Here is a 72,089-nt window from a genome sequence, read left to right as displayed (position 1 = left end):
TAGAGAGACAAATAGCACTAAGAATCAGAATGTATAGAGGAACATATATCACCAAAACCAAGTTCTCCAAGGATACCCTTAAGCCAAAGAGCCTCCTTAACAGCCTCATATAAGGCAATATACTCAGCCTCAATGGTAGAAAGAGCAACCACATGCTGAAGGGAAGACTTCCAACTAATCAAGTTTCGACCAATAGTAAACACATAACCAGTTAATGATCTTCCCTTATCAAACGCAGCAGTAAAATCAGAGTCACAAATCCAACTTAACACCACAAGTATTATCATACAAAAGTTTATAACTAGCAGCTGAATTATGCAAGTATCTTAAAATCCACAGTACAACAGTCCAATGAACATCACAGGATGACTCATAAACCCTACAAACTAGCCCAATAACATAGGCTAAATCAGGCCTAGAACAGACCATAACATACATAAGAGATCCAACACAAGTTTGATAAGTTTTTTTTTAGTTAAAACAGCATTGAAATAAGATTTCAACTTAAAATGTGCACCCAAAAGAGTATCAACAACTCTATAATTTGCACTTCCAAAGCTAGTAATCAATTTATGCAAGTAACCTACTTGAGACAAAGTAAGAAAGTCATTAGATCTATCTCTAAATATGTCAATACCAAGATTCTCCTTGAAGCCCCTAAATCCTTCATTTCAAACTCAGATTTAAGAACATTCTTCAACTTATAAATTTGAAATTTATCTTTGCAAGCGATGAGCATATCATCAACATACAACAAGAGATAAATAAAAGCATGAGGTTTGAATTCACAATATTACTCACAATGATCATAACTAGCTTCTCCAAAACTTATTCTTAAGCATAAAAGCATCAAATATCTTGTACCATTGTCTTGGGATTGTTTCAACCCATACAAAGATCTCAACCACAAACAAACCTTTCCTTCATCTCCTTTCGCTATAAAACCCTTAGTTTGACTCATGAAAATTTGTTCCTCAGGTCTACCATTCATAAAGGCATCCATTTGTTCCAACTCAAGGTCAAATATAGCAACAAGATACAAAAGAACCCAAATTGAGGTATGTCTAATCACAGCTGAGAACACCTCATTATAATCAATACCTTTAGTTTGGGAATAACCTTTAGCTACTAACCTAGCCTTAAACCTAGGTTTTTCAATTCCTGAAATTCCAGACTTAAGCTTATAAACCCACTTACAACCAATGACTTTATTACTCTTGGGTCTATTCACAAGCTTCCAAGTTTCATTCCTAACTAAAGAGTCCATCTTTTCTTCCATGGCAACTAACCATTTACCTTTATCAGGGCTATCTAGGGCTTCTTTAAAGGTTCTAGGTTCACTTGTTTCCAATTGATTAGCAACACTAAAGGCAATAGAAACCAAGTCTGAACTAGAAAGCTCACTTTCACTCATATTAGCAAACCTAGAAGGCTTCCTAATCTCTCTTCTTGCCCTATCCCTAGCAAAGAGATAATTATCTAGGGGTCCTTCTTCAACATCTTCTTGTTTAACTTCCAAAGACCCACTAGGAGAGTCCAGATCAATAGGATCAGGGGTATCAAGATCCATACTAGGCCTACCCTCAAACTCTACCTCAATAAGACTACCATCAAGGTCTTGGGTAATGGGGTTCTCTACTAGAAGACTTAGGTTTAACAAACTCCACTTTATTAAACCTAACATCTCTACTAACTATTACTTTCTTGCTTTCAAGACCCCACAACCTATAACCCTTAACTCCATAAGGATAATTTAAGAACAAACACTTTCTACCCTTAGGCTCCAACTTTCCCATACTTTGATGGACATAAGCTACACACCCAAAAGGTTTTAAAATACTATATTCACAACCAGCATTAGATCACTTACTTTCAGGAGTTTCAAAGTCTATAGAGGAATTTGGAGACCTATTAATGACAAAATAGGCTGTACTAGCAGCCTCAACCCAAAACCTCTTACTTAGGCTAGACTCAATGAGCATACACTTTTACTCTATCTATGATGGTTCTATTCATTCTTTCAGTTACTCCATTTTGTTGGGGGAGTATAAGTGCAAGTTCTATGTCTTTTAATACCATGTTCTTTACAAAAATCAAGAAAATTTTCATTACAAAACTTAAGTCTATTATCAGTTCTAAGTTTCTTTATCTTCTTATCAATTTGATTTTCAATCATCACTTTTCATTCAAGAAACTTATCAAATACAATAGATTTATCTCTAAGAAAATACAACTACACCATCCTAGAGTAATCATCAATAATAGATAAGAAGTATTGTGCACTTGAGAGGGAAGGGGAACATTGTGTACAAATTAGAATGTATACAGTCAAGCACATGAGAGGTCTTATAAGTAGAATGAGAAAATTTAGCTTTTATGGAGCTTATCCATGGCACAAATGTCACAAAATTTTAAAGTTTATAATTTATTTAGTTTCAAGTGACCATTTCTACACAAATAACCTAGGCCTTTGCTACTATATGACCTAGTCTTTTATGCCACAACTCCACTTCACTTAGTTCTTTGCTAACAATAGAGGCAGCCCCAAGAATCAGATTCCCATTGAGAAAATAGAGTCCATTCCTCAATTCAGCAGTCAAGACCGCTTCATTTTCCCTCACAACCCTAAGACAACTATCTTTAGAACAAGAATGACAACCCTTTGAATCGAATTCATAACAAATTCCTTAAACCAAGACAAGTCTAACTTGCTCTAGGTCCCTCACTTTCCCATCATCCAACCTAGTTCTTATAGAACCAATACCCTCAACTTCACATGCTTGGTCATTTCCTATAAGAACCTTACCACCTTTGATGGGCCTAAAGGTCACAAAACACTCTCTTCTAGGAGTCATGGAAAGTACACTCCGAATCAAGGATCCAACTCTCTAGGTCAAAATTAAGTCAAGCAACTAGTGCATCACTAGTAACATTAGCTACATTAGTAGCTTCATTTATCTCATCACCATTCTCCTTTTGCTTTATCAATCTTTCCCAATAGTTCTTCCTAATATGCCCCTCTTTCTTACAATAATAACAAACTTTTCCCTTTGCCTTATTGTTATTATTACCACTGTTATTATTCTGATTATTATTGTTGTTATTCTTATCCACAAACTTCTTCTTTTTCTTATTTTCAAGGTTAATCCTAATTTCAGAATTTCCAATCAAACCCCCACCAGCAGCTTTACCTTTCTTTTCAGATTCACCTCTATGTCCCTAATCTTAAGAGCTTCCATCACATCATCAAGAGTCACAGATTTTCTATCATATTTAATAGAATTCTTTACACTAACATGAAAATCAGGTAAATAATTTAACAGTAGGACAACAAGTGTATTATTAGATAGCTCTTCATTAAGATCAGCTAAATCACATGATATTTTATAGAATTCTTCCATATTATCACACAAAGATTTAGAAGGATCCATTCTGAAACTAAACAATAGTTCTTTTAACAAGGCGATGCTAGGTAGGGATGGGGTCATGTATAATTCTTCAAGTTTAGACCATACCTGATTAGTTTCAGTACAATCCCTTACTCTTCTCATAACATTATTTCCCAAATGTAAAATCAAGGTAGTATAGCATAACTCCATCATATCAGCCTTTTCATCATCAATCATAGAAGAGTGGAGTTTATCAATACTTTTCAAAGCCTTATGGCTATGGTTTTGTACAAGTATTGCATGCATTCTATTACTCCAGACAACAAAGTCTCCTTTGCCTTCATACTTGTCAAGCTCATATCGGGTAGGAGCCATGGCAAAGAAACAAACAAGGAAATAAATAAGAATACAAATTTCAAAGCCAATTACAGCAAGTAATTTTAATATCAGAGTACTGATAAAACTCAAAATAACAGTCTAGAAGTTTTTTTATACACAAGGTACTAGTAGATGTAACAACAGACCAATTACAAAATCAGAATCAAGAAAAACATGCTTAAAAATGCCTGAATCTATCAGCAGAAGATATAAACAGCAAAAACCCCAAATTAGATATGCAGTTCACAGTAGGTGTTCCATGACTGTATATTGATTCGGTACAAAATGATTCAGATATTCAGTACCGTATTAATGCAGTATGGTTCATTTAAATCATTTTGTTCATATTATTGTCATACCATTTATCAAATAGCACAACTATATCAAACCGTTTTAAATGATATTTATTCAATACGACATAAGCAAGATGATGTTTTTCGGTATTATAAGCAAAGATGATGTTTAAGGCAAGTATTTATATTTGAAAGGTCTTTGATTCTGTGTGAGCATTACATATTAGATCAGATTTCTCATCTGGTCAATAATGGTAATCTTTCACCCAAAAATAAAAAAAAAAAAAAAAAAAAAAAAAGAAGGAAAATTGAAGGCGTGGGATTCCACCTTAATTGAACCAAAAAAAGGATACCATCTTAATTAGGATTTGAAACAATCTATTGTTTAGATGACCAATTCCAATGCTGTCGAGAACAATCATGCTTCCAGTTTAGTCCCACATTGGGAATTTCATCTAAAGGTGTTATCTCATAAGGTCATGTCTCCAAAGGATTGAATGCCGAGCTCAGTAGCGAGAGCTTGTAACCAAGGGGGGCAATAAGGTGATTGGACGCTGGTACAGCTCTTGCTGGGTCGGATTCAATGGTATAGTTTCTGGCTTGCCCGTTCCAAGTGAGGAGTTGAGCCATGTGGTTTAGGCGAAGGCTTGGACTTCATGGCTCTTAGAGTGGAGGGCAATGCGTCAGGCTGGTTTCACAGAGCAGCGATAACCTCCCGCTCCTAACGGTGGAAGGATTACAAGCTGGTGTGCCTTGAACCCATTGTGCCCCAAGAGGTATCTCCAGTCGGACAATCACTTTTTTATTTTTATTTTATTTCCTAAGAATCCTTCCAAATGGGACAACTTCCCCCAACCTCATATGAATAAAATGACCATAACACCCAAGGCTATAATTTTTATTTTCAAAGTTCCCAAAATGGATAAAATGACCATAATGCCCAAGCCTATAACTTCTATTTTCAAAGTTGAATCACAACCAGTATCCACCTCTTACTCATGGCTCAACTTGTGAGTTGTGAGTCCGTATGAGAAGAAATGTCCGGATGTTGAGTTGAAGAGTCGAAGACCTTCAGAGGGTGTGGGCTCGAATGTAAAGAGATTTGTGGAGGGTTCAATATGCTCTGAGCCATATCCATAATGCTGTGAGGGAGCTTCCCCCCGTCGGGTTATCAGCTAATCCAAATAAAGAATCGTCGCTCAACGAACCGCTAGCAAGTAGGGGAAGCTTGTCTCTACTTCTACCCTTAATTCTTGGTATTACTGGTGATACAAGAAGAGAACCGGATCTGTGGACATCTTCTATGTGTTAGTATAAATATATCCTTTGTTTCTTTTGCGAGAATTAGCTATCTCTCCTTCTAATTTTATTTGTTTAGCTCCATAAACATATCAACAGGAAACATTAAATGGCAGCTAACCCAAATGAAGAATCGTCGCTCAATGAGCAGCAAGCAAGTAGGAGAAGCTTGCCTTTGCTTCTACCCTTAATTCTGAGTATGAGGGTGCTCCTTATAGTGAGCCAGATACTATAAAGATGAATTGGGGGAATAGAGAGGGGAGCCAAGATAGGGTAAATCTGAGAAATGTTCGGAAGTTGCATTGAAGATCATTGGAGAGTACCGGCACAAATGTAAAGGGAGTTCTCGAGGGTTCCTTATGCTTTTGTTGTACTCGTAATTCGCAAGTTGCTTACGTGCTAGGGTGCTCCATTGAGGGAGTAGGTTTTGGCCAGTGAAGACGGAAATCAGAATAGGAAAGTATTGTTGTTAGGAGGAAGACATCAAGGCAACCTTGGGTTTTCTAGTGCTTGAAAAGGGAGGACAAACACCGAGGAATTTTCCAATCAAAGCATCCTTTCAGAGAGAGATATCAGCCTCAAGGGTTGAGATGGGACATAAGGCTCGGGTGGAGAGGCCATCAGAGTGAGGAGGAATGAAGTGGAGGTTTAGATCAAAGATGGTGGAGGGTGAGGGGGTAGATGGGATGAATATAGAGGACCAAGGTCCCTATTCAGGAGGAGGGGATGGAGGGTGGAAGGTGGAATGTAGAGAGGATGGGAGAGGGATTATTATTATTATTTTTTGGGGGCGCCCGGGGGGGGGGGGGGGCACGGTACAAGATAGGAAGCTAGGTTACATATGAAGGAGGAACTAAAGAGGAGAGTGACCTTGGAGGGGGGGTTTGACAAGAACCACACTCAATTTTAGAGGTTACCAACCTTGGGATAACAATACCATAGGTGATGAATCCTATGAGGTACACCAACCTAAGATCGGTGGTTTGGGCGTAGAAAAACAAATGGGTTGAATTCCCTATCTATAAACATAAAAGAAAAACCATGAGATAATATTCCCATAATAGTAATAAAAAAACATTTTGCTTTACATAAAAATTAGAAAATAAAACCAAAAGCATCTCCCTGACAACCATGACAATATATCCTATTATATATTGACATTTTGGATTTGAAATCAATAACAAACGCACCTTACTGTTAAGGACTAAAGTAATGATGATGTCATTACTAAACAAAATTTTAAAATACCAAACTTTCTCTTTTTATTGATGTATTTTGTATGATTCTAAGTTTGCCTTCATCTCTCTATTCTATTCTCTCTCCTTTGTGGACTCTTTTTCTTTGTCTTTTTCTTCTTTTATATTCAACTAGTAAAGCTACATGTCCAAATGCACATGTTTTGTATTCTTAAACGTAGATTTGTAATTTTAAGTATTTCATCTTTCAACCTTTGAAATATATTCATTGGCAGTAGATGGATTTGAATTCAAGAGACATGACAAAGTGAGACAAATTGAAATTTGAGAAATAGGAATTGATTCCATCAAGAAGTACGTTTTTGTCGGTTGGGAGGTTTAAGTAAAGGTGAAGATAAACAAATGGGAATAGGGGTAAAGTTTTGGCTTCTATTCTTGATTGTAGGTAGATCTTATGAGAAGAAAAATTGCGTTGAAGATGGGTTTTATAAATAAATAAATAAAAAAGAAGAAGAAGAAAGGAAGGGGGTTTCAATGTGTATTTTTACCAAATATTCCACTAAACAAGACTATTGGCAATCGAGCCATGTCCAGATCTCTTCAACATCAATCTAAACACTAAAGACCTAATCAGTACCATTGTCTTACAGAAGTTCAATAGCCATCCATCTCAAATCTTTAGAAGCAAATTAATGGAAGAAAGGCATGTCCCAAGAATAAGTATTCAGGTCCAAATGTCTTGTAGTCCATTATTATAAAAAGCATCTAAACTATTTGAAATAAGTAAGGAGGGTGTGGGGGAGGGGAGGCCTTTCTCGCCTCTTCCCCTAACCAAGACTGTACAATTTCTTGTAGAAACCCACACTAAACTATGTCTCTTTCTTGAACTTCACCATCAAGAGTAGAAGTTATAAATGCATAGCAGACACACTGTATTAGCCATAATATGACCGTTGGAGATCTTTGGAAAATATGACCGTTGGAGATCTTGGATCATATGACCATTGCAAATAATTTCTTTCCTTATGTATAGCATGCTACATTTATTTTATTCTTTACTTGATTGTATTATATATACACATGAAGAGGTAATACAAAATCACTTCTACACAAAATCATCTTAACATGGTATTAGTTTAGGACGATCCATACCTTTTCAAGTGAAGCTATTTTTTTTTTCAAGAGCAGTAAACAATCCCTACGTTGTTGTTTTCTTTCCGCTGCCTTTACAATGATGGATCAATCTCTCAATGTTCTTGCTACAGCTGCTGTTGCTTCCAATAATGTTGATTCCATCAACTTTGATGGTTCTTCTCCATATTTTCTACACAAAAGCAGATAATCCTGGTGCTATACTCGTCATGCAACTTTTACACGGCGAAAATTATCCCACTTGGAATCATGCGATGTGGATGGCTCTTGAGGCAAAAAATAAGCTTGCATTTATTGATGGCTCCTTGCCTAAACCCACTGATGATCCTTTGGAGCTTCCCGCATGGACACGATACAACAACATGGTCCTTTCTTGGTTGCTAAATGCTCTCTCACCTGATATTGCTAATAGCATTCTCTACATTTCTATTGCCCACGAGGTTTGGGATGATCTTCATGATCGTTTTTCTCAAAAAATGCTCCTCGAATTCTTGAGATTCGACGTAGCATTTCTAATCATCGTCAAGGAACCTCTTCTTTGGCATCTTATTATATTATTCTCAAGGGTTTTTGGGATGTAGTCGACTCATACAACTCGTTCCCGCCTTGCACTTGTGATCTTTTGTCAAAACACACTGATCTTCAACGACAAGATTGCTTACTTGAATTTTTAATGGGCCTTAATGATTCTTATTCTTCTGTTCAGAATCAACTCCTTTTGATGGAACCCTTGCCTAACATCAATCGTGCTTATTCTATTCTATTGCAAGAGGAGCGTCATCGCTCCCTCCATGAGTTACCGAATCCATCATTGCATCAAATTGCCCTTGCAGCCACTGCTCCTCATACACATTCTAAAAATGATAAGACGCCTATGTATCACTGTGATTTTTGTGGCATGGACGGCCATTCAGATTCCCGTTGTTTTAAGAAACATGGTTATCCTCCCAAGAGCAACAATACACACATCAAATCAAAATCACCTGGACTCTTTGCTCGATCCTTTGCCGCCATCAACCCAGGAACAAATTCTGCCCCCTCCTTTACTTCAGCGCAGTTTCATCAATTATTGGAATTGATCAAATCGGATAATCCCACTCCTTTAGCAAATGCTGCAGGTAATTCCCCTTCCCCATGGGTTATTGATTCTGGGGTAAATTTTCATATGGCTTCTAAGTTACAATTCTTTAACACTGATACGGTGGTTCCTTATACATCTCCGATTACATTACCCAATGGTCAAACAATCCCTGTGTCCCATTTAGGGACTTGCACCCCCACCCCATCCATCTCTCTTAATAATGTCTTATATGTTCCTTCATTCCGTTTTAATTTATTATCCGTTAGTCAAATCACTAAAGCTCTCAATTGTTTAGTAACATTTTTTCCTCATCATTGAGTCTTTCAGGACTTACCAACGAAGAAGATGATTGGATTGGGTAAAGAGCATAATGGCTTATATTATTTGGAGTTGCTTCCTTCCATTATTGCAGCCTCATCCACTCATTCCCACTCCTTTGATGTGTGGCATTGGCGCTTAGGCCACCCATCTCGCAACATTATTAATTCTTTATCACGTTTTAATTCTTGCATTTCAGTTTCTAATAAATGTGTTTGCACTATTTGCCCTTTGGCAAAACAAACCTGACTACCTTTCCCATCTAGCTCCATATCCACTTCATCTTCTTTTGATTTAATACATTGTGATGTTTGGGGTCCTTATTATATTCCTTCTATATGTGGTGCTAAATATTTTTTGACTATTGTGGATGACTATTCTTGCTATACTTGGGTTTTTCTAATGAACTTCTAATCTGACGCTTAGTCTTATATGCATGATTTTTTTGCAATGGTTAAAACTCAATTCAATTTTTGAATAAAAAAAATTCGCATTGATAATGCTCATGAATTTTTTAATCACTCCACCACCTCATTTTTTTCCAACCATGGAGTTATCCATGAACATAGTTGTGTTGACACCGCACAAAAAAATAGTGTAATTGAACGCAAACACCAGCTCCTACTCAATGTTGGTCGGGCCCTTTTATTTCAGGCTAATCTTCCACAAGATTTTTGGGGTGATTGCATTCTTACAGCCACACACATTATTAATTGGTTGCCTACCAAACTTTTAAAAGAGAAAACTCCTTTGAACTTCTTTTTAATAAAACCCCCACATATGTTCATCTTCGTACTTTTGGTTGTTTGTGCTATGGACACAACCATTCCACCATCAATCTCAAATTTGACCCCCGTGCTTCTCCAGGAATTTTCATTGGGTACCCTTTTGGTCAAAAAGGTTATAAAATTTTATATCTCACTTCTCACAAGGTTTACACAAGTAGAGACGTTGTTTTTATTGAACATATTTTTCCTTACCACCTAAAGACTTCCCATTCATCTATTAACCCTACCCTCCCTGTTCCAGTTCCTGATTTTGAATCCTCCTCCATCCCAACCAACCCAGTTTTCCCATCTCCACCATTGGACCCGCCAAGCCCACCACACAACCCTTCCCCACCTCCAGTTGTGTTGTTGCCACGTCGCTCCACCCGGTCACATAATCCCCCCTCCTATTTGAAGGAGTACATATGCTCGTCTACTCACGCCACATCATCTTATTCGGATGCCGGTAAACTCTTTCCTCTTGATTCTTCTATATCTTATAAAAAGGTCTCACATTCTCATCTTAAGTTTATCAGGTCTCTTTTCTCTTCTGAAGAACCCACTAGCTTTGCCAAAGCAATGTTGTCACCTAATTGGAAGATGCCATGCAGTCAGAGATTGAGGCTCTTGAAACCAATAACACTTGGTCACTTGTTCCTTTGCCGCCTGAATAGAAGGCCATTGGTTGTAAATGGGTCTACAAAATTAAACGACACTCTGATGGTTCTATTGAACGATACAAAGCACGTTCGATGGCCAAGGGGTACACCCAAACTGAAGGTGTTGATTTTCATGAGACTTTTTCTCCTGTGGCCAAACTCGTTACTGTACGCGTCTTGCTTGCTCTTGCCTCAATTAAAAATTGGTCACTTCATCAACTTGACGTTAATAACGCCTTCTTACATGGAGATCTTGACGAAGAAGTATATATGACTCTACCTCCTGGTTATCATCGTAAGGGGGAGAATGTTGTTTGCCGCCTCCACAAATCACTCTATGAATTAAAGCAGGCTTCTCGTAACTGGTTCGCCAAATTTTCTACTGCCTTAATGAGTGTGGGCTTCATTCAACCGAATGCAGATTATTTCCTTTTTTTCTATGGGCCACGGGAATTCAACCATCTTTGTATTAGTATATGTGGATGACATCCTTATTGCTAGTTCTAACGCTTTGGCGATTTCCACCTTAAAGAGTTTCTTTCACCAACAATTTCGTATCAAAGATCTTGGGCCCATGAAATATTTTCTTGGTCTTGAACTGGCTTGCTCACAAAAAGGTATTTTCCTCAATCAACGAAAATACACTTTGGATATATTATTGGATGTCGGCCTCACCAATGCTCACCCAAGTATAGCAAAAAAATCATGCAAATAAGACCAAGCGTCAGATTTGAAGTGCATTAGAAAAACCTAAGTATAGCGAGAATAGTCATTCACAATAGTCAAAAAATATTTAGCACCACATATAGAAGGAATATAATAAGGACCCCAAACATCACAATGCATTAAATCAAAAGGAGATGAAGTGGATATGGAGCTAGATGGGAAAGGTAGCCGGGTTTGTTTTGCCAAAGGGCAAATAGTGCAACCACATTTATTAGAAATTGAAATGCAAGAATTAAAACATGATAAATAATTAATAATGTTGTGAGATGGGTGGCCTAAGCGCCAATGACACACATTAAAGGAGTGAGAATGAGTGGATGAGGCTGCAATAATGGAGGGAAGCAACTCCAAATAATATAAGCCATTATTCTCTTTACCCAATCCAATCATCTTCTTCGTTGGTAAGTCCTGAAAAACTCAATGATGAGGAAAAAATGTTACTGAACAATTGAGAGCTTTAGTGATTTGACTAACGGATAATAAATTAAAACGGAATGTAGGAACATATAAGATATTATTAATTTCCAGTGAAGCTATTTTTTTTTCAAGAGCGGTAAAAGATCCCTACCTTGTTGTTTTCTTTCCGCTGCCTTTACAATGACGGATCCATCTCTCAATGCTCTTGCTACAGCTGTTGTTGCTTCCAATAATGCTGTTTCCATCAACTTTGATGGTTCTTCTCCATATTTTCTACATCATCCGGATAATCCTGGTGCTATACTCGTAACGCAACTTTTACACAACGATAATTATCCCACTTGGAATCATGCGATGCGGATGGCTCTTGAGGCCAAACATGAGCTTGCATTTATCGATGGCTCCTTGCCTAAACCCGCCGCCAATTCTTTTGAGCTTCCCGCATGGACATGATGCAACAGCATGGTCCTTTCTTGATTGCTAAATGCTCTCTCACTTGATATTGCTAATAGCATTCTCTACATTTCTATTGCCCACGAGGTTTGGGATGATCTTCGTGATCATTTTTCTCAAAAAATGCTCATCGAATTTTTTAGATTCGACCTAGCATTTCTGATCATTGTCAAGGAACCTCTTCTTTGGCATCTTATTATACTATTCTCAAGGGTTTTTGGGATGAAGTCGACTCATACAACTCGTTCCCGCCCTACACTTGTGGTCTTTTGTCAAAACACACTGACCTTCAACGACAAGATCGCTTACTTGAATTTGTAATGGGCCTTAATGATTCTTATTCTTTTGTTCGGAGTCAACTCCTTTTGATGGAACCCTTGCCTAACATCAATCGTGCTTATTCTCTTCTATTGCAAGAGGAGCGTCATCGCTCCCTCCATGAGTTACTGAATCCATCACTGCATCAAACTGCCCTTGTAGCCACTACTCCTCATACACATTCTAAAAATGGTAAGAATCCTATGTATCACTGTGATTTTTGTGGCATGGACGGCCATTCAGATTCCCGTTGTTTTAAGAAACATGGTTATCCTCCCAAGAGCAACAATACACACATTAAATCAAAACCACTTGGACTCTTTGCTTGATCCTTTGCCGCCATCAACCTAGGAACAAATTCTGCCCCCTCCTTTACTTCAGCGCAGTTTCATCAATTATTGGCATTGACCAAATCGGATAATCTCACTCCTTTAGCAAATGCTGCAGGTAATTCCCCTTCCCCATGGGTTATTGATTCTGGGGTAAATTTTCATATGGCTTCTAAGTTACAATTCTTTAACACTGATATGGTGGTTCCTTATACATCTCCGATTACATTACCCAATGGTCAAACAATCCTTGTGTCCCATTTAGGGACTTGCACCCCCACCCCATCCATCTCTCTTAATAATGTCTTATATGTTTCTTCATTCCGTTTTAATTTATTATCCGTTAGTCACATCACTAAAGCTCTCAATTGTTCAATAACATTTTTTCCTCATCATTGAGTCTTTCAAGACTTACCAACGAAGAAGATGATTGGATTGGGTAAAGAGCATAATGGCTTATATTATTTGGAGTTGCTTCCCTCCATTATTGCAGCCTCATCCACTCATTCCCCCTCATTTGATGTGTGGCATTGGCGCTTAGACCACCCATCTCGCAACATTATTAATTCTTTATCACGTTTTAATTCTTGCATTTCAGTTTCTAATAAATGTGTTTGCACTATTTGCCCTTTGGCAAAACAAACCCGGCTACCTTTCCCATCTAGCTCCATATCCACTTCATCTCCTTTTGATTTAATACATTTTGATGTTTGGGGTCCTTATTATATTCCTTCTATATGTAGTGCTAAATATTTTTTGGCTATTGTGGATGACTATTCTCGCTATACTTGGGTTTTTCTAATGAACTTCGAATCTGACGCTTGGTCTTATTTGCATGATTTTTTTGCAATGGTTAACACTCAATTCAATTTTCAATATAAAAAAATTAGCACTGATAATGCTCGTGAATTTTTTAATCATTCCACCACCTCATTTTTTTTTTCCAACCATGGAGTTATCCATGAACATAGTTGTGTTGACACCCCACAACAAAATGGTGTTGTTGAACGCAAACACCGGCTCCTACTCAATGTTGGTCGGGCCCTTTTATTTCAGGCCAATCTTCCACAAGATTTTTGGGGTGATTGCATTCTTATGGCCACACACATTATTAATATGTTACCTACCAAACTTTTAAAAGAGAAAACTCCTTTTGACTTCTTTTTAATAAACCCTCACATATGTTCGTCTTTGGACTTTTGGTTGTTTGTGCTATGGACACAACCATTCCACCATCAAGCACAAATTTGACCCCCGTGCTTCTCCAAGAATTTTCATTGGGTAGCATTTTGCTCAAAAAGGTTATAAAATTTTATATCTCACTTCTCACAAGGTTTACACAAGTAGAGACGTTTTTATTGGACTTATTTTTCCCTACCACCTAAAGACTTCCCCTTCATCTATTAACCCTACCCTCCCTATTCCGGTTCCTGATTTTGAATCGTCCTCCATCCCAACCAACCCAGTTTTCCCATCTCCACCATTGGACCCGCCAACCCCACCACACCACCCTTCCCCACCTCCAGTTGTGTTGTTGCCATGTCGCTCCACCCGGTCGCATAATCCCCCCTCCTATTTGAAGGAGTACATATGCTCGGCTACTCACGCCACATCATCTTATTCGGATGCCGGTAAACTCTTTCCTCTTGATTCTTCTATATCTTATAAAAAGGTCTCACATTCTCATCTTAAGTTTATCAGGTCTCTTTCCTCTTCTAAAGAACCCACTAGCTTTGCCAAACCAATGTTGTCACCTAACTGGAAGATGCCATGCAGGCAGAGATTGAGGCTCTTGAAACCAATAACACTTGGTCACTTGTTCCTTTGCCGCCTCAAAAGAAGGCCATTGGTTGTAAATGGGTCTACAAAATTAAACGACACTCTGATGGGTTTATTGAACGGTACAAAGCACGTTTGGTGGCAACGGGGTACACCCAAACTGAAGGTGTTGATTTTCACGAGACTTTTTCTCATGTGGCCAAACTCGTTACTGTACGCGTCTTGCTTGCTCTTTCCTCAATTAAAAATTTGTCACTTCATCAACTTGACGTTAATAACGCCTTCTTACATGGCGATCTTGACGAAGAAGTATATATGACTCTACCTCCTGGTTATCATCGTAAGGGGGAGAATGTTGTTTGCCGCCTCCACAAATCACTCTATGAATTAAAGCAGGCTTCTCGTAACTGGTTCGCCAAATTTTCTACTGCCTTAATGAGTGTGGGCTTCATTCAACCGAATGCAGATTATTCCCTTTTTTTCTAAGGGCCACGGGAATTCAACCATCTTTGTATTAGTATATGTGGATGACATCCTTATTGCTGGTTCTAACGCTTTGGCGATTTCCACCTTAAAGAGTTTCTTTCACCAACAATTTCGTATCAAAGATCTTGGGCCCATGAAATATTTTCTTGGTCTTGAACTGGCTCGCTCACAAAAAGGTATTTTCCTCAATCAACGAAAATACACTTTGGATATATTATTGGATGTCGACCTCACCGGTGCTCACCCAACTTCATTTCCAATGGAACAAAATCTCAAGCTTACGGACTCCAATGGTGATATCCTTCTTGAACCTGCATCTTATCATCATTTGATTGGACGGTTGATTTATCTCACCATCCCTTTCCAGATATTGTACACACTGTCAACATTTTTAGCCAGTTTATGCACCAACCTCGCAAACCACATATGGACGCTGCAACTCGCCTTCTCTGATACCTTCACAACTCACCTGGCCAGGGTATTTTACTTCCAGCTAATAGCACCTTATCACTTCGTGCTTTTTGCGACTCTGATTGGGCCAGTTGTCCCATGACTCACCGCTCCACCACCGGTTACTGTGTTTTTCTTGGTTCTAGCCCTATCTCTTGGAAGACTAAGAAACAACATATAGTTTCTCGATCCTCTCCCGAGGCGAAATATCGAGCCATGGCAATGGCCACTTGCAAGCTAATTTAGTTAATTTCGCTCTTTCAAGATTTTGGTGTTCATTTGTAGCAGCCAATCCCTCTTTTTTTGACAATCAAGCGGCCATCCACATTGCCAACAATCTTGTGTTTCACAAGTGCACCAAACATATTGAAATTGATTGTCATGTCATCCGTGATAAAATACGCTCTGGCCTCATCCAAACCGTTCACACTTTTAGTTCTACCCAAATTGCTGACATTTTCACCAAATCCCTTGGCAAAGATTCTTTTCTCTTCCTCAAGGACAAGTTGGGAGTTCTTGATATTCACTCTCCAACTTGAGGGGGAGTATTAGCCATAATATGACCGTTGGAATCTTTGGAAAATATGACCATTGGAGATCTTTGGAGAATATGACCGTTGGAGATAATATGACCGTTGGAAATCTTTGGAGAATATGACCGTTGGAGATCTTGGATCATATGACCATTGCAAATAATTTCTTTCCTTATGTATAACATGCTACATTTATTTTATTCTTTACTTGATTGTATTATATATACACATGAAGAGGTAATAAAAAATCACTCCTACACAAAATCATCTTAACATGGTGCAGCAATTTTTCAAGTGAAGCTATTTTTTTCTTCAAGAGTAGTAAACGATCCCTACGTTGTTGTTTTCTTTCCGCTGCTTTTACATTGATGAATAAATCTCTCAATGCTCTTGCTACAGTTGTTGTTGCTTCCAATAATATTGTTTCCATCAACTTTGATGGTTCTTCTCCATATTTTCTACATCATTCGGATAATCCTAGAGCTATACTTGTCACGCAACTTTTACACGGCGATAATTATCCCACTTGGAATCGTGCGATGCGGATGGCTCTTGAGGCCAAACATAAACTTGCATTTATCGATGGCTCCTTGCCTAAACCCGCCGCTGATTCTTTGGAGCTTCCCGTGGACACGATGCAACAGCATGGTCCTTTCTTGGATGCTAAATGCTCTCTCACCTGATATTGTTAATAGCATTCTCTACACCTCTACTACCCACGAGGTTTGGGCTGATCTTCGTGATCGTTTTTCTCAAAAAAGCCCTCGAATTTTTGAGATTCAACATAGCATTTCTAATCATCGTCAAGGAACCTCTTCTTTAGCATCTTCTTATACTATTCTCAAGGGTTTTTGGGATGAAGTCAACTCATACAACTCGTTCCCGCCCTGCACTTGTGGTCTTTTGTCAAAACACACTGATCTTCAACGACAAGATCGCTTACTTGAATTTTTAATGGGCCTTAATGATTCTTATTCTTCTGTTCGGAGCAACTCCTTTTGATGGAACCCTTGCCTAACATCAATCGTGCTTATTCTCTTTTATTGCAAGAGGAGCGTCATCACTCCCTCCATGAGTTACCGAATCCATCATTGCATCAAATTGCCCTTGCAGCCACTGCTCCTCGTACACATTCTAAAAATGGTAAGAAGCCTATGTATCACTGTGATTTTTGTGGAATGGACGGCCATTTAGATTCCCGTTGTTTTAAGAAACACGGTTGTCCTCCCAAGAGCAACAATACACACATTAAATCAACATCACCTAGACTCTTTGCTCGATCCTTTGCCACCATCAACGCAGGAACAAATTATGCCCCCTCCTTTACTTCAGCGCAGTATCATCAATTATTTACATTGATCGAATCGGGTAATCCCACTCCTTTAGCAAATGCTACAGGTAATTCCCCTTCCCCATGGGTTATTGATTCTGGGGAAAATTTTCATATGACTTCTAAGTTACAATTCTTTAACACTGATACGGTGGTTCCTTATACATCTCCGATTACATTACCCAATGGTGAAACAACCCCTGTGTCCCATTTAGGGACTTGTACCCCCACCCCTTCCATGTCTTTTATACAATTTAAAAATATTTAATTAAAAATTATCTAACACAGGGTCAGATTGGTTTGTGCTAGGTTGGCCCAAGAGCTAAACCCAAACTTGAACCAAACCTATCAGGGTTGATTAATTTGTTACCCAAGCCTGCCATTCCGGTTGAAAAAATGGGGCTAAAATCAGCCTTGGCTCAGGGTGGGCTAGTTTGAGCCAACAGGGATTTATTACATCCCTAAAAAAAAGTGGTAAAAAATCATTTTGTAGAATTATTTTGTTTGTGGTGATTTTTGTGATAGAAATCGAAATTAATGAGAATTTTTGTTTTAAGAAATACTTTTTTCTGTTTCTTGATTTAGTGTTTTAGATTTAAATGAAGTAGTTTTAGAGGGTATTCATGGGATTTGGCATCTTAATATAAAACCCCACTAAATTCCTCTCATATTGCAATTGAACTCTTCCATTCATTGCTTTTTCAACTCTGACAATAAAGAACATTGATTCACCTTTTCTATACCCACAAAGTTCTTCTTCATTTTCTTTAGGGTAAATTACATATAGACCCCCTGACTTTGTAATCAATTACATCTATTATTCTTGAAAAAAATCAATTGCAAATATCCCCTTGCTATTAAGAATTGGGGTTAAGTTATGATGCCACCACTAAACAAAAATTTGAAAGACCAATTTTATCCTTTCTTATACAATTTTAATTTTGAGTTTTTAATTTCCATTGTTAAACATTAAAATATCTTCCAATGAAATTTAAAGGGAGAAAATTACTAGAGAATGCTTGTTTGACTAAATACAGGGTAACAGGAATTTCCTCTTCACCCATCTCCTTCCTCTCCTTCACCCGCCGTAAATCAACCATTGGCCCCACCTGTTGGAAACAGCCGCCACTGCAAACTCTGCAGCAACTTCCAATTTCAGTCGAAAAATAAAATATTATGGAGTAGAAGTATCTTGGTTTGATATCGTCGGTGTTTCCCGTTCACTTGGTACAGGTGTGGTTTTTTTCTTCCCTGTTTTTCAAATATATGATTTTCTGTTGAAAAAAGAAAAGAAAAAGGCCAAAGATTTCTCTGTTTTCAAATCGAGCTGCAAGATTTCTCCCATTTCTCTTCTATTGATGTGTTCAGTAATAGTTTTGACTGTCAGATCCTTTTAGAGAGTGTAGAATCTGATTTCTCATATATCAAAGTAGAGATTTACAGTATGTATTTATAGAAAATACAGAGTAGGTTATACAAGAGAAATATGATATAGTGTATTGGGAGTATATAGCTAAGTAGTAACAGACGGTCTATCCTTAACACGCCCCCTCAAGCGAGATGAATCCATGATCGTGAGCTTGTCACGTAAAGAGAAGAAACGAGGATGAGGAAGTCCTTTAGTAAGAATGTCAGCAAGTTGATCGATAGTAGAGAAATATCGAACAAAAAGTTGGTGAGAAGCAACTAAATCTTTGACAAAATGAAAATCAATTTCAATATGCTTAGTGCGGGCATGAAAAATAGGATTAGCCGTCATATAGGTAGCTCCAATATTGTCATACCAGATAGTTGGAGCAGTTGGAAGATGAGCACCAATCTCACATAATAAAGAATGAACCCACACCATCTTAGTGGCCATTGAAGCAATAGCACGGTACTCTGACTTAGTAGAAGAGTGAGAAATAGTCTTTTGCTTGCGAGAACCCCAATCAATAAGATGATGACCAAGAAAAACACAATATTCGGTTGTAGAGCGACGATCATCAGGGCATCCAGCCAATCAGCATTAGAAACTGGCAAGAGATATCTGAGAATCCAAATGGAAAAAGAAACCAAGTGGATGTCCCACGAAGATAATGAAGAATGCGCTTGACAACACCCCAATGCAAATGAGTGGGCGAGTGCATAAACTGAGCAACATGACTAACAGCAAAGGTGATATCCGGTCTAGTATTGGCTAAGTATTGTAAGGCTTCCACCGTGTGGCGATATTCAGTACCATCCTCCAAAGGAGTCCCATTAGTAATAGATAATAAAGCACCAGAAGCAAGAGGTGTAGCAACTGACTTAGCTTCATGCATCTTTGTATGAGTAAGAAGATCATTGATATACTTTTGCTGAGTCAAGAACATACCATCAGAAGAATGCAAGATCTCCAATCCAAGAAAGTAATGTATATCACCAAGATATTTAATAGCAAAAGTTGTTGCTAAGGCTTCAATGAGAGAAGAAATAGCGGAGAGATTATTTCCGGTGACCAAAATGTCATCCACATAGATAAGAAAGTATAAGGTCACATCAGTAGTTTTGTAGAAATAGAGAGATGTATCAGTGCATGATCCAACAAATCCTTGGGAAAAAATAAAGTTTGTGAGCTTAGTAAAAAATAAATCCCCTCTGGGAAACTCACCCACCATAGCCTGGTGTGCGACCCGGGTTGAACACCGGATTAGTCAGGGTAAAGCCTTGGAAACCGAGGTTGGCAAGCCACAACCAAAAAAAAAAAAAAAAAAGGAGAAAGCATCAAAGAAAAAAAAGCAGGAGAGAAAGAAAGAAAATAAATCGAAAAAGAGAGAGAAATAAAAAAATACCAGATTATAGTCCCGTGGAGAAGATATAGCACAAAAGTTTAGCTTTTGAAATTCAACTATTTCCTTTTAGTGGTGCATGAGGGAAGATGAGAGAATAAATAGAAAGAAAAAGAATAAATAGGGATAAATTTAGGGATGATGACAATTGAGAGTTAATTGTTTCTTCCTTAAAAATGGATTTTAATTTTAACTTTTAGATAGAAAATAAGAATGACATGTAAATCCTTCATCTTTACCTTTAAATTTGTTTTCAATATTAGGGGGAGAGGGGGGCATGGCCCCCGGGCCCGAACCCCTTGCAGTTCCCCCTTGGTTATTATTGTAAGTCAAACCTGCAGTTTATCATCTGTACTTTTTAGTCTATTACTATGATCTATTAATCAAATGGCTGGGGCTGGTCACTTTCTATCTTATGATTTTCTAATATTCAACCCCATTTTAAATTGAGAATGTTTAGAAAACACACATAAAAAGTCAAAATATGAAACTTCGAGGATATTTTAATTTTTTATGTAAAAAAAAAATTTATGTCTTAATGTTGCTTTTTCTTGTCAAGAATAACCAAATATGAAGGAAAAGCAAAAGTACATACACATATCAATGCTATTGTGTTTAAACCTCTTGGAATTTATTCTATTATTAATGTTTATCTACACTTAACATCGTATATTTACGTAAAAAAGGAAAAACTTAAGAGACACCCCAAAATAATTGACGAAAAGTATAGACACAAAAATTACTTATGATGTTGGGTTATCTGACAAGTCCTTGATTGACTTATTTAAAAATGCCAAGCAGTAGTTTCAAATGTATGATTGTTGTAACGATTTTGATTGGAAATTTTTTTTTTCGCATTTGTGAATCTAATATTTTATGGGTGTATGTGTTGATTTAATGTATAGACTTCAAAAGTAGGAAATTTGCATAAATTTTATAGATATCTTTGTACTAGAGAATTTGAAGGAGACTAACTATTGAAAATATTACCAACAAATTATTGGATAACAAATAGTTACTGATGCGTCCAAAATCTGCTCAGCCCTTAGATCTCCTCGTGATGACTTGCAAAATGAAAGCGTCAGATGTGGCCCGACCGCGGGGGTCGGGAGTCCACCTCCGAAGGCTAAGTCAGTTGATGAACTTAATCACAAACGGCTCTGCTAGAAGCACAGAGCTAAGGAATGAAGAAATGGGAAAGGTGATCTAGATCGTAAGCCACTGATTGTTTAAGTCTATCAGTATGTATCTGAACCTAAGTCTCAGACATTATGTTTTTGATCCCCTCACCTCGTATGGTAGTGAGGTTTATATAGAGTGTACCTTTGAATCTCATTCGTTGGATGCACTTGAGCCTTCTTTGGGTAGTTGTTGGATCTTAACAGTTAGATCCGTTGAGCAATAGACTCCTACTAGTTTGGACTAGTAGAGGACTCCTGAGATAACCCTTTAGGTTATGCGATGATTATCCCTTCGATAATGATTAGCTGCAGCCGTCAATTTGAGTCTGCCATCATTAGGGTAATTAACCTAATCCATAAATAGGATTAGGGCGTGCTTGTAGCTGAATAAGTTTTCTTCTTCAGCAAGCCATCTTCTGGATCCGGTTAGCTCGGGAGCGAGTCGGTTCTCTCTGCCTCGACCGGGGTCGAGGGTCGAACCAGGTATGAACCAGGTTTGATCATAATTTCTCCGTATCACGAGCCCCCCAGACCAAGCGTTTGGTATATCCTGAGGGCTTGGTTTTTAACTGGGTTCTTCGTCAGGCGATAGACTCTGCTTGCTCCATTAAATGTCATATCATATTCAATGCGGTGGTCACTTTTCCTCGAGCGTTATGAGGGTAAGGCCACGTGTCTCCTTGCAGTCGATCTGTCGTGGCTCATGTAATCCAAGCGACGGTTTCCGAAAGCCTGTTTCAGATTCGTGAGTTCAAACTTTCAAAACGTCTTTCAATCTCGATCGTCGATTTTGAATCAATCTCGATCGTTCAGATTCTCGAACACTCGTGCGGGTGTTTTAAAAGCGGTTCGTTGTCTTCGTAGGTTTCATTCTTCCTGTTTGGAATTTGAACCTTTGTTGTCTGCTTTGCGCCTTCTTGCTCTGGTACCCAGTGTTGGTAATAGTAGTGATGCTTTTGCTTCTCCTGCTTCCGAACAGTCGGATAGTGATAACAAAACCCTAACTGTCCTCTGGCGCCAGTTTGCTGAAGTTTCTCAAAAAGGTTTAGAGAGAAAAACCGAAACTCCTTCTGCCTTCCTCGAGTCTGGATCTTCCAAGATTGTCGAGTCTTCTAAGCAGCCTCAAACTTCCAGATCCGATGGTGGACCTAGCTTTGTTCCCTCCATTTATAATTAGGAAACCCTTCTTTCAGCCATCCAAGATTTTGATTTTCCTTCCTCTTATCAGGTTAGGGCTCCCCTTTCTGATGAGAGGGTTGATTCAACTCTTTCGAGTGAATTTTCTCTGTACATAGATGCACTAGAAAGCGGGGTTCGCTTTCCCTTTTTTAGTCCTTTGTTCTCCGCAGTTCTGAATCATTGGGACATTTGTCCCGGAATGCTCCTTCCCAATAGCTAGCATCTCATCGTCGGCTTCTTGGGTTTGTGTTTTGAACTTGGCATTATGCCATCTCTTTCTCTCTTTGTACATTTTCATGTTCTTTCTATCTCCCATCCTCCCGGAAGGGTTTTTCTGTCCAAATGTAACAAGGCTAAACTTGATTGGAGGGGCAGCATCCTTGCAAAGGAACTTGCCCTTCTAACCACAAAAGATGGCGCGAACGATACTTTTTCTGTCGAGCGCCTCCATTGGATCTTAACTTCCCAACCGCCTGGAGGCGGTGTACTTCTTCTTCCGAGAATAACCGAGGCCTCCCCTTATCCAAAGAAGATGAGGCGGCCGTCAGGAAGATCAAATCCATTCCATGGTATCAAGAGATACATGGACTTGAGGTGGAGTATAACTCCATTCTTCAAGACTGAGGCTTGGCTCATTGTGAGCTTCTAACCATCATCCTTTAATTTTACTGAAGTGATATGTCTTTAATTTTGACTCTTGTTCTTCTTTGCAGTGCCTCCAAGAATGAACCCCGAGAACTTGCGAGTGAAGGCTGCTAGGGCCGTTGCGACAGCCGAGCAACGATCACCCAGAGCCTTGACCATAGATCAAGAGGCTTCTGTTCCCTCTCCCGACCCCTCTTATAGGGGTATTAGGAATATCAGGCCCGTGGCTGATGCTTCGGGTAAAGGGAAGAAGCCAATGGTGGAGAGGTCTAATGTCTCCTCCTTCGCCCGAACCAAAAGGAGGCATGATACAATTGATGCTTCCTCCCATAAAAAATCCAAAGCTTCAACGGATTGTGAGGAGGTCTTCACCCCCCAGTGGACCCTGAAGTTGACCGACAGGGTGACTCGGGACCCTGAGAAAGCTGTTGAGTGGAGCTCCCTCAGTCTTATTCCTTCTGATCGCCAGGAATTTGAAAAACTGGATGACGTTGCCCTTGTTAGTCAATCCACAAGGTACCGATCTTCTTGCTTACTTATTTTTTCATAATTTCTTATGACTTCTTCTGATATTTTCCGCCTTCCCAGGAATGCCGTGTTGAGCTTCTATCAACACATGGAAGCATTGAACCGGGTTGGCCGCAACAGCTCCTTGCTGCAAACCTGTGAAGAGAATTTGGCCAAGGCCAATTCTGAGATAGACCAGCTGACTACAGCTGCTGAGGAGCTGCAGAGAAAACATGAGGAAGAAGTGATCTCCCTCAAAGAGACCCTTGATGCTTCGAAAGCTCGGGCTGCTGCTGCCGAGCGCGAGGCCAGGATGCAAAAGGAAGCTGCCATGTTGTTCGGTGACAGGCTTGAATTTCAATGTAGGAAGAACGAAGAATATCTGAAGTGGGCGGTCCCTAGCAAGCCCGAGCATATCAAGACAGAGCTTCGGAAGGAGTGTGTTTGGAAATACCTGAACAACGTACCTTTCTCCGAGCTGCTAGGTGCCTACAACATTCAAGCTTATCGCTTGGGGCAGAACAACGTTTGGGAGCGAATTCTCGCATCAATCCCTAACTTCGATACTGCTCCCTTCAGTGAGGTGTGCCATAAAGAGGTCTTCGAGAAAGTTGGCATGGATCTCCTAGACTGGGCTCGGGAAGAAAATGATCCTTTTCCAGCTGACCCTCAATATGAGGCATACCTGGCTGACGAGCCGGCGCTTCCAGAGGAGAAATCACAAGCCGAGTCTCAAGCTGCTGCTATAGAGGACTCAGTCAATGTCATTCTTGAGGAAGGCTTTTCTGAGAAAAGTCCTCCCGACTAGGGTCCCTCGGGCAACGATGAAGAAGAGGCTTAAGGAGTTATCTTTTTTTTTTTGTAAAGATTGACCTCCTTGTTAATGAATAGACATTTCTTTTTCATGTTTGGCCCTTCCATTTCCCTGTCTCCTGTTGAACTCCTGTCTTGAATATCGAAGTATAAATGATAAAACTTATCACTTAACTTTACATTCCTCGACGAATAATAATCTTGTAGAAATGTTACGAAGATGCGTTTTGGAAAGATGCATTAATCTTCCCCACTACTTTATTTATTGCAAAGTCCACACGTTTCCCTTCCGCGAAGTCCAAACGTTTTCTTGCTTTGGTATACCATTCACTGTTTCCAATGAATCGGAAATATACCCATTATTATAATGGCGGTGCGACGATTGGAGGTATCTCTGCATCGGGTGCTCGCCTCCACATGTTTCCATGTGGCATCCCTCCGGCCGTTGATCTTGCTTTCTGCGGATTTCGAAGCGTCATTTCGATCTGGGCCATTGGTTGCCCTTAGCTTTCAATCGTCGTCTTAATACCTGAGGCTATTTAAAGCCTTCGTGGGTACTCTCCATCTATCATGCTATCTGTAAGTAAGATTTGCTAAAGTGCTAAAGAGACATTCCGTCCTTCTGCCTGCTCCCGTATTCCTAGTACTCCAATAATAGCTCTATCAACTTCTGAAGAAGTGAGTTTTTTTTTTTTTTTTTGATTACTCATCTCTTTCCCCACTTCCCCCCTGAGTAAACTGCACAGTAGTAGTACTTGGGGTTTAGTTAATCGGGTTTTTCAGAAGTGATAGAGAACTAGGGTTTTCCCCTTCTTTTTTTTTGTTTTTGTCGGATTTCTGTACTGATACAGGCTTTTTTGTTTGCATAGTGGCTCCCAAGATCAACCCGAACTTTATCAGAGCGAAGTCTAGCAAGAAAATCGTTTCATCGGTGGTGGTTGGGGCCAGTGAGGTGGTTTTAGCTAGTGAATCCTCCAAGCGTAAGGCGACTGCTGTTGGTGAATCTTCAAGTCGATTTCCCACAGTTTCTATTGATGCCGCCCATACGCCTCTTTTGCCCAAAGTGATCGCTCGTCTTTCCTAGGAAGATCTTGATCACTCCGTTGTTGATGGCGATGCTGACGCCCTTGCTGCAGAGACCGTTGGAGCACCCCCGAAGGAGACTCTTCGGGCATCTGAGGCAACTATGTTGGAGTCTGATGAAGGTGTGGTCCCAGCAGGCGCTGCTCCTATTTCCAATTCCAGTGCTTGTTTGGCATCCTCCTCCTCTCCTTTGGAGTTGGAGGATTTTGCCACTAGGAAGCGCCGTCGGGTGACAGATGATGCAGCTCATCCTTCTCTTGATGTAGCTCATCCTTCTCATCCTTCGCCCGAATTAGTGTCAAACGAGTTTGACAGAGTGTTGGAATGGTGCACTGCTGCTGAATGACTTCTGAGAGCGCAATGCTTTCCAAACTCTCAGATGAAGTCTTTATGAGGTCATTGGTGATGTAAGTCTTTCTTCATTATCTTTTGATTCTGAAAAATTACTCTTCTGCTCCTTTTTAACTCGGAGGTTATTTGCAGGAGTCTTACTGGTAACTTCCACAACCAAGGGGAAGCAGCCTCTAGGCTCAATAGGTTGAGCAATGAAGTTTCCAGGCTTCGGGAAATCTCTGAAGCTAAAGATGCTGAGATTGCTCGCCTTCGGAAACTAGCTTGGGAGGTTGTAGGAGAAAAGAATTCGATATCAGTCGTCTTTAGTCGGACTTGGATGATGCCAGGGAAAAGATCCAGCAACTGGAGCGAGCAGTTGGAAAGTCAGGAGCCAAAGGATCTGAAGCGTTACCACAAAGGCAAGCTGTCGTTCCTTTGCTCGAATCCCTTCCAACTGATGTTCACAGAGCCTGCGTCTTCAAGTATTTACACAGTAAGCCCTTTGTTGATATGCTGAATGCTTATAACTTGCGGTGCGTACCGGGATGGTGAGAACGAAGTATGGGAATCAATATTAAGGAAGGATCCTCATTTTGATACGACTCCCTACAATGTTGTTTGCCATCCTTAAGTATTTACTGACCTAGGTATTCCTCCTCCCAACTGGACCAAAGATAAGATTGATCCTCCACCTTCCGATCCAGATATTCTGCATTATCTGGAAGATTCTCCTGTTTATTCTCCCTTGGAAGAAGTCAATTATGACGAGCTCGTCTTGAATGCAAGTTTGGTCAAGGACCATGCTTCTCCTGGACAAGCTGGACAAAGAGTATGAAATTGCGGAGGATCTTTTTCATACCGAGATATTTTTTGTAATCCTCATTTCTCCTCTTCTTTTCCTTGAATCCACACCAATGGTTGACTCATATGTTTGTTCTAGCAAAGTTGTGTCGATCTTGTATAACTTCTTAACAGTCACCGATGATGACTTTCTTTTTTGACCGAAGATTGTATCCAGCTCTTGAAATTGTTTTGATAATGGCCTTTTTCGATCTTTTGAAGAAATAAGAATTTAACTTCATCTTGAACTTTGCTAGCCACTTGAATCGCTGTTGAATTAGGTCTTAGTTGTTTGAAACAATACCTTTACTTAAAGATTTCCGGAGAAACACAATAAGTCTGAGAAGGAACTCACTTAGGTTTTAAACAGATTCCTTTACTCAAAGATTTCCAGAGAAATACAATAAGTCTGAGAAGGAACTCACTTGGGTTTTAAACCGATGCCTTTACTTAAGGATTTCCGGAGAAATACAATAAGTCTAAGAAGGAACTCACTCGGGTTTCAAACCGATGCCTTTACTTAAGGATTATTCGAAAATTCAATAAGTCTTGAAGGAACTTACTCAGGTTTCAAACTAACGCCTTGCAAAAGGAACTCACTCAGATTTTCATCCGATGTCTCGACTTAAGAAGATCCGAAAAAATTCCATAAGTGTTGAAGGACCCACACGAATTTTCATCCGATGCCTTATAGTTGGATCTTGTTCTTGAATGTGGTGTATGATGCCCCCCAATCAAAAGATAATTTGTTGAAAGCCAAAAATTGCGTTGATTGAGTTGAAAATGTTTACATCGTGAACAAAATTGAAATCATCATCAAGGATAAAACTTTTTGAGATGCCTGGCATTCCATGACCGATCCAACTCTTTCTGGGTGTTGATGTTCTTCAGCCTGTAAGCTCCTGAACCAACTGGTTTTATAACCATATAAGGTCCTTCCCAGGAAGGGTCCAGTTTTCTTTGGTGACGTGGGTCGGAAGCTAAGGTGTTTCTCAACACCAAATCTCCGGCTAAATACCGACGATTCTTCACTCGAGTATTATAATGAGACGCTATCCTTCTTTGATAATGTTGAGTTCGTGCTATTGCCTTTGCCCGAACTTCGTCCAACAGATCAAGACTATCAAGCAGTCCTTGTTCATTTGCATTTTCCTCGAACTCACGATCCCGTAATGTCCCCACCATTATCTCCACTGGTGCCAATGCTTCGGATCCATATGCCAACCTGAATGGAGTTTCTCCTGTGGGTGTTCGAACCGTAGTTCTATAGGCCCACAGTACATTATGAAGTTCTTCGACCCAAGAAGCTTTGTCAGCTTCAAGTCTTCTCTTTATTCCTTCCAGTAGCGTTCGGTTTGTAACCTCTACCTGTCCATTGCTCTGGGGGTATGCCACTGAGGACATACGATGCTCGATCATATATGTTCCGCAAAATTGCTCAAATTGTGGACAGCCGAACTGAGTACCATGGTCAGTGACGATAATCTTTGGAATCCCAAAGCGATATATGATTGACTCAAGCACAAATTTCTCCACTTTTTTCTCAGTAATTGCTGCCAGTGCACTGGCTTTAACCCATCTCGTGAAGTAATCAATTGCTACTATCAGATATTCCCGTCCGCCTGACGCCTTGGTGAATTTGCCCATGATATCAATTCCCCACATCGCAAAGGGAATGGGATATAGAATTGAAGTCATGGTTTCAGCCGGGCGCTATGATACTGTAGCATGAATTTGACAGTTACCACACCGACGAACATATTCCATAGCAGCCTCTTGGACCTTAGGCCAATATAACCCAAGTCTCAGAATTTTGTGAGCCAGGGCTCGTCCACGTGAGCTCCACAAATTCCTTCATGAACCTCATCCAAAGCTGATTTTGCTCCGTCGGGGCCTATATATCTCATAAGGGGTCCAGAATAAGATCTTTTGTATAGTCTCCCATTCTGAATGACAAATCTAGCTGATCATATCTTGATCAACTTTGCCACTTTCGGATCCTCAGGTAATTTGTCATCTCTCAGATACTCGATTATCGGATCCATCCAGCAACGCTCTGCTTCAATATAAGAAATTTCTTTCTCATGATAACTTGGGAAAGTTATCTCTTCAATATAGACCGAAGGGTCTAGATTCTTTTCTTTGGCATTGGCTAGTCGGGATAGCTCATCTGCCACTGGATTTTCATTCCTCGAAATCTGAGATATCTTCAAATTCCGAAATTGGTTTTGAAATGCCTGCACTATCTCTCGATATTTCTGCAAGCGTGGTTCTTTAATACCATACTCCCCCTGGACTTGGTTGACTATAAGTTGAGAATCACTATAAATAGTAACATCTGCAATAGACAATGCTTTTGACAACCGAAGTCCATCTATCAGAGCCTCATATTCTGCTTCGTTATTACTTGCTTCAAATGCAAATCTCAAAGCATATCGAATAAGAGGAAAAGTTGTAAATACCTCAATTGGATGAGCCTGAAAATATGGCCTTAGCTTCCTGGCGGCCATCATGAGAGCCAGAGCCTGCTTCTCAATCTGCGAATATCTTGTCTTCGCATCTAGCAACACGTGGATTACATAGTAAATCAGCCACTGTTTTTTATCTTTTTCACGAACAAGTACTGCACTGACCGTTGAAAGGGACGTCGCTAGATATAGCTGTAATATTTCCCCCTTCTCTGGTCTGGACAAGATTGGTGGTAGTCCAAGTGCTTCTTTTAACTCGTCGAAAGCTTTCTGGCACTCTTCGGTCCATTTTGCTTCCTTGCTGCCCTTTAAGTCTTTGAGTGCCTTGAAGAAAGGCAAACATTTTTCTCCAGACTTGGAGATGAATCGATTCAAAGCAGCAACTCTCCTGTTAAACACAGCAAATCACGAACAGTTTTGGGAGCCTCCATATCAACCAGAGCTTGTATTTTGGCAGGATTAGCCACAATTCCTCTTTGTGATACCATGAACCCCAAAAATTTGCCCGAGGAGACTCCAAAGGCGCACTTTTCTGGGTTCAGCTTCATTTGATACTTTTGCAGGACTGAGAATACCTCAGTCAAATCTGCAATATAATTTGCTTTTGTAAAGCTTTTCACTAGCATGTCGTCAACATAAGCTTCAACATTCTTTCCTATCAGCTCTTTGAAAATCTTGTTGACGGCCCTCTGATATGTTGCTCCTGCGTTCTTCAGGCCAAAAGGCATGACCTTATAATAATAGCTTTCTCGATCAGTCATGAAAGCTATAACCTTCTCATCCTCCTTATTCATAAGGATCTGATTATACCCTGAGTAGGCATCCATGAAACTTAAAGTTTCATATCCTGCAGTCGCATCTATCAAGAGGTCAATCCGAGGCAACGGATAGCAATCTTTAGGGCAAGCCTTGTTAAGATCTATGTAGTCTGTACACATCCTCCACTTCCCATTCGCCTTTTTTACCATTACTACGTTGGCCAACCAAGTTGGGCATTCAATTGGTTCTATGAAACCAGAATTCTTGAGTTTTTCAACTTCGCTACGAATGGCTTCATACTTTTCAATGGAGAAATTTCTCCTTTTCTGTATCACTGGTTTCACCTTAGGATCTATCCAGAGTTTATGCTCTACGACAGCCCGATCGATTCCTGGCATGTCTTCAGCAGACCATGCAAATACGTCTTTATTCTGTTGAAGAAATAACTTCAACTTATGTTTAAATTCCTCTAGCTGTTCAGACCCGATATAAGTAATCTTTTTCTCATCCTCGGTACACAGCTGGATTTGTTCCAGCTTCTCCACTGGTTCGGGTCTTTGTATCTCTGCTTCTTCCTGATCGTCTCGAACTTCTATAGGTAGGGCAGTTACCTTCCTCGGGCCCTCCTTGTCTTTTAAATAGGCAACATAACATTGCCGAGAGATCCTCTGGTCAGAGGAGACTTGACCAATTCCCATATCAGTCGGGAATTTTATCTTCAAGTGTTTTGTCGAAACAATAGCACCTATCTTTGATAAAGATGGTTGCCCGAGGATAATATTGTAAGCTGACAATTCCCGAACCACCAAAAAATTGATTCGGACGGTTATTTCCTTAAGAAAACTTCCAATAGATAAGTCCAACTGGACCGATCCTTCCGCCACCGCAGATGACCCTGCAAAACCATATAGATGTGTGGATGAAGGTTTCATCAAGTCCTGATCCACCTTCAATTTTTGATACACTTCGTAAGAAATTAGGTCAGTTGCAGACCGTGTATCAACCAAAACTCTATGCACTTCCCGACGTGCAATCTCTACCTTGATGACTATGGCATCATCATGAGGTAAACAAACATCTCTTTCGTCCTCCTCGCTAAAGGTGATAGAATCTTCACCATTCAGCTTTTTTCGCTTCTGCGTCTCTCCGGTTCCAACAAATTTGGATTTTGTTTTCAAACTCCGGAGTGATTCGGGCTCTAGTCCCCCGAAGATGGTAAGGATCGGTGACCGAGTAGCTTCAATCACCTCCTTGCCCTTCTTAGACTTCGGGGCCTCCCTTGATCGTTCTGAACTAACCTAACGATCCCTTTTAGGAGCAGCCGCGCGTGGCTCACGTGGCTCCTCCCTCCTTCTCGCTAACAAAACTGGACAAATGTCCTTGAGATATTAATCTCTCAATATCTGCTTTCAGATGACGACAGTCATTTGTATAATGACCATAGTCCTTGTGGAATCGGCAATACTTTTCTCGATCCTGCTGCTCTCCGGGTTTCAAAAGAATTTTAGGCGGCCACTTCAAGATATTTTTTCTTTTGATGATATTTAAAATATCAGCCCGAGGAACATTCAATGGAGTATACTCACTTTTACCGGGAGACCTTTGGCGCCAAGCCTGAGCTTTTCCAACCCGATCACGAACATTTTTCTTTGGCTTCTGCTTCTGCTCAGGAGCCTTCTGTTCTCGATTGGAGACTTTATTATCTCCTTGGCGCGCGTCTAGAATCTCCATGACTTCAGCTCGCTTCCGGCATCTCTCGTACCAACTCAGCATAAGTCGCAGGCATATCCTGTAGTAATAACTCCAGGAGTTTCCGATTAGTGAGTCCCGTGAATAGAGTAGTTTTGGCTACTTGCTCATCCAAACTTTCTATCTCCATCGTTACTTTGTTGAATCTTTTGAGAAACTCTCTGATTGATTCGTTCTTTCCTTGTCTAACAGTAAACAAGGTTTCTTCGTTTTCTTGACCTGTATTCCACTTTGGAATCGCCCTATGAATTTGCGCGCCAATTCATCAAAGTTTACGATCCTTCCAGAGGGGAGGTTTGAAAACCACTTTTGGGCTGCTCCAGTTAGAGATGAACCAAAAACCCTGCATAAAATTTCATCAGAATTACCTGAAACTGCCATGGTCTGTTGGTAATAGCCAATGTGAGCTGTTGGATCTCCGGACCCATCGAATGTAGAAAAGGTAGGCAAACGGAAGTTATGGGGAAACTGATATCCCGCAATTGGCTCGGCAAAGGGGGTCTTCCGAATGACTGAGTAAATATCCTCAGCTATCCTACCCTTAGCCAACTGCCCTAATTTCTCATTGATGTTGGCCAATTCCTGACCAATCTAGGTCGGGTGATCTTCAACAATATGATCACGACCTCAATTAACACGATCATCCCATGCTATCTGATCATCACGAACAGCCCGTCCTTCCCGAACATTCCGCTCGTCGCGAACTGCTCGATCATCGCGAACGATTCTTCTGACAGTTGGTGAGTGAGTTCTTACCCTGTATCCAACCTTGTATTTGAATCAGTTGTACTCTCTTGCGGTCTGTCGAACCGATCGTCTTGCCTAGGTTGATCGTCAATCCCCCTAGGTCCTCGGTCTCCTTCACGAAAATTCTGACCGATATTCCAGTCTTCAGCCAATCTTTGATCACGTGGTAACGCACGTCTCCCTGAATCGCGTTGATCAGTTCTTGTGGTAAAACCACTCGTCTGGTGAGCAGGCGGAGTGCTTGGCTCACCTCCAAAAGTTGAATTTTTACCTGATCCAATTGATCTTGGAATGTATCAGGAGGATCACGTCCTCTCTGACCATCATCTACCTCGATAGGATTTTGGCTTCCGTGGGGAATATCTGGATTATTTGCTCCAAGGATCTGAACACCGGAATTGCGCTCTGCAGCGGCTGTTGATCTAGTCACCATGGCTTTTCAAGTCGTTTCCCACAGACGGCGCCAAATGATGTGTCCAAAATCTGCTCAGCCCTTTAGATCTCCTCGTGATGACCTGCAAAACGAAAGCGTTAGATGTGGCCCGACCGCGGGGGTCAGGAGTCCACCTCCGAAGGCTAAGTCAGTTGATGGACTTAATCACAAACGGCTCTGCTAGAAGCACAGAGCTAAGGAATGAAGAAGCTGGGAAAGGTGATCTAGATCGTAAGCCACTGATAGTTTAAGTCTATCAGTATGTATCTGAACCTGAGTCTCAGACTGTGTTTTTGATCCCCTCACCTCGTATGGTAGTGAGGTTTATATAGAGTGTACCTTCGAATTTCCTTCGTTGGATGCACTTGAGCCTTCTTCGGGTAGTCGTTGGATCTTAACAGTTAGATCCATTGAGCAATAGACTCCTACTAGTTTGGACTAGTAGAGGACTCCTGAGATAACCCTTTAGGTTATGCGATGATTATCCCTTCGATAATGATTAGCCGCAGCCGTCAATTCGAGTCTGCCATCATTAGGGTAATTACCCTAATCCATAAATAGGATTAGGGCGTGCTTGTAGCTGAATAAGTTTTTTTCTTCAGCAAGCCATCTTCTGGATCCGGTTCGCTCGGGAGCGAGTCGGTTCTCTCTGCCTCAACCGGGGTCGAGGGTCGAACCAGGTATGAACCAGGTTTGATCATAATTTCTCCGTATCAGTTACGTTAATATATTTATTTTATTCCAAATTTCAAAATACAATTCATTACTAAATAATAATTAGACACTATTCATTAGAATTTATATGACAATACATTTTTAGCTAGTTGCATCAATCATTTAAATGATTGCATAATTTCTACTTTCATTCTCACCTATCTCGAAAGTGATGTTAGATTAAGTTCTAATACAAAAACCATTCTAATAGGCGCTAAGGAACATGTCGATGGAATGACAGGAAGGAAGATGATTGCATCTGTTGCATGAAAATATTTTTCATATGAAAAAGTACTTCAAAATTTAAGGGTGTCAATTCGATATGAAAATCTTACCCAAAAGAAAAAGGAATTTGGTATGAAATCAGTATTTAATATGGTATTGATAGGCCACTGAATAAATTTACTTTATGCCATTATACTAAATGTACTGGTATATGTTCCATGACCATACTCTATATTTTTTATGCTAAATAAATTTCATATTAGTTAAAACAGCAATTACATAGTTTGGTGGTATCTATTACAACCATTTTCTATTGATTCTGACCATACTCTATTGATTCGGTACAAAACAATTTTGATATTTGTACCATATCAATGCAGTATGGTTCATGTAAATCCTTTTTTTTTCTTCATATAATTTAGTACTATTTATCAAATAGTACAACTATGCTAAACATTAGTGAACGATATTTATTCATAACGATATAAGCGAGATGATGTTTAAAGCAGGTATTGATCTTCGAGGAGGTCTTTGATTCTGTGTGAATGGAAAGAAATTAATTTCTCGTCTGGTCAATAATGGTTCTATTTCACCCTAAACAAATTTAAGAATAAAAATAATGGTAAATTGAAGGCGTGGGATACCATCTTTATTAGGATTTGAAAAAGATCTATTGTTTAGTGATCAATTCCAATGCTGTAGAGAACAATCATGCTTCCAGTGTAGTCCCACATTGGGAACTTCATCTAAAGTTGTTATCCCATAAGGTCATGTTACAAATGATTGAATGCCGAGCTCTGTAGCGAGAGCTTGTAACCAAGGGGGGCAATAAGGTGATTGGACGCTGGTACAGCTCTTGCTGGGTCGGATTCAATTGTACAGTTTCTGGCTTGCCCGTTCCAAGTGAGGAGTTGAGCCATGTGGTTTAGGCGAAGGCTTGGACTTCATGGCTCTTAGAGTGGAGGGCAATGCGTCAGGCTGGTTTCACAGAGCAGCGATAACCTCCCGCTCCTAACGGTGGAAGGATTACAAGCTGTTGTGCCTTGAACCCATTGTGCCCCAAGAGGTGTCTCCAGTCGGACAATCACTTTTGTATTTTTATTTTATTTCCTAAGAATCCTTCCAAATGGGACAACTTCCCCCAACCTCATATGAATAAAATGACCATAACACCCAAGGCTATAATTTTTATTTTCAAAGTTCCCAAAATGGATAAAATGACCATAAGCCATGGATGAAATGATCAACTGCCCAAGCCTATAATTATATTTTCAAAGTTTCTGAAATGGATATAATGACCATTGTTGGGAATAAACCCAAATACGCAACGGATCAAACACACAACACACACATAAAACAAAGATTACTTGATTCTGTCAAATGACCTACATCCAAAGGTGCAGGGGTGGACCCACTAAGGGGCCGGGGGGACCCCCGGATTTTAAATTTTTTAATAATTCCTTTAGTTTTTCACTTTTTATATTAGTTTTCTTCATTTTTTCATTTTTTTTTTCACATGTGAAATGTCACTATTTGGCCCCCCTCAATATTGACAACAAATTTTAAAGGTGAAATAATGGGTATAAATGTCATCTCTAGTTAAAAACTAATTCCTCAATCCCTATTTATTCTCCCCTCTCTTCTCTCTCACATCTTTTCTTCCTATTTATTCTCTTTTCTTTCTATAAACGCGGTTAAAGAAAATTTTTGAAAAAAAAAATCTTATTAGATATTCAAAATGTCATTCTTAATTAGAAACTAACTCCTCAATTCCTATTTATTCTCTCATATCTCTCATCTCTCCTCTTGTCTTCCTATTGTTCTCTTCCGTTTTTTTCTTTCTATTTATTTTTCTTCCTTTTTTATAGGCGTGGGTTAAGGAAAATTTGGGAAAAAAATATTCTCCACAATTAGGTACTCTTTCTCTTTCTCAATTTATTTACTGTTTATCTTTTTTTATTCTTTATTTGATTTTATATTCTTTGTTTCTTTATTTCTTCTACAATTTTTGTTATTTGATTTTATATTGTAAATAAAATGTCTATAGTTAATAAGGTAACTAACTACGATTGGTTTGCAACTGACTTTTTATGGTTGAAGTCATGTATATATATATATATATTTTTAACTAATGTTTTAATTTACCTCTATTCTGTTGAAAAAAAAATATATATCATTATCAATAATTTACCTATTTTTGTAAATATATGTGAACATATTCCTTTTTTTTTTGGTAACAAATAAACGGGGTTTAGCAACCCTAAAAAAGAAAACTACTCAAGCATGCAAATCTTATCCGCAAGTAGGATCTCCTCCAATTCTTGGGGTGGATCCAGAAAGAATCGCGAAGGTTCCTCTAAAGAAGTCGGTCTCTTTGTGATCCAGTCAGCAATGTAGTTGGACTCCCGGTACGCATGTTGGAATCTAATTCCTTCATAGCTTCCCACTTCTTCCTTTATTGCATGCACCACTCTTGCTACTTTCCCTTGTATTCTTGCATTAGGCTCTAACAGATCAATAGCTTTGAGAGAGTCTGATTCCACATATAAACGCATGAAATTCTTTTCGCGTGCAACATTAATTCCTTCAAAGATCGCCTGCAATTCAGCTTCTAAAATATTCATCTTCATTTTTCACTTCATGAATCCATCAAGGAAGCTGCCTTCTGTGTTTCGAATTACACCTCCTATCTAACTGTATTCTCCTTTGCATAGTGATGCATCCACATTTATTTTGAACCATCCTTCGTCCGGATTAATCCATCCACCATCATTTCTAGGGCATTTGGTTTTATTATTTCCTCTCTATTCGTTCCCCCCCATCAATTTAACTTGGTTGATGAGGTCTAAACAAAACTCTGCACCAATTCCTAGTATGGTGAAAATTTCTTCATGGCTCTCTGTATTTCTCCAAAACCAATTTTTCTGTCATGGTTCTTTAGGGTACCAACCTTGACTTTTTTCTACATATATTGAGCTTTAGCCATTCCTTCAGATTACTCCTAAAGAACCATGACTGCATTGACTTCGGTAGTAGTCTATTCCAAATGCCAAGAGCAAATGAACAATCTCTAAAAATGTGAAGTGTACTCTCTGATTCGCATAAACAGAATCTGCATGATGCATGAGATTGAAGCTTCATTTTTCTTAATCTAACATTTGACAGCAGCTGATTGTGATTGAGAATCCACAAGAAATTACAAATTCTATTTGGCATCTTGAGTCCCATAGTTTCTTCCAATAGTTTTCATTGAATATTGGATTCAATATAGACTCCTTCTCTGCCTCAAGCATCTGGTACGCCATTTTAATGTAAAAGCAGCCATCTGGAAATGGTTACCAAAGAAAAATGTCACACCCTTCCTCCTCCTTTGGTGTTGGATGTTCTAGAACTTTTGTGCATATTTCTGATGGGAGGAGATGCTGAAAGCAATCCCATCGCCATTCATAATTGTCATCAACATAATTGTATATTTTTTCTTTCATCATATATTTTAAAATTTGACCGTGGCTTCATCTAGAAGGCGTTTTCCCACTGCGATCCAATTATCCTTCCAGAAGAAATTATTTTTCCATTACCTACCATAAACTTGCAATTTTTTTGAACCATTTGAGCCACCTACTCATCGCTTTCCAAATGGGGGAGTCAGTAGGGCAGGTAGCAAACCTTTCTTTCCGTTGATCACCTCCGTATTTAGCTTTCAAAATTGCCCTCCACATGTTTTCTTGATTCATAAAATCCCATACTAATTTCATAAAAAATGCTTCATTTACTGTCACCCCATCTCCTTTGATTTACATAATGTCTCCCAACGAATGAGATGAGCGCGTTTTTGACTCTGAGTGTCTCCCTACACAAAGCCGTGTGCTACCTTCTCCACTTCATGTAATATTCCTTTAGGGAGGGGGCCTGATTGCATTGAATATATGGGAATTGACATAGCTACTGATTTTGCAAGAGTAACACTTAACTTTCTCCAATATTTGCTTATAATTCTCCTTCTTAATCCTTCCATTCCAAATTTGAACTCCAAGGTACCGACCAATATCTTTTGTTTGCGTAAATCCACTTGCCTGGGTAATTTCTTTCGCTCGCTCTCTATTAGTATTTTTTGAGAAGAAAATTCTTGTTTTTGGGATGCTTACTTTGCTGCTAGAAGCTTCGCAAATATCGTCCAGACACCTATTAATAATTTCAATTTGTTACATCAAGGCTTCTGAGAAAAGTATAACATCATCTGCAAACATTAGGTGAGATACATTTGGGTCAGATCTTCCCACTTTAATTGGTTTCCGCCTATTATCGGAGACCGTATCTTGAATACAGTGAGTTAATCTTTCAATGCACAAGATAACGAAGATGTAAGGTGATAAAGGATCACCCGGATTCCTCTCGATGGTTTGAATGGAGTCGTAGCTTCACCGTTCCATAGAATACTTAAACTGGAAGAGGTAATACAATCCATGATTAATTCTACTAATTTATTTGGGATTCCCACCATAATAAGGGTCTCCTTAATAAAATCCCATCGCAGACGATCATAAGCTTTTTCTAAATCAATCTTAATAGCTATGTTGGAAGTTCTTCTAGATTTGCTTCACATAAAATGGAATATTTCTTGAGAAGTGATAATGTGCTCTTGTATATGTCTTCCTAGGACGAAACTGACTTGATTAGGAGAAATCCAATCTAGCATGAATTCTTTCAACCGATTTGTGATAGCCTTAGTAATGATTTTGAAGCTCACATTACAGAGGGAGATGGGCCAAAATTGTGTCACTTTCTCGGGTCTTTCCACCTTAGGAATTAAAGCAACGAGTGTTTCATTTAATTTATGATTCAGTCTCCCTTCGAATGCTTCTTTAACCATATTCACGATAGAGCTTCCAACTGTCTCCCATGACTGCTGATAAAAAGTGGTGTGAAAACCATAAGGTCCCAGAGCTTTACACGGGCCCAAGTTTTTAACCACTTTATGAATTTCTTCCCAACCAAAAGATTTAGTGAGAGTTTCCAAACGGATAGGATATACTTTAGGGAAGCTATGTAGGGAGTGAAGTACCTTTCTAGTAATCATATCATCTTCAAATAAATTGATGAAAAAGCTTGTAACGTGCTCTATTAGATTTTCTGGATCACTAATAAGATCCACATTGTAGAGGTGTGAAAATTTTTTTATATTTATGTCTCCTTGTAGCATCCATATTTTTCTTGACTTTTGGGCCCACAAGATTTCTTCTCTATCCAACACCATCTCCAGTTCCCTATTGAGGTTTTTCTCTAAATTAATAAGGAAAGGATTATAGTTCCCATCAACCATTTTCTTTTGAATACCTCCAAGGCGAGCATGCAATCTTTTTTTTGCTGCTTTTATATTACCAAACTTGGTAATATTCCATTCTCTTAGATTATCTTGCATTCGTGATAAGGCTTCAGGAACCACCTCAGTAGCCTTCTAATTGTCCTTTATCACTTGCGAAAAGTCTTCATGAGTAGTCCACATTGCCTCAAATCTAAAAGGCTTTGTAAAGCATCGTTTTTCTTTTTTGTTGAGATCTATAATCAAGGGGTGATGATCGGATTTGATACGCGGCACCACATGAACTATTGCATCATGAAAGAGCACTCTCCAGTCAGTGTTACAAACTCCTCTATCAAGTCTTCTGAATATTCTTCGTCTTCCTTCCCACTTAGGACCTCGCCAAGTGTATTTGGTTCCTGTGTAACCCATGTCAAACAAACCACACCTGTCAAGGGTAGTTCTAAAATTTCCACACTTTCTCTTGGAAACCTCCACTCCCCCTTTAGATTCAGAACTGTTTAGTATGTCATTAAAATCACCTGCCACCATCCAAGGTCCTACATAATTTCTTTCAGCCACAACTAGATCTTCCCACATAACTTTTTTTGATAGCTTCATAAACAGCAGCAAAAAACCATTTGTTTTTCTTGTTATCAATTATTTCAAATAGGAGACATTGTTTATGCTCTTGCATCAATGTTGGTTTGCATTCCTCATTCAAGAAAATGCACCAAATCCCCCTAGAGAAACCAACGGCATCACTCCTATAACTTGCAATCCCCCTTAGGTTCTGTATGACTTTGCAACCTTTTCACCACTAATCCGTGGTTCCAAGATAACAATACAATCTGGACTCTATATATATATATATATATATTTCTATAATGCTTAATTGCAGTGGTGAAGGATTTGTTACTTGCACCTCTATAGTTCCAAACAAAAATCTTCATAAAAATAATTAAAGAGAGAGAGTTACCTCCCTATCGATCGTCATCGCATTTGTATCAGGGTTTGAAATAGCCATCAGAAAATCCTCCTTCTCATCTTGAAACATCGATTTTCCACTTCCAACTAGGGGGTCAGGTGGTTTTTCATGATCTCTCAATTCTTCCTTCTTCAGGATACTTTTCCTAGGGTCCGTCCTGTTAGTTCTTCCTTCAAATGAGGCAGGATTTATAATTCCAGCTCCACCATTATCACCCTGTAGAGTAACCGCTTGTTGAAGCTCCATGTTTTGATATTGGGTGATTCTCTGTTGGGCGTTTGCAACATCTATTGGGAGCTCAAAATTAATTTGCATTTGACTCCTTGGAGTCTCTAGAACAACCGATGCTTCCCTAATTTGACCAAAATCCTCTGTATCCACCATCGAATCCTCTACATCACCCTGTTTTTTATGTACTAAATGGGTTTGCTGTAGGGGTTAAGTGTTTTGTTGCATTGGTGTTACCAGTGCCTCATTGTTTGTATTAGCATTCCCTTCCCACACGTCATTTTCTCTTTCCATTCCTAAAGCAGCAAACAACGACCCTTTTGCCTAGAAACTCGGATTAATTTCACCATCAATCTATTGATTCACCCTCATGTTCCCGTCGACGTCGCTAAATCCGACAGCACCCCCTCCACCATCTCTCTTTTTATATTTGGGTTTTTGTACTAGCATCCAAGGCCTATATGTGTCCGGTGGTGCATTTTGTTTCCTAGATTAATCGCTACCATCAACCTCTGGTGCATGATCTCCGTCATTCTTTCTCTTCTCATTTTGTTCTATAGCTTCAGCATCAGGGCATTGTTCTTTCTGGTGGCCAAACTTTTCACAACCGAAGCATAAAAAGTGGAGAGATTCATACAATTTCTAATGAACTCTTTTCGCCAGAATTTTGATAGGAGTGGCTTGTTCAAATCAATTTCTACACAAACTCTGGCAAACTTTCCTCTCGTAGCCTTTGCAGTGGTTGAATCTATTTTAATCACTTTTCCAATTCTTCTACCAAATTTTGTAAGGAAGATATTGTTAAAGTATTCAATGGGAATGTCTGGGAATCTAATCCATACGACTAATTTTTTGACTTCTTCTATCACTGGGTTGAATTTTGGTTCCCACCTTTTCACTGACAAGTAGTGGTCCACAATTATCCAGGGCCCTTCAGTTAATACTCTTCTATAGTCTTCCTTGGATCCAAATTTTGCTATGAAGTAATCATAACCTATGTCAATTAAGTCCCATGATCCCGTAGGTTTCCACAGAGTTTTCAGTCGGTTGGATAGGAAGATATAACCTACATGCCTTCCTACCAGTTTGATTATAACAGATTGCTTCCATGGCTCTCAGAGGTCTTCCTTTTTCCTCTTTGATAAGGTGATGTTTGGGTAGAACAGATCATCTGCAGTTGTAAGCACTTCCTCTTCTTCATTATCAGTTTCCTAATCTGAATAGCAATCTGTGCTAAATCCCTCGTTATCATAACCATCTTCATCCGCCATTGTTCCTTCCCTGCTTTTGAAAAATCTTCGCCTTTCTTTAACCGTATCGACGTAGGTTCACCTAGTCACCATCTTAGGAGTCTCCCCTTCGAGCAGCAATCGCCCTCTTTTAATTTTCTTGTTGCTCCTTTGCATCTGATCGAGTTCTTCAAGGAAATCTTTCATCGTCGGGTTACCTTCTGAATACGTCTCCATTAGGGTTTTCCTAGGGTTTGGCTTTTCTCAGATTCTCTGTCTTTAAATTTTCACGACATATTCCTTAATATAATAAAATAATTTATATGTGGGACCCCCAATGGTCTTATAAGGGCCCACACAATATGTGTGGCGAAAAAGCATTGGTGCTTCCCCAATCTAGACTTCCATTCTTCGCCCCCCCTAATATTAAATCCTGGGTCCGCCCTTGTTTAGATATATTTAGCCCAGTAAAAAAGTCTTGATGTTATTTTTTTCTACAATAACGAATTCAAGTATGATAGACAACATTGGTGTAGATATGTTATTAGGCTTCATCAATATGTTGCATGTTGTTCTTCAGATCTGTTAGTGGAGGTGGGTGCTCTGCGCTTATTTTTTTTTTTTTTTCCTTAATTATTTTTTCCTTCACACTAAGATTTTGATATTGTAAATGCTATACATTTGCTTTTGGTTTTGGTTAGAGAGAGAGATGTCGGTCAAGAAGGTTTAGGGGTGGGTTGTGGTCTCCGGCAGGGAAGGGTTTTGGTCTTTGGTGGCGGCTATGGGCAGTTTCCGGTGGTGGTGAGCAGTTTTGGGTGAGGGATGGGAAGAAGATGGGTGAAGGGATTATATCCTAATGTTGGGATTAACAAACCCAATAATCTAGTGTGTATTTGAGAAATAATAAAGTAGCTCAGGAAAAATAAACAACACAAAGACTCTAAGAATTTTTACGTGGGAAAACCCTCCAGTGTAGAGGGAAAAAACCATGGGACAAATATTGCATCAATCCACTATGAGAAAAGAGTTGTACAAATATCCTTCTCAAATCAAGAGAACAATCAATTGGTAACAACAAAGATTAAGGTCACTTCAGAAAAAAGAAAAAAATAGAAAAAAAAAAAAAGAAGAAAAAACCAAGAAAAATACCACACATTGCAATATCTGACAAACTATGTTTGTTCTGAATAGATCTTAAGTTGTAAATAGATGATTTCAATGGCAACCAAAACCTCTTTGCTTTTGTTCCTTCTCTTTCTTCTTTTAGAGGAGCAAAAATGCAAGAAGGGAGTTTGAGCTTGATACAAATGGTTAAAATATCTTCTGCTTTATATAATTATCATAGCCCACGTTGACAGATCGAGTTCTCTTCCGTTGAGTAAGTGTATAATGACAGAGTGCCACAAGGCAAAGGTCAACCCTGCCATCAATAAACGGTTAAGCAAGAAAGAAGGGCCATGGGATCAAATAAAAAATTATTCTACGTTTAAATCCTACATCTCTCCCACGATCGGTGGGGTGACAGCAATTTTTGGTATGTTCGGAGGTATTATTGTTGTCGAACCCAATGCCTACATTGCATTTGTAGGTAAAAGAGTAATTGAACAGACATTGAATAAGACAATATCTAATGGTTCACAAGCGGCTGAGTATTTATTCCAAAAGGGCTTATTCGATCCAATCGTACCGCATAATCTTTTAAAAGGCGTTTTGATCAGTGAGTTATTAAGCTCCATGGTTTCTTTCCCTTAAACTAAACTTCAATCAATCAAGTAGAGCATTAATTTACTGTGGCAAACAATTATTTAGTTTGTCATAATGATAAAATCACAAGAAGAATAGGATTTTCTTTGGTGACAAAAAATTGAATTCTAAGAATAAATTTCGGGTAATTCCTTTTTCTTACTGATCTATTTTTTATTTTATTTTATTTTTTTACCTATATTCATGATTAGTAATCGGAAACCTTCTATTAACTGGACAAAAGAGTGAACCTTTTCTTACACCAAATTATGAAAATAAAAACATTTCACGCTTCGCTTGCGTATTTCTTATGCATATATATAGAATACAAAGACTGGGATAAAGAAGATATAAACTAGGAATATATAGAACATAAGTATTACATATTTCTATATCTCCCAAGAGCCCTCATTTTGACTTTATCAAGAATCTTTATTGCCAAACTCCAGATAACATGCATAACTAATGTCAATGTTAAGTTGGGTACAATAGGAACTCTCTACAACAAATATATCAACTCAGAGATGAAACTCTCAAGAGATCGAGAAATAGCTCCTAGCACAGCAAGAACAACAGCCATGAAATAATCTCACCTGATTCATACACCACTGACGAGTCATTGAGCACAAGAAGGCTCAACCGAAGACCAAGAAGCCTTCAAACAACCAAGAAAATCACCACGAGAGCACCTCACACCAGATGCAACAACAAGAGAGACGATCGCACCACGCAGAGCAGAGCACAAACCTAAAACCAAATCTCACGAGCTGAAAACCCTAAACCCCCTTTTGGGGTAAAATGAATTACAACAAAATGAAAGGACTGAAATGCCCCTCATAAAAATAATATATATCCCTCTTGAGATAAAAGGACAAAAATGCCCTTGCTAAAGAACAATTCCAACGTCCTCCACCTTGACACTGATTTTGGCTATCATTATTACTTGAATCACAAAGAACTTACCAAAGAAACAGAAAAATAAGAAAGTGAATGAAAACTTAAACAACAAGCACCTCCAACATGTTCAATACAATTTTAAACTTGTTAACAGGTACCACTTTAGTCAAAATATCAGTAGGATTGTTAGATGTAACAATCTTGACCAAACCCTTGGAGATTATATCCCTAATAAAGTGCAACCTCACATCCACATGTTTAGTATGTTCATGAAACATGTTATTCTTAGAGACAAAGAACATATATTACCAAAACCAAGTTCTCCAAGGATATCCTTAAGCCAAAGAGCCTCCTCCTCCAAGGATATAAGGCAATATACTCAACCTCAATGTTAGAAAGACCAGCCACATGTTGAAGGGAAGACTTCCAACTAATCAAGTTTCGACCAATAGTAAACACATAACCAGTTAAAGATCTTCTCTTAACAAACGCAACAGCAAAATCAGAGTCACAAATCCAACAATATTCAGCTTAACACCACAAGTATTATCATACAAAAGTTTATAACTAGCAGCTGAATTATGCAAGTATCTTAAAATCCACAGTACGACAGTCCAATGAACATCACAAGGATGACTCATAAATCCTTCAAACTAGCCCAATAACATAGGCTAAATCAGGTCTAGAATAGACCATAGCATACATAAGAGATCCAACACAAGTTTGATAAGATTTTTTTAGTTAAAACAGCATCGAAATAAGATTTCAACTTAAAATGTGCACCCAAAAGAGTATCAACAACTCTATAATTTGCACTTCCAAAGCTAGTAATCAATTTATGCAAGTAACCTACTTGAGACAAAGTAAGAAAGTCATTAGATCCATCTCTAAATATGTCAATACCAAGATTCTCCTTGCAGCCCCTAAATCCTTCATTTCAAACTCAGATTTAAGAACATTCTTCAACTTATAAATTTGAAATTTATCTTTGCAAGCGATGAGCATATCATCAACATACAACAAGAGATAAATAAAAGCATGAGGTTTGAATTCACAATATTACTCACAATGATCATAACTAGCTTCTCCTAAACTTATTCTTAAGCATAAAAGCATCAAATCTCTTGTACCATTGTCTTGGAGATTGTTTCAACCCATACAAAGATCTCAACAACAAACAAACCTTTCCTTCATCTCCTTTCGTATAACACCCTTTTTTGAGGTTACCATCCTTTAATTCTTCCTTTGTGGGGGGTTTGATAAGAACGACACTCAATTTTTGAGGTTACCATCGTTGGGATAACAATACCATAGGTGATGAATCCTATGAGGTACAACAACCCAAGATCGGTGGTATGGGTGAAGAAAAACAAATGGGTTGAATTCCCTATCTATAAACATAAAAGAAAAACCATGAGATAATATTCCCATAATAGTAATAAAAAACATTTTGCTTTACATAAAAATTAGAAAATAAAACCAAAAGCATCTCCCTGACGACCATGACAATATATCCTATTATATATTGACATTTTGGATTTGGAATCAATAACAAACGCACCTTACTGTTAAGGACTAAAGTAATGATGATGTCATTACTAAACAAATTTTTAAAATACCAAACTTGCTCTTTTTATTGATGTATTTTGTATGATTCTAAGTTTGCCTTCATCTCTCTATTCTATTCTCTCTCCTTTGTGGACTCTTTTTCTTTGTCTTTTTCTTCTTTTATATTCAACTAGTAAAGCTATATGTCCAAATGCACATGTTTTGTATTCTTAAACGTTGATTTGTAATTTTAAGTATTTCATCTTTCAACCTTTGAAATATATTCATTGGCAGTAGATGGATTTGAATTCAAGAGACATGACAAAGTGAGACAAATTGAAATTTGAGAAATAAGAATTGATTCCATCAAGAAGTACGTTTTTGTCGGTTGGGAGGTTTAAGTAAAGGTGAAGATAAACAAATGGGAATAGGGGTAAAGTTTTGGCTTCTATTCTTGATTGTAGGTAGATCTTATGAGAAGAAAAATTGCGTTGAAGATGGGTTTTATAAATAAATAAATAAAAAAGAAGAAGAAGAAGAAAGGAAGGGGGTTTCAATGCGCATTTTTACCAAATATTACGCGTATTTTTACCAAATATTCCACTAAACAAGACTATTGGCAATCGAGCCATGTCCAGATCTCTTCAACATCAATCTAAACAGTGAAGACCTAATCAGTACCATTGTCTTACAGAAGTTCAATAGCCATCCATCTCAAATCTTTAGAAGCAAATTAATGGAAGAAAGGCATGTCCAAAGAATAAGTATTCAGGTCCAAATGTCTTGTAGTCCATTATTATAAAAACATCTACACTATTCGAAATTAGTAAGGGGTGGGGGAGGGGAGGCCTTTCTCGCCTCTTCTCCTAACCAAGACTGTACAATTTCTTGTAGAAACCCACACTAAACTATGTCTCTTTCTTGAACTTCACCATCCAGAGTAGAAGTTATAAATGCATAGCAGACACACTGTATTAGCCTTAATATGACCGTTGGAGATCTTTGGAGAATATGATCATTGGAGATCTTTGGAGAATATGACCGTTGGAGATCTTGGATCATATGACCATTGCAAATAAATTATTTCCTTATGTATAGCATGCTACATTTATTTTATTCTTTACTTGATTGTATTATATATACACATGAAGAGGTAATACAAAATCACTTCCTTACAAAATCATCTTAACATGGTATCAGTTTAGGACGATCCATACCTTTTCAAGTGAAGCTATTTTTTTTTTCAAGAGCAGTAAATGATCCCTACGTTGTCGTTTTCTTTCCGCTGCCTTTACAATGACGGATCAATCTTTCAATGCTCTTGCTACAGCTATTATTGCTTCCAATAATGTTGTTTCCATCAACTTTGATGGTTCTTCTCCATATTTTCTACATCATTCGGATAATCCTGGTGTTATACTCGTAACACAGCTTTACACGGCGATAATTATCCCACTTGGAATCGTGCGATGCGGATGGCTCTTGAGGCCAAACATAAGTCCTCGCCTAAACCGGCCACTGATTCTTTGGAGCTTCACGCATGGACACGATGCAACAGCATGGTCCTTTCTTGGTTGCTAAATGCTCTCTCACCTGATATTGCTAATAGCATTCTCTACATCTCTACTGCCCACAAGGTTTGGAATGATCTTCGTGATCGTTTTTCTCAAAAAAATGCTCCTCGAATTTTTGAGATTCGACGTAGCATTTCTAATCATCGTCAAGGAAACTCTTCTTTGGCATCTTATTATACTATTCTCAAGGGTTTTTGGGATGAAGTTGACTCATACAACTCGTTCCCGCCCTGCACTTGTGGTCTTTTGTCAAAACACATTAATCTTCAACGACAATATCACTTACTTGAATTTTTAATGGGCCTTAATGATTCTTATTCTTCTGTTCGGAGTCAACTCCTTTTGATGGAACCTTTGCTTAACATCAATCGTGCTTATTCTCTTCTATTGCAAGAGGAGTGTCATCGCTCCCTCCATGAGTTACCGAATCCATCATTGCATCAAACTGCCCTTGCAGCCACTGCTCCTCGTACACATTCTAAAAATGGTAAGAAGCCTATGTATCACTGTGATTTTTGTGGCATGGACGGCCATTCAGATTCCCGTTGTTTTAAGTAACATGATTATCCTCCCAAGAGCAACAATACACACATTAAATCAACATCACCTGGACTCTTTGCTCGATCCTTTGCCGCCATCAACCCAGGAACAAATTCTGCCCCCTCCTTTACTTCAACACAGTATCATCAATTATTGGCAGTGATCGAATCGGGTAATCCCACTCCTTTAGCAAATGCTGCAGGTAATTCCCCTTCCCCACGGGTTATTGATTCTGGGGCAAATTTGCATATGGCTTCTAAGTTACAATTCTTTAACACTGATACGGTGGTTCTTTATACATCTCCGATTACATTACCCAATGGTGAAACAAACCCTATATCCCATTTAGGGACTTGCACCCCCACCCCTTCCATCTCTCTTAATAATGTCTTTTATGTTCCTTCATTCTGTTTTAATTTATTATCCGTTAGTCAAATCACTAAAGCTCTCAATTGTTTAGTAACATTTTTTCCTCATCATTGTGTCTTTCAGGACTTACCAACGAAGAAGATGATTGGATTGGGTAAAGAGCATAATGGCCTATATTATTTGGAGTTGCTTCCCTCCATTATTGCAGCCTCATCCACTCATTCCCACTCCTTTGATGTGTGGCATTGGCGCTTAGGCCACCCATCTCGCAACATTATTAATTATTTATCACGTTTTAATTCTTTCATTTCAGTTTCTAATAAATGTGTTTGCACTATTTGCCCTTTGGCAAAACAAACCCGGCTACCTTTCCCATCTAGCTCCATATCCACTTCATCTTCTTTTGATTTAATACATTGTGATGTTTGGCGTCCTTATTATATTCCTTCTATATGTGGTGCTAAATATTTTTTGACTATTCTGGATGACTATTCTCGCTATACTTGGGTTTTCTAATGAACTTCAAATCTGACGCTTGGTCTTATTTGCATGATTTTTTTGCAATGGTTAAAACTCAATTCAATTTTAAAATAAAAAAAATTCACACTGATAATGCTCATTTTGTAATCACTCCACCACCTCATTTTTTTTCCAACCATGGAGTTATCCATGAACATAGTTGTGTTGACACCCCACAACAAAATGGTGTTGTTGAACGCAAACACCGGCACCTACTCAATGTTGGACGGGCCCTTTTATTTCAGGCTAATCTTCCACAAGATTTTTGGGGTGATTGCATTCTTACGGCCACACACATTATTAATAGGTTGCCTACCAAACTTTTAAAAGAGACAACTCCTTTTGAACTTCTTTTTAATTAAACCCCCACATATGTTCATCTTCGTACTTTTGGTTGTTTGTGCTATGGACACAACCATTCCACCATCAAGCACAAATTTGACCCCGTGCTTCTCCAGGAATTTTCATTGGGTACCCTTTTGCTCAAAAAGGTTATAAAATTTTTGATCTCACTTTTCACAAGGTTTACACAAGTATAGATGTTGTTTTTATTGAACATATTTTTCCTTACCACCTAAAGACTTCCCCTTCATCTATTAACCCTACCCTCCCTGTTCCGGTTCCTGATTTTGAATCTTCCTCCATCCCAACCAACCCAGTTTTCCCATCTCCACCATTGGACCCGCCAACCCCACCACACAACCCTTCCCCACCTCCAGTTGTGTTGTTGCCATGTCGCTCCACCCGGTTGCATAATCCCCCCCTCCCATTTGAAGGACTACATATGCTCGGCTACTCACGCCACATCATCTTCTTCAGATGCCGGTAAACTCTTTCTTCTTGATTCTTCTATATCTTATAAAAAGGTCTCACCTTCTCATCTTAAGTTTATCAGGTCTCTTTCCTCTTCTGAAGAACCCACTAGCTTTGCCAAAGTAATGTTGTCACCTGATTGGAAAGATGCGATGCAGTTAGAGATTGAGGCTCTTGAAACCAATAACACTTGGTCACTTGTTCCTTTGCTGCCTCAAAAGAAAGCCATTGGTTGTGAATGGGTCTACAAAATTAAATGACACTCTGATGGTTCTATTGAACGGTACAAAGCACGTTTGGTGGCCAAGGGGTACACCCAAACTGAAGGTGTTGATTTTCATAAGACTTTTGCTCCTATGGCCAAACTCGTTATTGTACGCGTCTTGCTTGCTCTTGCCTCAATTAAAAATTGGTCCCTCATCAACTTGAGTTAATAACGCCTTCTTACATGGCGATCTTGACGAAGAAGTATAGATGACTCTACCTCCTGGTTATCATCGTAAGGGGGAGAATGTAGTTTGCCGCCTCCACAAATCTCTCTCTATGGTTTAAAGTAGGCTTCTCATAATTGGTTCGCCAAATTTTCTATTGCCTTAATGAGTGTGGGCTTCATTCAATCGACTGCAGATTATTCCCTTTTTTCTAAGGGCCACGGGAATTCAACCATCTTTGTATTAGTATATGTGGATGACATCCTTATTGCTGGTTCTGACGCTTTGGCGATTTCCACCTTGAAGAGTTTCCTTCACCAACAATTTCGTATCAAAGATCTTGGGCCCATGAAATAATTTCTTGGTCTTGAACTGGCTCGTTCACAAAAAGGTATTTTCCTCAATCAACGAAAATACACTTTGGATATATTATCGGATGTCGGCCTCACCGGTGCTCACCCAACTTCGTTTCCAATGGAACAAAATCTCAAGCTTACGGACTCCGATGGTGATATCCTTCTTGAACATGCATCTTATCGTCGTTTGATTGGACGGTTGATTTATATCATCATTACTCATCCAGATATTGTGCACATTGTCAACATTCTTAGCCATTTTATGCACCAACCTCCCAAACCACATATGGACGCTGCAACTCGCCTTCTCCGATACCTTCACAACTCACCTGGCCAGGGTATTTTACTTCCAGCTAATAGCACCTTATCACTTCGTGCTTTTTGCGACTTTGATTGGGCTAGTTGTCCCATGACTCGCCGCTCCACCACCAATTACAGTGTTTTTCTTGGTTCTAGCCCTATCTCTTGGAAGACTAAGAAACAACATACAGTTTCTCGATCCTCTGCCGAGGCGGAATATTGAGCCATGGAAATGGCCACTTGCGAGCTAATTTGGTTAACTTCTCTCCTTCAAGATTTTGGTGTTCATTTGAAGCAGCCAATCCCTCTTTTTTGTGACAATCAAGCGGCCATCAACATTGCCGCCAATCCTGTGTTTCACGAGCGCACCAAACATATTGAAATTGATTGTCATGTCATCCGTGATAAAATACGCTCTGGCCTCATCCACCGTTCACACTTCTAGTTCTACCCAAATTGCTGACATTTTCACCAAATCCCTTGGCAAAGATTCTTTTCTATTCCTCAAGGACAAGTTAGGAGTTCTTGATATTCACTCTCCAACTTGAGGGGGAGTATTAACCATAATATGACTGTTGGAATCTTTGGAAAATATGACAGTTGGAGATCTTTGGAGGAATATGACCGTTGGAGATAATATGACCATTGGAGATCTTTGGAGAATATGACTGTTGGAGATAATATGACTGTTGGAACGAATTAGCCAGTTATTGGAAATGGCAATGGAGAGAATAAGTCTAATGGTAATATGTTTAACCACAGGACTATAAGTTCCTCCAAAATCAGAGCCAGGGCATTGATGAAAACCCTTAGCCACTAAACGAGCTTTGTAGCTATCCACCGTTTCATCAGTTTTGTGCTTAATACAAAAAACCCACTTACATCCACTAATGTCTTGAGAAGGAGGAATTAAAATCCATGTGCCATTTTGAATGAGAGCATTATATTCTTCATGCATAGCATGTCTCAAATGATCATGTTTAGCAGCTTGAGCATAAGTAGTAGGCACTGGAACATCTTCATTTAAAAATTAAAAACTTAAGGAACAAGTTTGGGACCGAGTGACCATAGAATGCTGAGAGCCAATAATTGCAGCAGTGGTCGGCATGGTACTAGTATGAGAAATCCATGAGAAGGCCCATCAGCAGTACTGTGATTTGCAGTTGGACTACTAGTAGAAGGCCCACCAGACTCGTGACCAGGGGTAGGGAGATTTTACTAGTAGCGGCCCGTGGGCAATGATTACACAATATATCAGTATGGGCTCTAACATCAGGATGAGATCTTACATCAGGATGGGCTCTTACATGTGAATTAAGACTTATATCAGTATGTTCTTATACATCAGAAAAAGGTTGCTCAACTATATCATTATGGGCCCTTTCAATAGGTATAAATGAATGATGAACATCATCAGAAGACATAACCAACCACTGAGTAGCCAAATGAGATGAAGAAGCTGTCTGTGACAAATGATGATATGGAAAATGGCCTTCCTCAAAAACCACATGTCAAGATGTATAAATCTTCCTTGTAGATGGATCAAAACATAAATAGCCTTTGTATGCTGTAGGATAACCCAAGAAAACACATGGCGTTGATCGAGGATGAAGCTTTGATTGTGCATAAGGTCTCAACCAAGGGTAGTAGAGACACCCAAGGACTCGTAATTGTTCATATTCAGGTTTAAGTCCAAATAAAGCTTCGAGAGGAGATTTGTAGCCTAATACTTGAAGTGGAATACGATTCATAAGATAAACCACAGTTTGAACAGCATAAGTCCAAAATGATTGAGGCAAATGAGCTTGAAATAATTGAGCTAAACCCGATTCCAAAACATGCCTATGTTTTCTTTTGGAAACTCCATTTTGGGAAGGAGTGTAAGGACAAGAAATCCTAGATGCAATACCAAGCCCAGCAAAAACTTTAGACAAACTCAAAAATTCAGTACCACCATCAGCTTGAAAAGAACAAATCCGTGTCTTAAAATTATTCTCAACAAGAACTCTGAATCTATGAAAAACAACAAACAAATCTGATTATCCCTTTAAAGGGTACAACCAAGTATACTTGGTGAATTGATCAATAAAGACCACATAGTACCTAATGCCTTCAAGACTTAACAACAAGAGCCGGTCCCCACAAATCACTATGTATGACATCTAATGGACCTCTACAAGAAGTAACTGCTGTATAAATTGGAAGACGATGACTCACAGAACATTTACATGCATCACAAGGTGCAGATGTAGTAGACCTTGAAATACCAAGCTGTTGTAAAGTCGAATTAGTCCTAGTTGGTGATGGATGACCAAGCTTTATGTGCCAAACCTCAGAAGAAAAAGCAATAGTAGACATAAAATGCATGTTTTGTGATGTAAAAGATGCAACAACTTCTGATGAACTAACAGCAGACTGAGCAAGATGTGAACAGCTCCCAGCAGGTAAATATGGCAAAAATTTGACAGCATAAAATCCATTAAAAATCAACCCTCGATTCAAGATCCGATGACTCTGCCGATCCTTGATTTCAAAGAAGGTTGAATGAAAATAAAATAAACAGCATTCTCTTCACAGAATTTAGATACAGACAGGATATTATATTTGATATGAGGAACACACATAATTCCCGACAATTTAAACAAATGATCACCACACTTAACACTCTTCATACCAATATGAGTAATATGCAAAGCATGACCATTAGCTACAACAACATTGTGTGAACTAGTATAAGGCTCATGAATAGCTAAATGAGGAAGAACTGTGATAATATGGCAATTAGAGCCAGAATCCAAAATCCAAAAAGATTCATCCAAAGAATGCAAAAAAGACAACACAAGAGGAGCAGCAACCTTACCACATATACATGGTTAAATCTTTGAGTACACTCAGCACAAAGATGTCCCTCACCTTTATAGAGTTGACAGATAACTCAAGTTTCATTCATCAAAGAAGGTAAAGCACCAAAATTTCCAGAAGAAGAACCATTCGGAGAAGCATATCCATTTTGAACAGTAACATAACCATTTGAAGCAAAACCTCTAAACCGAGAATTATTGCCAAAGTGAGAGTTAGAATGATACCCTCCTGACCTGCCACCAGAAGTAGAACCAAAATACTGACGATTCCAGGGACGACGGCCACCAAATACGACCACTCTGAGAAGAATCTTGAAAATTCCGAGCAGGACCAGAACTCCAGACAGTAACATCAGCAAACATGATAAGACTCACCGAATTAGCAGCAGAAGCCTTCAAATGCATTTCTTGAGTTAGAAGGAAACCTTGAAGATCATCAAAACTGACTGGATCAACACGCAGAAGAACAGAGGTGCTAAAATCTTGAAATTCTGCACCTAACCTCTTAATGCCAGCAATACCAAATCTTCATCAGAAATAGGAGCATTAGTTGCAGCAAGGGTATCTGCAATAAAAAAAATTCAAGAAGATAATCTCCTATCGACAAAGAACCTCACTGAACCCGAAAGAGCTGATTCTTTAATTCCAAGATTCTTGATGTGGAACCAGAGGCAAACACGTGATTCAACTTGTTCCACGCTTCATTCGAAGTCTTGGCAGCAACTATATGGGGAAGAACTTACTCAGACACCGATGCAGCCAACCAGCTGAAAATAAGCTGATCCTGACGATCCCAGATTTCTGCTGGTGAATGAGATGAAACAGAACATTCAGAACTAGGAGTTGCAGAGGGCCGCGGCAACGAACCATCTAGGTAACCCAACAAATCATAGCCGCACAGAAGTGGTAAAAACTGAGCACGCCATAAGAGGAAATTAGAAGAATTGAGCTTTAGAGGTAAAGCAGCAGCAACAGCAACGCTGATGCTCACAATCAATGGCGAGGACATTGCAGAGGAAGAAGAGAAAGGAGCGGAAGCCATACTAGGAATTAGGGCAAATGCTTGAAACTAAAACCTGATACCATGTAGAATTTGATTTCTCATATATCAAAGTAGAGATTTACAGTATGTATTTATAGAAAATACAGAGTAGGTTATACAAGAGAAATATGATATAGTGTATTGGGAGTATATAGCTAAGTAGTAACTGATGATCTATCCTTAACAAAGAGGACCTCATGAAGGCACTGGAACCTTATATCAGAAGTGATTCATCACCCTCCTCTGCAACCCCTTCTACCTATTTAGCAACTACAACATATCATTGACCCAAAAAATAAAAAAATAAAGAACAACTACAGGATCTCTTTCTGTGTCATCCACTCCTTATTACCCCTCCTCTCCTTTCTCCTCTCAGGCCCAACTTTTCCCTGATTCTTGGTAGACTTGGATTGTTGAAAATTGATATTATATGTGAGGAAGAAGAAGAAGAAATGGAGAAGAAGACACAAGGTTTTAACGTGGTTCGGTTGCTTGATTCAGCCTACATCCACAATTGGAAAGCTGCTGTGATTTCATATATTGATGTCGAATGGTATGTACATGACTTATAAAAGAATTATGTAAAGAATTTTCGACTAAGTTACAACTCTTGAATTTTGACTCTCTTGTCCAACTATTGAGATTTGAATTTCGAATCTTGTTTGAGAGAGTCCAAGTTGAATTTTGAATCTTTGAGACAGTCCAACTATTGATGTATTTGAATTGTCTTGTAACTCTGATTTTGAATTTCAAATTTGACTTTATTGGAAAGGAGATCTCCACCTTTGATTGAAACAACTTGAGGTAATTCATTTGACATTAAACTCTTCAAACTTGGCCTTTGCGATTTTCTGTGGTAGAGTCCTTGTGGGACTTGTGGAGGTTCACCTACATGCCCCTGCAATCTCAATAGCAGAGAGGAGACATGGAGATTGCCTAGTAAGAGATTGAATCTTTGAAATGAAAATGGTTTGGAGAAAATATCAGCTAGTTGATCCTTTGTGGATAAGAAACAAACCTCACTTTTTTCTTAGTAAGATTTTGACAAGGTACATTATCTATTGATGGACATCCAAGGGGGAGTGTTACAAATAATATTGATCATGGATGTCCATCACCCTCAAAGAGATCATATCAAAAGATGTTTCCCAATGAAGATCTTAGCCATCTCAATATGCAATCTTGGAGATTCACGTTCCCATATTTACTAAAGAACACATCAATGCATCCTTCTATATCAAGATCATTTTATTGTGTGCAAGAATCATACATTGTATTTTCTTGTGAACTCTTGTTATTTTCATATTAAAGAAAAAAATTACTTTTACTATAAATATGTAATGCACATATTTCATTAGAAGAGTTCAACTCATTTTGTCATAATTTTCTTCTTTGTATTTAATATATCTTCTATATTTTATAACAATATCAATATAATTGATTGAGGAGGTAAAAGAAAAGGATAATTTAGTCATTTTAAAATATCAAGAAAAAGAAGAGATAATAATTCATCTTTTAAAGACGATCTATATATAAAACATTTGAGAAGAAAATAAGAGTAATTATTGGTAAAATAATAGGGATTAAAATAAAATTTTCAGTTGAATAATATAATAATATAAAATGAGGTGTTCATTAAAATTTTCCTAATTTTTTAATACCCGTTTCCCTTCGCTGTTTTTGCATGACTATTCCAATTTTCAAATTTGCAAGCAAAGAAGGAGTTCCAGTGGTACTCTAAACATGATTTAAGACTTGATAAAAGAAAATGAGGGTTACAGGTCCTTCCACACGGCTCTAAGACAATATCAAAAGGTTAGAAAATCCTATAGAATACGAGTTGCACATAGACATTAATTTACCTACCCACTTGCTTTAATGCTTTCTTATTATATGGGTCATCATCAGGGGCAGACCCAGGATTCAACATCGGGAGGGGGGTGAACAATAATTACAAAATTTTTAGTACTAAAAAAAGGAAAAAGATTTACTTGATAAGTTTATATATTAGGGAACAAATAAGTAAAAATTCAAATTTTTTTGGGCTTTAGGAGTAAATTGTTTACAAAATTTTAAAAATTACAACCAGTTTTAAAAGTAATTTCAATTTTAATAACGAATTTTGGTATTAGTTAATTGTTATCTTTTCTTTTCTATTTTTTTTTAAACCAAAAGTGACAAGAAATAAAGAACCTATATGAGATTGTAACTTATATTCAATTTTATTTTCTTACAATTTGATCTTGCATCCGTAAGATTGTAACCTATTTTCACTCGATTACAAAAAAAAAGAAAAAAAAGAAGAGATAGAATTCAAAAGATGAATTCAAAGTTCAGAAGAAGACTTAGAGATGATGAATTCTTTCACGATTTGTTTGCTTGTGGTGGTATTCTATTTATTTGATTTACAATAAACTTTTCAAAACCTTGTGGATGCAAAAAATCCCCGCTGGGAGACTCACCCACCACAGCCAGGTGTGCGACCCTGGTCGAACACCGGATTAGTCAGGGTAAAGCCTTAGAAACCGGGGTTGGTAAACCCAAAAAGGAAAAAAAAAAAAAAAAAAAAAAAAAAAAAAAAAATGGAGAAAGCATCAAAGAAAAAAAAAGCAGGAGAGAAATGAAGAAAATAAATCGAAAAAGAGAGAGAAATAAAAAAAATACCTGATTATAGTCCCGGGGAGAAGATAGAGCAGAAAAGTTTAGCTTTTGAATTCAACTATTTCCTTTTAGTGGTGCGTGAGGGAAGATGAGAGAATAAATAGAAAGAAAAAGAATAAATAGGGAGAAATTTAGGGATGATGACAATTGAGAGTTAATTGTTTCCTCCTTAAAAATTGGATTTTAATTTTAATTTTTATATAGAAAATAAGAATGACATGTAAATCCTTCATCTTTACCTTTAAATTTGTTTTCAATATTGGGGGGAGAGGGGGGCACGGCCTTGGGCCCGATCCCACTGCAGTTCCGCCTTGGTCATCATTGTAAGTCAAACCTGCAATTTATCTTCTGTACTTTTTAGTCTATTACTATGATCTATTAATCAAATGGTTGGTGTTGATCACTTTCTATCTTATGATTTTCTAATATTCAACCTCATTTTAAATTGAGAATGTTTAGAAAACACACGTAAAAAGTCAAAATATGAAACTTCGAGGATATTTTAATTTTTTATGTATGATTTATGTCATAATGTTGCTTTTTCTTGTCAAGAATAACCAAATATGAAGGAAAAGCAAAAGTACATATACATATCAATGCTATTGTGTTTAGACCTCTTGGAATTTATTCTATTATTAACGTTTGTCTACACTTAACATTGTATATTTAAGTAAAAAAGGAAAAACTTAAGAGACACCCCAAAATAATTGACGAAAAGTATAGACACAAAAATTACTTATGATGTTGGGTTATTTGACAAGTCCTTGATTGACTTATTTAAAAATGCCAAGCAGTAGTTTCAAATGTATGATTGTTGTAATGATTTTGATTGGAAATTTTTTTTCCGCATTTGTGAATCTAATATTTTATGGGTGTATTTGTTGATTTAATGTATAGACTTCAAAAGTAGGAAATTTGCATAAATTTTATAGATATCTTTGTACTAGAGAATTTGAAGGAGAGTAACGATTGAAATATTACCAACAAACAATTGGATAACAAATAGTTACGTTAATATATTTATTTTATTCCAAATTTCAAATTACAATTCATAACTAAATAATAATCAGATACTATTCATTAGAATTTATATGACTATACATTTTTAGCTAGTTGCATCAATCATTTAAATGATTGCATATTTTCTACTTTCATTCTCATCTATCTCGAAAGTGATGTTAGATTAAGTTCTGATAGAAAAACCATTCTAATAGGCGCTAAGGAACATGTCGATGGAATGACAGGAAGGAAGATGATTGCATCTGTTGCATGAAAATATTTTTCATATAAAAAAGTACTTTAAAATTTAAGGGTGTCAATTCGATATGAAAATCTTACCCAAAAGAAAAAGGAATTTGGTATGAAATCAGTATTTAATATGGTATTGATACGCCACTGAATAAATTTACTTTATACCATTATACTAAACGTACTGGTATATGTTCCATGACCATACTCTATTTTTGATGCTAAATAAAATTCATATTAGTTAAAACAGCAATTACATAGTTTGGTTGTATCTATTACAACCATTTTCTATTGATTCTGACCATACTATATTGATTCGGTACAAAATGATTTTGATATTTGTACCATATCAATGCAGTATGGTTCATGTAAATCCTCTTTTTTTTTCATATTATTTAGTACTATTTATCAAATAGTACAACTATGCTAAACATTAGTGAACGATATTTATTCATAACGATATAAGCGAGATGATGTTTAAAGCAGGTATTGATCTTTGAGAGGTCTTTGATTCTGTGTGAATGGAAAGAAATTAATTTCTCGTCTGGTCAATAATGGTTCTATTTCACCCTAAAAATTTTTAAAAATAAAAATAATGGTAAATTGAAGGCATGGGATACTATCTTAATTAGGATTTGAAAACGATCTATTGTTTAGTGACCAATTCCAATGCTGTAAAGAACAATCATGCTACCAGTTTAGTCCCACATTGGGAACTTCATCTTCAGTCGTTATCTCATAAGGTCATGTTTCAAGGGATTGAATGCCGAGCTCTGTAGCGAGAGCTTGTAACCAAGGGGGGCAATAAGGTGATTGGACGCTGGTACAGCTCTTGTTGGGTCGGATTCAATGGTACAGTTTCTGGCTTGCCCGTTCCAAGTGAGGAGTTGAGCCATGTGGTTTAGGCGAAGGCTTGGACTTCATGGCTCTTAGAGTGGAGGGCAATGCGTCAGGCTGGTTTCACAGAGCAGCGATAACCTCCCGCTCCTAACGGTGGAAGGATTACAAGCTGGTGTGCCTTGAACCCATTGTGCCCCAAGAGGTGTCTCCAGTCGGACAATCACTTTTATTTTTTTATTTCCCAGGAATCCTTCCAAATGGGACAACTTCCCCCAACCTCATATGAATAAAATGACCATAACACCCAAGGCTATAACACCCAAGTGAGGAATTGAGTCATGTGGTTTAGGCGAAGGCTTGGACTTCATGGCTCTTAGAGTGGAGGGCAATGCGTCAGGTTGGTTTCATAGAGCAGCGATAACCTCCCGCTCCTAACAGTGGAAGGATTACAAGCTGGTGTGCCTTGAACCCATTGTGCCCCAAGAGGTGTCTCCAGTCTCGGACAATCACTTTTTTATTTTTATTTTATTTCTTAAGAATCCTTCCAAATGGGACAACTTCCGCCAACCTCATATGAAGAAAATGACACCAAGGCTATAATTTCTATTTTCAAACTTCCCAAAATGGATAAAATGACCATAAGCCATGGATGAAATGATCAAATGACCAAGCCTATAATTTATATTTTCAAAGTTTTTGAAATGGATATAATGACCATTGTTGGGAATAAACCCAAATACGCAACGGATCAAACACACAACACATACATAACACAAAGATTACTTGATTCTGTCAAATGACCTACATCCAAAGGTGCAGGGGTGGACCCACTAAGGGGCCGGGGGGGGGCACCCCAGGATTTTTAAAATTTTTTATAATTCCTTTAGTTTTTCACTTTTTATATTAGTTTTCTTCATTTTTTTATTTTTTTTTCACATGTGAAATGTCACTATTTGGCCCCCTCAATATTGACAACAAATTTTAAAGGTAAAATAATGGGTATAAATGTCATCTCTAGTTAAAAACTAATTCCTCAATCCCTATTTATTTTCCCCTCTCTTCTCTCTCACATCTTTTCTTTCTATTTATTCTCTTCTTTTTCTATAAACGTGGGTTAAAGGAAATTTTTGAAAAAAAAAAAATCTTATTAGATATTCAAAATGTCATTCTTAATTAGAAACTAATTCCTCAATTCCTATTTATTCTCTCATATCTCTCATCCCTCCTCTTCTCTTCCTATTGTTCTCTTCGGGTTTTTTCTTCCTTTTTTATAGGCGTGGGTTAAGGAAAATTTGGGAAAAAATATTCTCCACAATTAGGTACTCTTTCTCTTTCTCAATTTATTTACTGTTTATCTTTTTTTCATTTTTTTTATTCTTTATTTGATTTTGTATTCTTTGTTTCTTTATTTCTTCTACAATTTTTGTTAATTGATTTTATATTGTAAATAAAATGTCTATAGTTGAAGTCATGTATATCCACCATTGGTTTGCAACTGACTTTTTATGGTTGAAGTCATGTATATGTATTTTTTTAACTAATGTTTTAATTTACCTCTATCTGTTGGAAAAAAAAATAAAAAAATATCATTATCAATAATTTACCTATTTTTGTAAATATATGTGAACATATTCTTTTTTTTTTTTTTTTTGTAACAAATAAACGGAGTTTAGCAACCTTGAAAAAGAAAACTACTCAAGCATGCAAATCTTATTCGTTAGTAGGATAGCCTCCAATTCTTGGGGTGGATCTAGAAAGAATCGCGAAGGTTCCTCTAAAGAAGTCGGTCTCTTCGTGATCCAGTTAGCAGTGTAGTTGGACTCCCGGAACGCATGTTGGAATCTAATTCCTCATAGCTTCCCACTTCTTCCTTTATTGCATGCACCACTCTTGCTACTTTCCCTTGTATTCTTGCATTAGGCTTTAACAGATCAATAGCTTTGAGAGAGTCTGATTCCACATATAAAGGCATGAAATTCTTTTCGCGTGCAACGTTAATTCCTTCATAGATTGCCTGCAATTCAGCTTCTAAAATATTCATCTTCATTTTTCTCTTCACGAATCCTTCAAGGAAGCTGCCTTCTGTGTTGCGAATTACACCTCCTATCTGACTGTATTCTCCTTTGCATAGTGATGCATCCACCTTTATTTTGATTCATCCCTCGTCAGGATTAATCCATCCTGTCACATCCCGCCCAAATACACCCAGCCTATACCCTATCTGGGTTACCCGGGGGAGTGATCCACAGCCCAAAAGATCAAGTTTAGGAACGATCATATCCATTTAGCACAATAACATAATCAAAATCAAGAACAAATCATTGTATTCTAATAAGTTAATAATAAAAGTCAAGAAAGGATCACAGAAGGATCACTAATGAATATCAGAGTGCGGAAAAACAAGATACCAAATCAAAAGACAACTGTAGAGTATAGCGGAAATATACCCCACAACATATGCGGAAGGTAGATCGAAATCTAAAGCAAGCTCTAAGCTAATACAAGTAAAATAAAAGTCTAGAAGAAACAAGAGAATCTAATCCACTTCTTCAGTCGGCTCTTCTTCTTCTTCAGTCTTCATCCTCTTCACTTTAGGGTCATGCTCTTGAAGCTTTAGATCAGCATCTAGCGCACGATCCCATCGGCGAATAAGACGATGCCGGCTGCCATCAATGGGAGCCATCAATGCAGCCCAAATCCGGGTGTTGGCTGCCTCGCTGTTCATTACCTTGTCCAAGGACATCCGGAGCTGTACCATATAAGGAAAGGTTCTCCGTGCTGGTGCACGGGTTCTCTTTCGTACCTGCAATGTCATCTAAAAACAAGTCCCCCGAAGGGTAAGCTCAAAAGAACTTAGCAAGTAATCCAAACACAATAAGCATCTTCACATGCATTCACAAGCAAACATATATGCAATGATATGAAACAATATATGCAAATATGCTTCTAACTCTATATGTGTATGCTGGTCTCTATTGGCAGACATGCTTTAAGTCATAGCACCATACTTCTTTGGGTAGGTCTCATCTCATAACGCCGGTTGGCAAAGGGTCCTTCATCCATCTTGGACAATCCATGGCTGGGGGTTAAGTCACAGCTCTCTCACATAACCGTTTGGTCTAAGTATTGGCGCATGTCAAGGTAAAGCCTAGCCCAATGCAAGTCTTCTACTTAGTCATATCAACTCAGATCCAGATACGTCCATTCCTCGCCCCTGGCGATCCTTTCCGGTATCCTTCACACTAGAATCAGCATAGTCCCAGACTACGGACTCATCAACCCTATAGGTCATCCACATATAGTAAACGGGAAGCTCTCATGTCCTCTCATGGGTTGGTTACCGGTCTTGAACGCCCATGAGCCCAAGTCTATCCATATGCAACCCTACACATAAATGGCCCCCACAATGTGATTCATGTCCCCTCACGGGTTGGTTACCGGTCTTGAGCGCCCATGAATCCCCATTGCTACCACGGGTCGTTCGGTCTCAATACCCTTCCGAATCGGGTCTGATATAACAGGGGTATAACCTAGCCAAACACTACTAGACAAGTCCTAGGTATGACAACAAATAATCCAGGAAAGCGTCAAAGGGCAACATTGGAAATATCCCATACTACTCCCAATGAGGTCCAAGGACAGAAATGTCAAAAGGACATTCCGCAATCCCAAATCATACCTAAGCAATCAAAATCATAATTCAGTCATATCATCCATGACAAATATCACATCATATGAAAGAGTATAATAAGACAAGATTAAATAATTAAGGAAACATACATGAGTGAGTATTCATTCATGATCAAGTACATAAAGTAAATAAGGAAATAAGATCCTACTGTACTTACAGCATTCATATCATAATGGAAACTAACATAACAGTAGCTAAATCATGCATTCATGTCATAATACCATAAGACATGTAAATAGGCATATTGTGAGTTGAAATACTCACCTCATAATCCAAACTTATAGTCTTCAAATAAGAAATCAGAGAACAGATCCAAAATCACCTAAACAAGCTTGACAAAACATGTATAGGTCATAAGAAGTGATTCCAAAAGATTGGAGTCGAAACGGATGAAAAACAGAGTTGTTGTTCTTGCGGGTTGATTGGCTGGGTTGAGTGCTCCAGTCGACCCAGGCAATCTGCCTAAGAGCAAATCCGGAAATAAAAAGAGAATCTTGATCCGAAACCTATGCTACACAAACCGGAATGCGACGAAACTTGGAGGGATTGTTTAACACAGTAGTCTAAGACTAAAAAGCATAATTTAGACATCAAACACCATTAAAACCATTACTTACTAATTTAGAATCATAGTTTCTATTTTGGAAAACAAGACTTTCTAATTTGGAAAACAAGATGGTTTTCATTGAAAACAAGCTATGAATGAAAGAGATGAACTAGAGGTGATGAGACCTCATTCTAGTATATGAACACAGTAAATCAAGAGTAAGAATGATCATAGAGATGCATCTAATATGCTAGAAGGAATCGAAATAAGAACATGATCATAGTTTAAGAAGAAATCATGAAAATCATGTAAAGAATGAATATGAAATCATAGCTTATAGAATGAGAAGAGATTGTAGAAGATATGATTGCAGAGATGCAATATCTTCCTCATAATCTCAGACCAGAGAAGAGAATGATCATAGTAAGAATGAATCAATAGCATAATAGATTGAATACTAACCTTTGATTGAAGAACAAGAGAGAGAAAGCTTGAGAGTTGAATGTAGATCTTCTTCCACACCAATGGAGGCTTGGAGATGAGTTTCCTTCGTTCTCTAGGTGTTTTGGAGGCTAGGGATACTAAAAACACGAAGTTATGAGGTATATATAGCAATAAGGACCTAAACAGAAGATTTTGCTCGGATTCTGTTTACTTGGGTCAAGTGGGTGGGTAGCATGGCCCAATCGACCCAGGCACTCGACCCAGGCTGACAGCATAGCCTAAAATAGGGATTTGAGGGCCTTTCTCTTATCGGAATCAAACGAAACTTTCTACACAACAACTATAACTTACCTAGCATAGGAAAGTGGCTTTAAATCATATCAAACCATGCTCTAAGGTCATCAACCAATCTTCTCTTCATCAAGGTGCATTCTCTTTTCTAAATCAACCAAGCTCTTCAAGTAGGGAATTCCATCATCAATTTTCTATGGGTTTTTGAATCTACACTAAGGGAGAGGTCCGACTTGACTTCCTAGGACCTTCTAAACATATCAACACCATACTCAAGGTCCAACTTCAAGGTCAAACATCAAACAAGTTCTTCTTCATCCAAAACAAATAGGGTGTCTAATTTAGGTTTTGGGCTGGATTTCACACATCCACCAGCATTTCTAGGGCATTTGGGTTTTATTATTTCCTCTTTATTCGTTCCTCACATCGATTTAACTTGGTTGAAGAGGTCTAAACAAAGCTCTGCACCGTTTCCTAGTATGGTGAAGATTTCTTCATGGCTTTCTGTATTTCTCAAAAACCAATTTTTATACACCGCATGTACAACTGAACATTATCGCCCAATCTGGGTACCAACCTTGACTTTTTCCACATATATTGAGCGTTAGCCAGTCCTTTTGATTACTCCTAGTGAACCATGATTGCATTGACTTCGGTAGTAAGCTATTCCAAATGCCAAGAGCAAATGAACAATCTCTAAAAATGTGAAGTGTACTCTCTGATTCGCATAAACAGAATCTGCATGATGCATGAGATTGAAGCTTCATTTTTCTTAATCTAACATTTGACAGCATCTGATTGTGATTGAGAATCCACAAGAAATTACAAATTCTGTTTGGCATCTTGAGTCCCATAGTTTCTTCCAATAGTTTTCATTGAATATTGGATTCGATATAGACTCCTTCTCCGCCTCAAGCATCTGGTACGCCATTTTAATGGAAAAGCAACCATCTGGAGATGGGTACCAGAGCAAAATGTCACACCCTTCCTCCTCCTTTGGTGTTAGATGTTCTAGAATTTTTGTGCATATTTCCAATGGGAGGAGATGCTGAAAGCGATCCCATCGCCATTCAAAATTGTCATCAACATAATTGTAGATTTTTTCTTTTATCATATCTTTTGAAATTTGACCCGTGGCTTCATCTAGAAGGTGTTTCCCTGCTGCAATCCAATTATCCTTCCAGAAAGAAATTCTTTTCCCATTACCTACCATAAACTTGCAATTTTTTTGAACCATTTGAGACATCCTACTCATCGCTTTCCAAATGGGGGAGTCAGTAGGGCAGGTAGCAAACCTTTCTTTCCATTGATCACCTCCGTATTTAGCTTTCAAAATTGTCGTCCACATGTTTTCTTGATTCATAAAATCCCATACTAATTTCATAAAAAAATGCTTCATTTACTGTCACCCCATCTCCTTTGATTTACATAATGTCTCCCAACGAATGAGATGAGCGTGTTTTTGACTCTGAGTGTCTTCCTACACAAAGCCGCGAGCTACCTTCTCCACTTCATGTAATATTCCTTTAGGGAGGGGGCCTGATTGCATTGAATAGATGGGAATTGACATAACTACTGATTTTGCAAGAGTGACGCTTAACTTTCTCCAATATTTGCTTATAATTCTCCTTCTTAATCCTTCCATTCCAAATTTGAACTCCAAGGTACCGACCAATATCTTTTGTTTGTGTAATCCACTTGCCTGGGTAATTTCTTTCGCTCGCTCTCTATTTGTATTTTTTGAGAAGAAAATTCTTGTGTTTGGGATGCTTACTTTGCTGCTAGAAGCTTCATAAATATCGTCCAGACACCTATTAATAATTTCAATTGGTTACATCGAGGCTTCCGAGAAAAGTATAACATCATCTGCAAAAATTAGGTGAGATACATTTGGGTTAGATCTTCCCACTTTAATTGGTTTCCACCTATTATCAGAGACCGTATCTTGAATACAGTGAGCTAATCTTTCAATGCACAAGACGAAGATGTAAGGTGATAAAGTATCACCCGGATTCCTCTCGATGGTTTGATTGGAGTCGTAGCTTCACCGTTCCATAGAATACTTAAACTGGAAGAGGTAATACAATCCATGATTAATTCTACTAATTTATTTTGGATTCCCACCATAATAAGGGTCTCCTTAATAAAATCCCATCGCAAACGATCATAAGCTTTTTCTAAATCAATCTTAATAGCTATGTTGGAACTTCTTCTAGATTTGCTTCTCATAAAATGGAATATTTCTTGAGCAGTGATGATGTTCTCTTCTTGTATATGTCTTCCTGGGACAAAATTGACTTGATTAGGAGAAATCCAATCTGGCATGAATTTTTTCAACCGATTTGTGATAGCCTTAGTAATGATTTTGAAACTCACATTACAGAGGGAGATGGGCCAAAACTGTGTCACTTTCTCAGGTCTTTCCACCTTAGGAATTAAAGCAATGAGTGTTTCATTTAATTTATGATTCAGTCTCCCTTCGAATGCTTCTTTAACCATATTCACGACTGAGCTTCCAACTGTCTCCCATGACTGCTGATAAAAAGCGGCGTGAAAACCATAAGGTCCCAGAGCTTTCTGCGGGCCCAAGCTTTTAACCACTTTATGAATTTCTTCCCAACCAAAAGATTTAGTGAGAGTTTCCAAACGGATAGGATATACTTTAGGGAAGCTATGTAGGGAGTGAAGTACCTTTCTAGTAATCATATCATCTTCAAATAATTGATGAAAAAGCTTGTAACATGCTCTTTAGATTTTCTGGATCACTATAAGATCCCCATTCTCTGTTTGCAGCTCTTTTTTATTTTGCCTTCTTCGGATGATTGTAGAGGTGTGAAAGAATTTTATATTTCTGTCTCCTTGTAGCATCCATATTTTTTTTGACTTTTGGGCCCACAAGATTTCTTCTCTATCCAACACCATCTCCAGTTCCCTTATGAGGTTTTTCTCTAAATTAATAAGGAAAGGATGATTGTTCCCATCAGCCATTTTCTTTTGAATACCTCCAAGGCGAGCATGCAATCTTTTTTTTGTTGCTTTTATATTACCAAACTTGGTAATATACCCTTCTCTCAGATTATCTTGCATTCGTGGTAAGGCTTCAGGAATCGCCTTAGTAGCTTTCCAATTGTCCTTTATCACCTGCGAAAAGTCTTCATGAGTAGTCCACATTGCCTCAAATCTAAAAGGCTTTGTAAAGCATCGCTTTTCTTTTTTTTTGAGATCTATAATCAAGGGGTGATGATCCGATTTGATACGCAACACCACACGAACTATTGCATCATGAAAGAGCACTCTCCAGTCAGCGTTACAAACTCCTTTATCAAGTCTTCTGACTATTCTTCGTCTTCCTTCCCACTTAGGACCTTTCCAAGTGTATTTGGTTCTTGTGTAGCCCATGTCAAACGAACTGCACTTGTCAAGGGTAGTTCTAAAATTTCCGCACTTTCTCTTGGAAACCTCCACTCCCCCTTTAGATTCAGAACTGTTTAGTATGTCATTAAAATCACCTACCACCATCCAAGGTCCTACATAATTTCTTTCAGCCACAGTTAGATCTTCCCACATAACTTTTCTGATAGCTTCATTCGAATTTGCATAAACAGCAGCAAAAAACCATTTGTTTTTCCTGTTCTCAACTATTTCAAATAGGAGACATTGTTTATGCTCTTGCATCAATGTTGGTTTGAATTCCTCATTCAAGAAAATGCACCAAATCCCCATAGAGAGACCAACGACATCACTCCTATAACTTGCAATCCCCCTTAGATTCTGTATGACTTCATAGCCTTTTCACCACTAATCCGTGGTTCCAAGATAACAATACAATCTAGACTATATATATTTTTATAATGCTTAATAGCAGAGGTGAAGGGTTTGTTACCTGCACCTCTACAGTTCCAAACAAAAATCTTCATAAAACAAATTAAAAGAGTGAGATTTACCTCCCTATCGATCGTCATCGCATTTGCATCAGGGGTTGAAACAGCCATCAGCAAATCATCCTTCTCATCTTGAAACATTGATTTTCCACTTCCAACTAGGGGGTCAGGCGGTTTTTCATGATCTCTCAATTCTTCCTTCTTAAGGACAGGATTACTTTTCCTAGGGTCCGTCCTGTTAGTTCTTCCTTCATATGAGGCAGGATTTATAATTCTAGCTCCACCATTATCACCCTGTAGAGTAACTGCTTGTTGAAGCTCCATGTTTTGATATTGGGTGATTCTCTGTTGGGCGTTTGCAACTTCTATTGGGAGCTGAAAATTAATTTGCATTTGACTCCTTGGAGTCTCTAGAACTACCGATGCTTCCCTGGTTTGACCAAAATCCTCTGTATCCACCATCGAATCCTCTACATCACCCTGTTTTTTATGTACTAAATGGGTTCGCAGTAGGGGTTAAGTGTTTTGTTGCGTTGGTGTTACCAGTGCCTCCCTGTTTGTATTAGCATTCCCTTCCCACACTTCATTTTCTCTTTCCATTCCTAAAGTAGCAAACCGCGACCCTTTTGCCTGGAAACTCGGATTAATTTCACCATCGGTCTGCTGATTCACCCTCATGTTCCCGCTGACGTCCCTAAATCCGACAGCACCCCCTCCACCATACCATCTCTCTTTTTATATTTGGGTTTTTGTACTAGCATCCAAGGCCTGTATGTGTCTGGTGGTGCATTTCGTTTCCTAGATTAATCGCTACCACCAACCTCTGGTGCATGATCTCTGTCAAATTTCACTTCTCATTTTGTTCTACAGCTTCAGCATAAGGGCATTGTTCTTTCTATTGGCCAAACATTCCACAACCGAAGCATAAAAAGTGGAGAGATTCATACAATATCTCATGAACTCTTCCTTTTCGCCTGAATTTTGATAGGAGTGGCTTGTTCAAATCAATTTCTACACAAACTCTGGCAAACTTTCCTCTCGTAGCCTTTGTAGTGGTTGCATCTATTTTAATCACTTTTCCAATTCTTCCACCTAATTTTGTAAGAAAGATATTGTTAAAGTATTCAATGGGAACATCTAGGAATCAAATCCATACGACTAATTTTTTGATTTCTTCTATCGCTGGGTTGAATTTTGGTTCCCACCTTCTCACTGACAAGTAGTGGTCCACAATTTTCTAGGGCCCTTTAGTTAATACTCTTCTATAGTCTTTCTTGGATCCAAATTTTGCTATGAAGTAATCATAACCTATGTCAATTAAGTCCCATGATCCCGTAGGTTTCCACAGAGTTTTCAGTTGGTTGGATAGGAAGATATAACCCACATGCCTTCCTACCAGTTTGATTATAATAGATTGCTTCCATGGCTCTCGGAGGTCTTCCTTTTCCCTCTTTGATAAGGTGATGTTTGGCAGAATAGATCATCCGCATTTGTAAGCACTTCCTCTTCTTCATTATCAGTTTCCGAATCTGAATAGCAATTTGTGCTAAATCCCTTGTTATCGTAACCATCTTCATCCGCCAGTTCCTTCCCAGCTTTTGAATAATCTTCGCCTTTCTTTAACCGTATCGACGTAGGTTTGCCTAGTTACCATCTCAGGAGTCTCCCCTTCGAGCAGTAATCGCCCTCGTTTAATTTTCTTGTTGCTCCTTTGCATCTGATCGAGTTTTTCAGGGAAAACTTTCATCGCCGGGTTACCTTCTCAAAACGTCTCCATTAGGGTTTTCCTAGGGTTTGGCTTCTCTCAGATCCTCTTTCTTTAAATTTTCACGACATATTCCTTAATATAATAAAATAATTTATATGTGGGACCCCCAATGGTCTTATAAGGGCCCACACAATATGTGTGGCGAAAAAGCATTGGTGCTTGCCCAATCTAGACTTCTTCTTCGCCCTCCCTAATATTAAATCCTGGGTTCGCCCTTGCTTAGATATATTTAGCCCAATAAAAAAGTTTTGATGTTATTTTTTTCTACAATAACGAATTTAAGTATGATAGACAACATTGGTGTAGATATGTTGTTAGGCTTCATCAATATGTCGCATGTTGTTCTTCAGATTTGTTAGTGGAGGTGGGTTCTCTGCGCTAGTTTTTTTCTTTTTTTTTTTAATTATTTTTTCCTTCACATTGAGATTCTGATATTGTAAATGCTATACATTTGCTTTTGGTTTCGGTTAGAGAGAGAGATGTAGGTCAAGAAGGTTTAGGGGTGGGTTGTGGTCTCCGGTAGGGAAGGGTTTTGGTCTTTGGTGGCGGCTGTGGGTAGTTTCCGGTGGTGGTGAGAAGTTTTGGGTGAGGGATGGGAAGAAGATGGGTGAAGGGATTATATCCTAATGTTGGGATTAACAAACCCAATAATCTAGTGTGTATTTGAGAAATGATAAAGTAGCTCAAGAAAAATAATCACCACAAAGACTAAGAATTTTTATGTGGGAAAACCCTCCAGTGTAGAGGGAAAAAACCATGGGACAAATATTGCATCAATCCACTATGAGAAAAAGAGTAGTACAAATATCCTTCTCAAATCAAGAGAACAATCAATTGGTAACAACAAAGAATAAGGTCACTTCAGAAAAAAAAAGAAAACCAAGAAAAATACCACACATTGCAGTATCTGACAAAATATGTCTGCTCTGAATAGATCTTAAGTTGTAAATAGATGATTTCAATGGCAACCAAAACCTCTTTGCTTTTGTTCCTTCTCCCTTTTAGAGGAGCAAAAATGCAAGAAGAGAGTTTGACCTTGATACAAATGGTTAAAATATCTTCTGCTTTATATAATTATCGTAGCCCACGTTGACAGATTGAGTTCTCTTCCGTTGAGTAAGTGTATACGAACAGAGTGCCACAGGGCAAAGGTCAACCCTGCCATCAATAAACGGATATGCAAGAAAGAAGGGCCATGGGATCAAATAAAAAATTATTCTATGTTTAAATCCTACATCTCCCACGATCGGTGGGGTGACAGCAAGTTTTGGTATGTTTGGAGGTTTTATTATTGTCGAACCCAATGCCTACATTGCATTTGTAGGTAAAAAAGTAATTGAACAGACATTGAATAACCCAATATCTGATGGTTCACAAGCGGCTGAGTATTTATTCCAAAAGGGCTTATTCGATCCAATCGTACCGCATAATCTTTTAAAAGGCATTTTGATCAGTGAGTTATTCAGCTCCACGGTTTCCTTCCCTTAAACTAAACTTCAATCAATCAAGTAGAGCATTAATTTATTGTGGCAAACAATTATTTAGTTTATCATAATGATAAAATCACAAGAAGAATAGTATTTTCTTTGGTGACAAAAAATTGAATTCTACGAATAAATTTCGGGTAATTCCTTTTTCTTACCGATCTATTTTTTATTTTATTTTATTTTATATTTTTACCTATATTCATGATTAGTAATGGGAAACCTTCTATTATCACTCTTTTCTTACACCAAATTAGGAAAATAAAAATATTTCACGGTTCCTTCATGCGTATTTCTTACGCATATATATAGAATACAAAGACTGGGATAACGAAGATATAATTTAGGAATATATAGAACATAAGTATTACATATTTCTATATCTCCCAAGAGCCCTCATTTTGACTTTATCAAGAATCCTTATTGCCAAACTCCAGATAACATGCACAACTAATGTCAATGTTAAGTTGGGTACAATAGGAACTCTCTACAACAAATATATCAACTCAGAGATGAAACTCTCAAGAGATCGAGAAATAGCTCGTGGCACAGCAAGAACAACAACCATGAAATGATCTCACCTGATTCATACACCACTGACTAGTCATCGAGCACAAGAAGGCTCAACCGAAGACCAAGAAGCCTTCAAACAACCAAG

General features: G+C 38.4%; 2 protein-coding genes and 3 non-coding genes across 5 annotated transcripts; 4 read left to right on the top strand and 1 right to left on the bottom strand.

The window, feature by feature from the left end:
* The first annotated feature begins 4,559 nt into the window (after positions 1 to 4,559).
* On the top strand, positions 4,560 to 4,862 carry LOC149011520 (signal recognition particle RNA). The gene has a single exon (XR_016174895.1).
* A 29,766-nt stretch (positions 4,863 to 34,628) lies between these two features.
* Positions 34,629 to 34,931, top strand: LOC149011519 (signal recognition particle RNA). The gene has a single exon (XR_016174896.1).
* Positions 34,932 to 36,112: 1,181 nt separating this feature from the next.
* On the bottom strand, positions 36,113 to 36,469 carry LOC149011518 (uncharacterized). Its single transcript, XM_089162685.1, has one exon. The coding sequence runs from the start codon at positions 36,467 to 36,469 to the stop codon at positions 36,113 to 36,115; it is 357 nt and encodes a 118-aa protein (XP_089018811.1).
* Positions 36,470 to 47,240: 10,771 nt separating this feature from the next.
* Positions 47,241 to 47,903, top strand: LOC149011517 (uncharacterized). The gene has a single exon (XM_089162684.1). It carries the CDS (start codon positions 47,241 to 47,243, stop codon positions 47,901 to 47,903), a length of 663 nt encoding a protein of 220 aa, XP_089018810.1.
* Positions 47,904 to 59,250: 11,347 nt separating this feature from the next.
* LOC149011516 (signal recognition particle RNA) lies at positions 59,251 to 59,553 on the top strand. Its single transcript, XR_016174888.1, has one exon.
* The last annotated feature ends 12,536 nt before the right edge of the window (positions 59,554 to 72,089 follow it).

This window comes from Hakea prostrata, chromosome 7, assembly GCF_041222555.1.
Source record: "Hakea prostrata isolate BN-2017 chromosome 7, UWA_Hpros_2, whole genome shotgun sequence".
NCBI lineage: Eukaryota > Viridiplantae > Streptophyta > Magnoliopsida > Proteales > Proteaceae > Hakea > Hakea prostrata.
The sequence above is the reverse complement of the archived record's forward strand: the minus strand, read 5'-3'. Positions and strand labels throughout refer to the sequence as shown.

Bases quoted from the DNA above. Each gene is read 5' to 3' on its own strand.
- LOC149011517 (XM_089162684.1), top strand. From the start codon at position 47,241: ATGCGGATGGCTCTTGAGGCCAAACATAAGTCCTCGCCTAAACCGGCC.
- LOC149011518 (XM_089162685.1), bottom strand. From the start codon at position 36,469: ATGAAGATGAATATTTTAGAAGCTGAATTGCAGGCGATCTTTGAAGGA.